Source organism: Sitophilus oryzae, unplaced genomic scaffold (genome assembly GCF_002938485.1).
Source record: "Sitophilus oryzae breed Bouriz unplaced genomic scaffold, Soryzae_2.0 scaffold_1801_pilon_pilon, whole genome shotgun sequence".
In the NCBI taxonomy this organism is placed as follows: domain Eukaryota; kingdom Metazoa; phylum Arthropoda; class Insecta; order Coleoptera; family Curculionidae; genus Sitophilus; species Sitophilus oryzae.
The window spans coordinates 1,919,063-1,977,444 of record NW_022146504.1 but is presented as its reverse complement, the minus strand read 5'-3'; the positions used below and the strand labels follow the sequence as shown (position 1 = coordinate 1,977,444).

Below are 58,382 nucleotides of genomic sequence, written 5' to 3'. Positions count from 1 at the left end.
AGTTAAAATGTCAGTTTTTCAGACCGGTTTTGATTATTTGTCGTGTTACGCGTGCGTAGTGGGTTTGTTGTCTCTCATGTTAATGCCTGACTCCGTTATGTCGCCCGAAAGACGAATTAAAGAAACTGATCTCGAATATATTGAAGGGTTTGGTTTGGTTTGGGGGGTACCTTAAAATCCTCCATCCCTTAGCTTATGCCACCGACATATTATATAGTGATCAAAACACATCTCAGTACATCACCATTTTTTAATAGACATGTATTCAATGACATCTAAACGTGTCTAAAGTGTAATGGATACATATAATCTACTACAAAATCATCGGTTAAATTTTATAAAAAAAATATTCTTGTGTTTGCAGTTGTTCTGAAAATGAACCGTTTTATTTTATGAGGTTTTAGTCTCATTTGTGCCTACAATAAATTAATAATGTAGTTAATATAAGGAAATCGACAATCAATCGGTAATATAAGAAAATTTATATTACGTTAAAAAAAAATAAAAAATAGCTACTTAGAATTGAATTGTGGTTGTCTTGACTTGAGGGTAATTATATTGATTTGTCATTTTACTTAATTTTTGACTTAACTTGCTGATTATCGCGATTTAAGTCAAAAATATAGACTTCAGTCATAAAAATGACTTAAATTACGTTATATTGATTTGTCTTTACAAAAATGACTTGACTTGAAATAAAATGATTTAAGTCAAAGACTTAGATCATTTGAACTTTATGTTGAATTTGACTTAAGATTTAAATAATTTTGATTTTAGAAATGACTTTTAAAAAAAAAAAAACAACGCTTTATTGTACAAAAAGCCAAAACAGCTTCATCGACAAAGCAAAACAAAAAAAGCACAAAAACAAATATACAAATAATACAAAAAATGTCATACAATACAAATCAATTCAAAAAAAAAATTTACGTCATAAAATTACAAATAAAACATATATGGACATTGCAGAACACAGGCGTATCTAGAAAATTTTACAAAAGGAAAACTGTAAATGGATAAAATCATGTTATAATAACATAAAATCAAGAGTTATAAAATATTAAATACTAGACCTTTAACCAGTGTGTGAGATGATCAAAATATTAAAATTAAAATTCTAAATTGTTCATGATTAAACATCAACAAAAAAGTCGTTTACCGCATATAGGGCTCTCTCCAGTAAGTATGATTTCAGAGCTTTGCGAAATTTTAAAAAGACTTAAGTCTTTTTAAAATTGACTTGTTGCAGCTCTGACTGTAGGTATACTCATTTCAAGTCTATGACGAATTGCTTTTTCAATCATTAGAATTAATGATGATTTAATATTTAATTTAGGGTTCATTGTAATTAAGTTTGGGGTTCACGTGCACAGAGTTGCAACAAAAGTCAGTTTCTGATCTTCTGAAGTCTCTCATCTGTGATGTCTGTCTGCACGTGAATATGTGCTAGGCAAAAAAACCTTTATTCTAGAACTAAACTGTTTTTCTTATTAATTTTCTACACATTATTTTGGTAGTCAGGCTGAATATTAAAAATGGTTTTTTTGCATGTACTACATTGTATACATAATATTTTTGTTTTTCTGTTATGTGATCCAGCGCAAATGCAAAAGCCGCATCTTCGGTTTGAATTTGGTTGAATCCCTTTAGCAGGATTTATGGAAACTGTGACATTGCTTTCCGGAAGAAATAAATCTGTTGCTGTGATTTTTGTGAAAATTTGTGAAAATTGTTACTATTTTATTTCCTTCTTAGAACGTTTCGAAGTACAAGTACTTGTGCTGAAGGATGGCTCTTCGCGCGCAGAATTCGAAGTGAATTCGGCAGGAATCTCTTTTTTGTTAACCCATCATTAGTATATTTCTTTTGCTCCATTTTCCAATAAATACACATATTAACTTACTACAGCACAGTAAATATCAATACTAAACTAAATATTGAACTTCCATGGTACCTCAGGCAGTAAATGTCAGTTTTTCGCGGAAAATAAAAATATATTCTAATATTTTTGTTAAAAAAAGGTTTTGGAATATATTTTCTACGATTACCTAAAAGGAAAAAAGTGAGAAATAAAAACTGTAAAAGTTATTAAAGAAAAAACGCATCTGGGGTACCTAAAGTACCCCGCACGGTCCCGGAAAGGTTAAGATAGTTATTTATGCATGCCTTTCTCTCGAAATATCCATAAAAAATACATTAGTGGTAAATGGAAATTACGTTTTGAATTATAGTACGACATTGCAAAACATAATTATCTGTATTTATTATTTTTTTCCAAGATGTTATGGAGTTAATAATATTTGATTAAAAACCACAACAGTTAGTTAAAGAAAATAAATAATTGAGGCTTAATTTTTTATTTAATTTCTATATAAAAATATAACAAAAAGACAGTCAAATTTTTATGATTATCTACTATATTCTATCTTATGATATATCTATTACCAACAACATAATTATGTCTAAATGTTACAAATAATAACTAATTCTAATATATTAAAAAATGATGTGAATACTATATACCTAAGGGTTTCATTAATATTTAAATTTACATTTGTGGTAATTGGTCGATAGGAGTTGCAAATTTAAAGTCTTGAGGGAATAGTTTTGCTGCATGGGGATACATCAATTTATAGGATTGCCTAATTGTGACATCCGCTACACCGGCAATATCACCAATTTCTTTTTGACTTTTTTTATCATCAGATGCCTAAAACATAAATATATATTAAAAATTCTATTTTTAAACAATTCAACTGCTATGAGATCTACAAAAATTTGTAAGTATAAGACTGAATAATTTTTTGCTTGAAAGATTGATTTTGCAATCTTAGCTATAGTAACAATCAAAACATTGTATACTATCAAAACTAGAATTCAATGAATGTCTGAACAAAATCAGTGTTATTAGTAGTGATGTGACGGTATTTGAGTAACGCTATTTTGGAGCTGTATTTTTTTTTGTAACGTCGTGTCGCACTCCAAAACAAATCAGGAACCTGTTACTGAAGAACGACGATGATAATAACGACAAAATTATAAATCATTTATAATTTGAAAATAAATTATTTATAATCGCTCTTGGAGTTAGCTCGAACCGCAGTAACCGCATAGCGTCGTGTATTGCTCCAGCCGTCGCGCTCTTTTGGTCGCGAACAGTAGTAACTGAAACTGGAGCTGGTAAGTATGTAGCGTTGCACGATCTCGACCGCCTCGTCTGTCGCGAAGAGATGTAACTGGTAACGACCTACAGTACGTCTGTCCGTTCTGTAGCTACGGGGTATCCATGAGGGGGGAAACGATATTCCTCGATGTTTTTCGGAAAAAAATAGACGACGCGTCCCATCAATAAAAATTCGACAAATTTGCAAGTAGCCAATAGAATGAGTGGGAGGAGCGATTTGCGATGACGTACTCGTCAAGTCGACGTATAAAATATATTGCTGTTTATTTAAATGTCTTTTGTCCGCATTCCTTTCATAGACACAGATCCAGCAGACGTACTGTATATCACGACGTATTTCGCTCCAGTGCCAGTGATCGCGCGACAGCTGGAGAGCTCGTAGGGTCGAGTTTTCGTCGGTCGCGACCAGTAGTAACTGCAACTGCTAAGTATGTAGCATTGCGCTTTGATCGGTCGCTGTACTAGGCATTTTTGATTGATAATAATAAACACATGTTAGGTACATAACATTAGATGGTTACAAATAAACACTTTTACAAAAATTAGAAAAAACAAAGAAGAAATATTATGACCGACAAAAAAAGGAAATTTGTAAAGTTACTTTCAATTGATTAAAAATATAATCCCAATTAGAATTATATAGTCTGCAAAGAAAGAGAATTACATTTTACTAACATACAGGAATAAAGTAAGACTGATTTTATTTTGCTTATCTGACAAACATCTACTTCTAACTTTTCCACCAATAAGGAATTAGTTAGTTTATATAAAAACATACACATAGATAAAGTTATGTTGTAAGTTAAGTTATGTTACTTTTTATTGTTTAAGCTAAACTATTGCTAAAGTAAACAGATTTGAGGAAAAAGATAGAAAAATATAATTATCTTACAAATTAATGTATGTATTTAAATTTGAATTCTAACGGTTATAACCTGTATCAGAAGGATATAAATCTAAATATTATTTGCAAAAATATAACACTTATAAAAAGCTATTTTTCAGCCTGAAAAAAAGATGGCAAATAAAAAGTACTGACTACCAATAAATTATATTATTTTATATTTTTTATTTAATAGTTTTATTTTCAAAATTCAGACAGGGAGAGGAGTAGGTAGGTACAGTGACCAGAAATACCATATAGACGGGAACAGCGACACTTTGGAAGCTGGAACCTCGGTTACAAAATTGCAGTATTTCTCTGGAACGGATGCTAGTCTAATGCGCCTAATGTAGTACCGGTATTCCCATCTCTAGTTATTAGCCTTTCATATTTTGAAATAAATACACATACTAATTCTTATTTAAATACAACTAGATACTTTCATAAATTTATGTAAACTCACTTGAGATGCCATGTAAATTGCAGCAGCTGCTACAGATATTGGTGACCGGCCTGGCACAATGTCCAGTTCTACGGCTTTTCTAGCAATATGAGTTGCAGCTCTTTGTACCATGTTAGGGAGTCCCAAGTTTGCACAGAATCTTGACATGAAGTCCCCTGTCGTAATTAAATCAACAGATGTCTCCAAGGCTTTCAATATCAACTTGAAACATCTACCAATTTCTCTTTTACTAATTTTACTGACAGCACATATTTCTTTGAAAGTACGTGGAACACCCTCCTGTCGACAAGCAATATATAAACATGCCGATGCAATAGCATCATTAGAACGACCTAAAAAGCACATAGTAGAGTAGCTAAGTGCAATGATGTATTAGTTAAAAGTAGACAAACCTTTAAGATTACGTCCATCATGAACTTGTTTAAATAAATTGTTAGCTCTATCTACTATTGTTCTTGGTAAATTAATACGATCAGCCATAGCATTAATTTCTTTAAATGCATTAATCAAAGCTCTATCAGAGCTATTCATGGTTCTCCTGTTTTGATATCTTGCCACTCCAAAAGAATCGAAACTGGCATCACCTGAATTAATGTTCAGTTGCACTAAAATTTATGATATGGAAATATGAACGTTACCTCTCCCTGGTCCAATCATTGTTGTCAAATCGGAACCTCCTAACAATGGATTCTCTGGCCCACCAACACGAGATGGATCAACTCCATTCTTTTCATTACTAAAAGTTCTCCATTCGGAACCGACATCAATAACCCTAACAAAAAATCACATTTTCGTCATAGTGTTTTATAAAATTTATGATAAAAATTTCGAAGTATTACAACTGTTTATAAATACCTATCGCCAACAACTAATCCGCATTCTGAACAAATCTGATCGCCAGCTCTATAATCTTCAATTAACGGAGCTTCCGGATGAGAAATACAACACACCTTATTCGCATCATATCTTAAATATTAATAAAGTTAAAAAAGAATTACAATTGAAGATTATTTTACCTGGAAGTGCTCGCCATTATCTTTTTAAGCTGATAAATTATAAACAATTAATGGGGAATGAACCATAAAATAATTAACTAGAAAGAAGTGTCAACTCTGTGTTAAATCGTGGAAACACGATACGCCACCGAAAGCCTTCGTTGTCGTCTGGAGAACTAATTTTCCAATTGACAGGTTGACATGATAAGGACATGATGGCTTAATTTTCATTTCCGTTTCCGGTTATTCAATGGCGGGCCAACGGCCGTCGAAGCACCCCGTAAGTGGTTAAAGTTAAAGCAACGAAGGCGATACTAGATACTAGTGGATGGACAGGGATGGACGGATGGAGTGGAAACCAGAGCTGGAAACTCTGTTGTGCTGCTGTTCCATGGCAAGAGTGTAAAAATCTATTGACACACACTGCTCATTCACGCCGGGCGCCGGTTTGAGGGTAATCATTGGGCGCACAACCTGACCGGTGTGTTTGCGAATGCGCCTATTGATATGTAATCGCAGATGACCGCATTCAGTTCCGCGCGTAAGCAAAGTAGGATCGTCCTTGGGATTTATTTTGTTTACTAAAAAAGTTAGGTTAAGAAACTATCCACAGATCACATAAACTATCCAAAATGAAAATCGCAATCTCCAAAATGACGTTTGCTCGTGTATTCTGTGGATTCCGCTCTCGAGAGCCCAAGACCGTCTTGGCGTCTCGAGATGCAACTATAAATACCAGCCTTAGAATCTTTTATTTTTGATGAATTCAGTATTTTCCAAATAAAATGACTGAAGTAGATGTTTTCATTAGTAATTATACTCTAGTCGATCCTGAAATATATCAGTTATGGATTGAAGGCAATACTGGTACCTATTTGTTTTATTTTCTATTATTTGGCCAGTGTATTTATTTACGAGTTTTTATTAAATTCTTACAGCCAGTGAAGCTGTTGCTATACTTGATAAGAAAGGACTGGGTAAGAAAACAGGAGCATCTTTAGAACTTATTGCCAGCGATGTATTAGATCATTTTCGAACTTATTCACTACTTGAAAAATTATTAAGTTATCCTAATAAATTACAAGAGCAATCTGCGTTTCAAATAGAGCCCCATACTAGACAGTTACTTATTGAAAAATATTACGAATTTGACGATGATGTTGTTAGAGAATTACTCGGTAAAAAATTAAGCTCCAAAAATCGAAGAGATTTAGATGAAGTATCTGAAAAGACAGGAAAGCCATTAAAATCTTGTCGGTAATATATGAAATATGAAAATTAGAAGTATCACTCTTTTTAATACCTTTATAATAATTGTTATTTTAGAAGGCAATTTGACAATATCAAAAGAGTTTACAAGGCTGTTGAAGAAATGCCTGGCTCAAAAGTTGAAAATATAAAAAACTCGTTTCATTTATCCGAAGACCTTGCAAGAAAATATGCTAGTATTGTATTTTTAGCATCGATACGGTTTGAAACTTCAAAAAAGGTTTTGACTTGCTCTACAATATTTAGAAAACAATTAATTTATACAATTTTTAGAAACTTCAATCCATGACGTTTCCTGCTTGGAAAAAGTGTTGTGAAGTTATCATGGACCACTGGACCTATAAATTAGTAAATACTGAATGTTATGACATAGAAATGGATAAGGAGTTTTTAATTGAATTAAGGGACTTAAAAATTTTACTAGAAAGGGAAAAGGACCACAAGCAGTAAATAAGGCACATTTTCTATGCAGGGTTTGATACCTTTAATTTATTTTCAGACTAGTTTGTCTTACTTTAAAACCAAGGTTACTCCAGAAGAGTTATTCTGAACTTGATAGTAATTTTAAAAAATATACAGCAGCTATTATAACTCTGGCTTCAACATTACATCGATCAAGAGATATGAAAAATTTATTTGTTGAGTTTTCTCAAATTTTAGACTTATTTAAAACAGGAAATTGGTCAGCACATGATTTACAAGAATTTTTTAATGCATATACATCTTGTGCATTAGATTTAGATATTTTAAGGTAACAGTGTATTTTATTTTCAAGTATCCAAGATTTTCATGCAATTAAAAAAAACAATTTTTAGAAAGAACACGGAATTGAAAACTTGTTGGGAGAAATTTATGAAAGTCATTGGTGTATGTATGGTTGTCATGTACTCCACATAATTGTGTAAATTATTATTGTGTAATTTTTGTGTATTATAACTGATCTATCTTTAAAAATATTTTAATATAATTTTAACAGTTATTGTGATTTTTACACTTACAGTAAGACATCTATATTTTTAATGATTGCATAGAAACAGATGTATTATTGATATTATTTGCTTCTTGCACCATCAGACAAATTCATTATTTCAGATTATCTTTATCGTACAAAAAATGTCATATCTGTTATAGAAAAATTAATATTGTTTAATGGAAATAATGTTTATACCAAAACTGATGAAATATCTACATATACACAGGATATCTCAATATTCCGTGGACATAGAACTACTGCATATTTTTGGACTCAAAATAAGCCCATTAGACACAATTTACCTCTATACAAAAGTGCTTTATTTGTCCGTTAGAGGGCATCAAACTTTAAAAAAATAAACAAATTTTTTCAGATATTTTAAGAACCGTTATCCCTATTTGAATGAGATTTTGGGTGTCTATATTTTGCTTTAACATTTGACTTTCACAACAATCAAGAAAAATTATGGAAAGGGTGAAAACCCCTACAAAAATTTTAATGTAAATATTTTCCAACTCCACCGACGATAGATTTTCTTTTCGTAAAATGGTCCCTCTAATATTTACTACATTTTTCGCCTCTTGTAAAAAAACGCCACATCCCATAGTTTTAGAGAAGAAATTATTTGGTGAATTTATTTTTCCAAAGCCGACCTACCAAATATACAGAGAGTTCCAATATTCCGTGGACATAGAAAAACTAAACTTTTCCTCAAAAAGTATGTGCGTTGGCGTTTTTTACAAGAGATAAAAAATATGGTAAATACTAGGACCATCTTACGAAAAAAAAAAATCGGTCGTCGGTTGAGTTAGGAAAGTATTTATACTAAAATTTAGGTTTTTATTGTAGGGGTTGGTGTAGTTGTTTTAACATTTCCCGTACTTTTTTTGATTTTTATGGAAATCATATGTTAAAGCTCTTAGCAAAACATAGACACCCAAAATTTCATTCAAATCAGAATATCGGTTGTTAAAATATCTGAAAAAATGTATTTATTTTTTTAAAGTTTAATCCCATCTAACGGACAAACGAAGCACTTTTGTATAGAGGTAAATTGTCCACGGAATATTAGGACACCCTGTATATGTATGTGAGGGAGGCTATACCACGGCTATACCATAATAATTGGGAATGGTTGAATAAGCTGAAAATGATGATGATGATGGTGATATTTCAAGAATGATACAGTGTAGGCCTGAATTAGTACAAGAATTTCTCTAGAATAGAAATCCTGAATAATTTTTAAATTTCTCATTTTTATCAATTTTTTAGTTAGTTGGTTTAGTGGGGTTTAGTATTTCCCCTTTTCATTTACCCTGTATTTTCTGAAAATATTTTTTGACACTGGCAGCATTCAAACCATCGCATCTAAAAAAAACATCAAAATTTTTTAAATATTTAAATATCATACTTTTTGATCATAATGGAAGAGGATGAAAACAGAAAACCGCCCCTGCCTAATCAAACAGGAGTACCACCCTATCGTCGTCTTTCAGACGAGCCCGATACCTTAATGCCTAGACCCAGCATTATATTGCCACATTTACAAGAATCTGAAAAAAAGTTTTTTGAACTTGTAGCTGCAGGTATTCATTATCGCTATTTTTTCAATACCTAACTGTTACCTAAACTTATCTTTTAAAATTAGAATTATTGAAAATTACTTATTTTCTTAATAATTTAAGTAGGTAGAATAGTTTAAAACAGATATTTTATGTGTTCTCATCTGAATGGGCAACAGCTCAGCTACCTTGAAACACTGGCTCCGGATCGATCACAGAAGTTAAAGGACGTTAGACGATCTTGATATTCGGATGGGTGGACTGGAAATATCCGTGATGCTGTTGTTCCAAGGCAAGAGTGTAAAACTTAATTGAGACCCACTGCTTATTCAGGCCGCGCGCCGCGCTTGTTAAGCTGCGTCCACATTGCTCGCGAGCAGGCCGAACGAACACGTGGAACACAAAAAACATAGCAAACAGTCAGAGCGAGATGTTCGCGGCGCTCGCGACGCTCGCGGTGTTCCACGTGCTTGTGATTTCATAAAATGCCGGTTCATCAAAGAGACGCTTCGGAGCCATGGGAGCATACTTTACGGCGGTTTGAAGCGCTCGTGCTGTATGCGTTGTTTGTTAATTTTTAGTTTGGTTTCATTCATAGGATTGGGTATTTACTGCAGTATGATGATACTACCATGATTTTTCTTATTTTAATTTGTTCAGAATTACAAATATTTGTGTTTTTTCTTGGATTAGTAATATTAAATATACCTTTTCTTAATGTGATCTTTGAGAACTTTATTTATATTTTGGCATACGCCTGGTATTTTTAGCCGACCATACCAATAGGTATGGTAGGCTATTAAGATCGGCAAAAAAAAAGTTTTTTTAATTTCACTCAAAATGAGTTATTTGGTTGTCTTCTTCTCAATACAAAATATTTTTATGGTGTCTGTCTGTCCGTCTGTCTGTCCGTCTGTAACACGATAACTCAAAAACTGCTGAACCGATTTTAACCAAATTTGGCACAAAAATACTGTGGCACCCGAGAATCTGGCCATTAGTTTTTGGTGGGGGTGGGAGGTTGGTAAGGGGGTATGGGAGGGGGTTAAAAATTTAAAAAAATCGTAACTCCAAAATTACAGTAGCTAGCGAAACGCGGTTTTCAAATTTAGATTAAGAATAATATTTGCAACAAAATTTGTAATAACATCAAAATCAGTCAAAGTCGTAGTTTTTGAGATATTAACATATTTTAGTATGGTCGGCTATACGTGCCTCCCGGCGCCAATTTGTTTTTGAAATGCGTTGCTAAAAACTTTGAATAAGTAACCCAAGCTGGTATGTGAGTCTCTAGTTGTAAAGAATCTTAATGTTATGGCCAATCTTTTTTTAATCGGAATACACTTCCTAAACGTTGTTTTTTTTTCTCTCTATACGGGGGCCAACTAAGTTCATAAGTCTCTTAAAATCAGTAGCGGACATGCGATAAAAATGTTAAAAAACATTCTGTCTGTTTGAAAATCGCGCATATGTTTACTTTCACTGTGCTGCGATCTACTTTTCAAATTATTAGACATCCAACATCGCCTTTTTTTACTCTTTGTTTCCTTCGTTTTACATCGCACTAGCAGCCACTATTAAAAATAATGCGGTATCATCTATGTCCGAACAGCACGAACGCAAGCACTACGTTACAATGTGGACGCCGTCGCTTGCGAGCCGAAAGATCTTGAGAAACACGACAAACAGGAAGCGTAAACAACGCAAGCACAATCAGAAGCAAGAGCGCGAACAGGATCACGAGCAATGTAGACGCACCTTTAGAGGCCGGATGAGGTCGCATATCTTGTAAGAGTCGATTTAGATACTCGGTAAATCAGTTTTCCCATTAAAAAAGTTGGTCCTTTCGAAACTAGCTCTGGCAGGAAAAATACTTTAGAATGTTTACGAGGAGTGGGGTGGGGGGTGGTGTTTAATTACCGCTACCTTACAGATCTATTGTGTGTTCCCCTTTCTTGAGTTATAACGGATGATAACTCAGGGCAGTCTCAGGGCTTTGACAAAAGCCAGTATCTGAGACGGCTCCACAAAGGCCAGTTCTCCAAAGAAGACCTTAACTTAAATATTTAACATTTAACTTTACTTTTCATTTGATTTATGGGGGATAGTATTTACGAAAAAACGTTAACATACCTATATACCTTAATGGACACCTTATCAAACAACATAATTAATTTGGAAAAGAGAGTTACAGTGTCACATTGGAATTGTTGATTTTCTTAAATCGGCCACATTAGGCGGGACTTATGCAGAAAGGTAGATATGGTATTACATGGTGTCATCCAACCTAGATATTTATAGGGTGGGATACATTGATCCTTAGCCCTATTTTGGATGTGAAGAGGTCCAGCCTTTTAAACATCCATTTTCCTTCGCTCCGTTTCATGTTTTTTCATCTCATTTGGAAGGATGCATTTTGTTAATATACAGGGTGGCGCACCTCATTCGCCTTGTCGGTTGATTATACGAAAACGGAAAGATGTAGAAACACATTTTTTTATGGGTATATGTAGAGAGGTAATGTGCTTAATTTAAAATTATTTTGAGATGTACAGGGTGTGTCAGAACTAAGATCCATACCAAAGTTATATTTTTTCTTATGGAACACACACACCCGGTATTTTATTTCATTTTTGAATTCTTGGACATAAAATAAGGCATTTATTATAAGGGTTTAATTTGTTTAAATGCTTTGGTTTTTGAGATATTTAAAGATATTTAAATATGCATGCTATAATACAAAGTTTCTCAACACCCTGTACATTACTTTTCAGAGTTAATTCTTGTGCTGACTTTGAAGCCAGAGAAATAAACTTTACTAAAAAAATTATTGCTTCCTTAAATGTATACAGGGGATCAAAAATTGCTGGTTTATTTTAAATATTTATTTTACATAAAAACTTCGTTATTTCAAATACAACACTATGTATTTTTTTGAATAAGTCCAAGCTTTAAATGCTCTTTCAAACTATATTGGGGTTTCCTATACCTATCTGACTCAGATTTTGAATAAAAAGCGATTTTTCAATAAAATAACAATCAAGATGGCTGGTGTCGCCTGGCAATTTTCTAGCGACACTTAATAGCTATTTTGAAAATGGACATTAATTTATGGACTTTATTTAAATTTATAACAGCTTACTTTTATTTAATTTACCTACCATAGTTTAATAAGTAAGTATTTATTATTTTATCAAGAAAAATAAAGAAGTAGTTCTTTGATTTATAATATGATGACTTGAAGATATATTGGATTTTCTCTAAAAGAGCCAATTAAGGCAAATTCATTTTCTTCACTTCCAACGACAGGTTTCTGCCTAATAGGTTTTTCATACACCACACTATCAACTCTGCGACATATGAAAAGTAGTTTTTCAAAGGAACGCTTGTCTAGAAAATTCCTATTTGGATATCTTTCAGCATAAACGCTTCAGGCCAACAAACAATAATTGTTCTCACAAAATAAAATCACTAGTAACATATCCATTCCTTTCGCCAGCAGATATTGCTTCATTTTTCTTGTTAAAATAATAAATACTTACTTATTAACCTTATTGTAGGTAAATTAAATAAAAATAATCTGTTATAAATTTAAATAAAGTCCACAAAGTAATGTCGTTGAAAATAGCTACTAAGTGTCATTAGAAAATTGCCATGGCGACAAGCCATCTTGATTACAATTTTATTAAATAAACGCTTTTTATTCAAAATCTGAGCCAGATAGGTATAGGAAACCCTAATATAGTTTGAAAGAGCATTTAAATCTGCTTCGACTTATTCAAAAAAATACATAGTGTTGTATTTAAAATAACGACAGTGGTGGTACAGTGGCGGACTAAGCCTGTCGGGGGCCCGGGGCGGCAAAGCTAAATGTGGCCCCCGGTCTGCACATTTTGTAAAGATTGAATGACGTATGAATAATGGTTGACAAATTATAAGTATTTATATACTGTACTAATTGTAATAAAAATCGATATATGCAGGGTGTCACAGAAATAAGTGCAAGTATTTTAAGGGGTGGGAGATAAAAGAACCATATTTTTTCTTTATCGTTTTCCAAATAAGTCCAAAATAACGGAGTTATTTTACTTTGAAAATATACAAAAAAAAAGTTGCTCTTGTAAATTTGTTCTTGTAATTTTAATCTATGTATGATGACAACATATGTATGTTGTCACATTAACAAGAAATTATGTTTTTTAACTAAAAAAATTCCCGAAGTTTTCAATTGTTTTTTCGCGAAAAAAACCTCATAGACGTGTTTCTGGGGTTGAACTATACTACCAGTAAAATACTTGTACTTATTTCTGGGACACCCTGTATATTACAGTCAGTATGTCCCCGGATTGTCTTTACAAGAGGAAAAACTTTTTAATTATTGACTTTTTGAAAAAAATGCGTTCATAAGAATTTTTGCTTGTTGTAAAATGGCGTTTATAATTTTCTACATATCCATACCGTTTTAGAAAAAATAAAAACATAAAAATGTAGTTTTTTAATGTAATTTTTCCGCAAAATAAAAACACCACAATACACCAAAACACTTTTACTTTTACACTGGACGCGCGTTTCGCTAACCATGTTAGCATCATCAGCAGATGATTATAAACTAAAGTACAATCTACAAGTTGAGCGTTTATATACTCGCCCAGTGGGCACCGAGTGGGCGTGGCAAGAACTAGCCAACCGAGTCAGAGCCAACTGAGCGTAACTGTTAGATTTCCGCCACTAGAGTAGTAGGAACAAAGAACTTGAAGGAATTGGACCGTTGTCTCTGTTCATACTATATTTACATTTATTAATTCTGATGCTTTCATATGCATCTAATTGCCTGTAATTTGAGACTAATTTTAAATTATTAAGATCTATACAATGTTCTTTATCAACAATATGTTCGGCAACGCAAGATTTATCCGGTCTACCATATCTTATCTGAGCTAAATGTTCTTTAAATCTAGTTAATATTGATCTTCTAGTTTGCCCAACATATTTCTGATTACAATCTTTACAAGAAATTTCATAAATACCCGACCTTTCCAGTGGAGATGTTTTATCCTTTGGATTACCTAATAATTGTTGTAATTTATTATTAGCACTATTCACAAGTTTATAATTGACATTCTTAAAAATTCCTTTTAGACCACGGGTTAACTCTCTATCAAACGGTATCGAAAAATATTTAGACGTATCTTTCTCCACTTGAAAAGTCGAATTTTCAGACATCATTAACCTATACCTACGTTTTCTAATTAATTTATCAACTAGTGAAGGAGAATATCCATTACACTCAGCTACATTCCTAATGTAATCTCTTTCTATTTCATATCTTTCGTTGGAAAGTGGGAAACTAAGTAATCTATGAACTAAGAAATTTAAACTAGCCATTTTATGTTCAACACTATGATGTGATTCATTAGGAAGATATCTGCGTGTGGTCGTATTTTTCCTATAGATATCAAATTCCAGGCAATTATTAGCATTTCTAATAACTAATACATCTAGAAATGGTAATCTGTCGTTGTTCTCAATTTCATGCGTAAATTTAATGGAAGGAAAACGATTATTTAACTTAGAAATAAAATTATCTATGGTGTCTGAATGTGTGTCAAAAACAGCAAAAATATCATCCACATACCTAAACCAAACTCTTGGAAAATACTCAAACTGATTCCTAGCCTCCACTTCAAACCTGCTCATGAATAAATTAGCCAAAAATGGAGACAATGGATTACCCATTGCTGTACCTTCTCGCTGTTCAAAAAAGTTGTTATTAAATTGAAAACAATTTTGTTTCATACATAACGATGTAAGCTCAATATATTCAGTCACAGTTTTGTTGTCGAGACCATTTGCGTTCAGTAATTCCTTCAAATAGCCTAAAGTATGTGGAATTGGAACACTTGGGAACAACGAAGACACATCAAAGGAGACCAAAATTTCACCTTCATGCAATGTTATATCTTTAATTTTGTTAATGAATTCAATATTATTTTTAACTGCGAAAGAAGGTTCATGATCAGGTAAATTTTCGAACTCCCTTGATAACCATTTTGCCAAATTATAAGTCGGAGAACCTACAGCCGATAAATTGGGCGCATAGACTTGTCCGGTTTATGAATTTTTGGCAAAGCATACAATTTTGGTAATGAGGGATTGGATACTTGCAATTTCCTCTTTAAAGAAAGATCAATAAGGGTGTTACATTCTTTTAGAGTTTTTTTAACGTCTGCTACCATCTTAGACAAAGGATTCTTTTTCAAATTTATGTAGGGGCCATTATCGATTAAGTTGTTAACCTTATCGTAATAGTCTTTTTTATCTAATATAACAACCTTATTTCCCTTATCAGCTTTTAGGTAGAAACAATCTTTGTTACGCAAACTCTTGACAATATTGTGCTCCTTGTTAGATTTTAATGATTTACTTGAAACGATATTTTTTGATAACTGATTTCTACAAGCCTCTCTTGCAAATACTTTAGAAGCCTCGGGCAAGTGCTGAATAGCAGTTTCAACACCAACGACGATTTCCTCCAAAGCGCTACCAGAGTTGGGCAATGCAAACTTTAAACCTTTGTTTAATAAACTGAGCTCTTGTTTATCAAAAGTCTGCGAAGAAAGATTCTCTACTATGTTTATGTCTCTTTGGAAAACATGTTTGTTTTTAGAGCTTTTTAATTTTTTAAACTTACTATTCAAAATGGACATTTTTTTTAACAAATTTTGAATTGATAACCACAAACATATTTCTCTGAAAGAGACACCAACATTCATACTCTACATTAGTTAGCTTATAAGTAAGTTTTTTGTAAAGTCCATAGGCTTCAATTCAAAATCTAACAAGGAGCACAATATTGTCAAGAGTTTGCGTAACAAAGATTGTTTCTACCTAAAAGCTGATAAGGGAAATAAGGTTGTTATATTAGATAAAAAAGACTATTACGATAAGGTTAACAACTTAATCGATAATGGCCCCTACATAAATTTGAAAAAGAATCCTTTGTCTAAGATGGTAGCAGACGTTAAAAAACTCTAAAAGAATGTAACACCCTTATTGATCTTTCTTTAAAGAGGAAATTGCAAGTATCCAATCCCTCATTACCAAAATTGTATGCTTTGCCAAAATTCATAAACCGGACAAGTCTATGCGCCCAATTGTATCGGCTGTAGGTTCTCCGACTTATAATTTGGCAAAATGGTTATCAAGGGAGTTCGAAAATTTACCTGATCATGAACCTTCTTTCGCAGTTAAAAATAATATTGAATTCATTAACAAAATTAAAGATATAACATTGCATGAAGGTGAAATTTTGGTCTCCTTTGATGTGTCTTCGTTGTTCCCAAGTGTTCCAATTCCACATACTTTAGGCTATTTGAAGGAATTACTGAACGCAAATGGTCTCGACAACAAATGTGACTGAATATATTGAGCTTACATCGTTATGTATGAAACAAAATTGTTTTCAATTTAATAACAACTTTTTTTGAACAGCGGGAAGGTACAGCAATGGGTAATCCATTGTCTCCATTTTAAGCTAATTTATTCATGAGCAGGTTTGAAGTGGAGGCTAGGAATCAGTTTGAGTATTTTTCAAGAGTTTGGTTTAGGTATGTGGATGATATTTTTGCTGTTTTGACACACATTCAGACACCATAGATAATTTTATTTCTAAGTTAAATAATCGTTTTCCTTCCATTAAATTTACGCATGAAATTGAGAACAACGACAGATTACCATTTCTAGATGTATTAGTTATTAGAAATGCTAATAATTGCCTGGAATTTGATATCTATAGGAAAATACGACGACCACACGCAGATCTCCTAATGAATCACATCATAGTGTTGAACATAAAATGGCTAGTTTAAATTTCTTAGTTCATAGATTACTTAGTTTCCCACTTTCCAACGAAAGATATGAAATAGAAAGAGATTACATTAGGAATGTAGCTGAGTGTAATGGATATTCTCCTTCACTGGTTGATAAATTAATTAGAAAACGTAGGTATAGGTTAATGATGTCTGAAAATTCGACTTTTCAAGTGGAGAAAGATACTTCTAAATATTTTTCGATACCGTTTGATAGAGAGTTAACCCGTGGTCTAAAAGGAATTTTTAAGAATGTCAATTATAAACTTGTGTATAGTGCTAATAATAAATTACAACAATTATTAGGTAATCCAAAGGATAAAACATCTCCACTGGAAAGGTCGGGTATTTATGAAATTTCTTGTAAAGATTGTAATCAGAAATATGTTGGGCAAACTAGAAGATCAATATTAACTAGATTTAAAGAACATTTAGCTCAGATAAGATATGGTAGACCGGATAAATCTTTGCGTTGCCGAACATATTGTTGATAAAGAACATTGTATAGATCTTAATAATTTAAAATTAATTAAACAAGTCTCAAATTACAGGCAATTAGATGCATATGAAAAGCATCAGAATTAATAAATGTAAAGATAGTATGAACAGAGACAACGGTCCAATTCCTTCAAGTTCTTTGTTCCTACTACTCTAGTGGCGGAAATCTAACTGTTACGCTCAGTTGGCTCTGACTCGGTTGGCTAGTTCTTGCCACGCCACTCGGTGCCCACTGGGCAGTATATAAACGCTCAACTTGTAGATTGTACTTTAGTTTATAATCATCTGCTGATGATGCTAACATGGTTAGCGAAACGCGCGTCCAGTGTAAAAGTAAAAGTGTTTTGGTGTATTGTGGTGATTTAGTGTTTTTATTTTGCTGTTTAACACCAAAGGTTCCAACCCTCAACTGTAATAAGTAATTTTTCCCCCCAAAAAATCCTAAAAAAAGTAAAAGTCGTAAAAATTAAAACGCTATGGTATATAATTTCGATTTCATTTTTTGATAGATCGTTATAATCATAGATAAAAGAAAATAATCTTCTATTAAGTTATAATTCATTTTGATTAACGTATATATATTTTTGATGTTAAAGTCACATTTTCCGATAACTATTATCACCCTTTCGTAGCATTGAACTAAATAAATTTTGTGCTTCTATAACATTTTAAAACAGCAAAAAATATAACTTTAATTAAAGTTCTGTCAATAATAATCTATCAAAAAAATTTTCATGTTTTTTTTTATTTTTCTCTAAAACGGTATGGAAATTTGGAAAAGTATAAACAGGAATTACCATTTTAGAACAAGCAAAAAATTTTATGAAGACAATCCGCGGACATACTGTAGATATAAATATGTTATTCATCGGCAGTGCCGTTTTTACGTAGGGACCCGACGCGCGACAGGCCCCGACCAAAGAATTAAGGGCCCCCTCGAGGGCCCTAGCTTCAAAAAGGTATCAAAAACGATAACATCATTTTTTTAAAGCTTATAATAATACATTTAAATTGAAAAACGAATGCAATTTGACGTAATAAAACAATCCCCGAGCGAATGTTTACATACATTTAATGGCAATTTATGATGACAAAGTGATGGGTACTGGTTCCACATATAAGCCGCGTTACTTTCGCGGCCGTACCAGGTAAATACCGCGATTTTGTAAGGGGACCCTTACAAAATTGGGGTATACTCCTATATAGGTCCAAGAATAAATAATAATTATTCGAATATATTATAAATAATAATTATTCGATATTCTAAACAAAGAAAATTACCCCTTGATTTAATTTCGTAAATAGAAACATGCCATTGACAATTACTGGGGCCTAATAATTGATAAGTAAATATCTGCTTCCATTTATACTGTGTTTAGTTTGCGTATACTTATGGTTTGCATACTATTATATGCATACATTACTTTATAACTACTGAACACATATTGGCCTGTTTGCCAGTTGAATAAAAAATTACTTATTAAGGTTTGGAGGCCCCCTTGAAAAAGGGGCCCGGGGCGGGCCGCCCCTTCCGCCCCCCCTTAATCCGCCACTGCCCCTGTATGCATTTAAGAAAGCAATCAAAATTTTTAGTAAAGTTTATTTCTCTGGCTTGTAAGTCAGCACAAGAATTAACTCTGAAAAGTAATGTACAAGGTGTTGACAAAATTTTTTATTATAGCATGCATATTTAAATATCTTTAAATATTTCCAAAGCCAAAGCTTTTAAACATATTAAACCCTTATACTAAATGCCTTCTTTTATGTCCAAGAATCCAAAAATGAAATAAAATACCGGGTATGTTCTATAAGAAAAAATATAACTTTGGTTTGGATCTTAGTTCTGACACACCCTGTACATTTCAAAATAAAGTTAAATTATGTACATTGTTTTCCCACATATAAGTACCCATAAAATATTTTGTTTCTACATCTTTCCGATTTCGTATAACCAACCGACGCGAACGAGGTGCGCCACCCTGTATAGATACTTCCTTTCGTTTGTTGTTTCCGTACGTGTGGTGCTGGTTCGTAGAGATGAGTTCTAATGAAATTCCAAATCTCTTTACTCGCTTTTCTTTCTGCCTCAGTACTCTCATCTGTATCGTGTGATATTAAATCACGTGAGTTTTTAGGGGATCTTTTTTATGGTTCTAAATAATTTTTAAGTTTGTCAAAAAAATACATGCAGTGTGAGAAAAAAAAATGATTTTTTAATTTTCGGCAATTTTTTTAAAATACAAGACCTAAAAGGGGGTCAAATTGCTTTTAGAATTCTTACATTAACGTATTCTAATCGTACCAGGTGAGATAAGTGGAAAAAGTTAATAAATAAAAAATACGACTTTTTTTAATAAAGTATATATATCCAGAAAATTATATTTTGTGCAATATACACACATGGCCAAAATTATTGCATATAACGATATTTTTGTTTTATTTTGGACCTAATATGATTGCTTTTATATTTTTGGACATATTTGCTTACTACACGACTAACTAATATAATAAATTAAAAATCTAAGTACAACTAGGCTGCTATAATTTTTTTTCATAATGAGTGAAAATCAACAAAAACAAATATTATTTTAAACAAAAAATATTGAAAACAATTTTAATTATTTCTCACAACTAATAGTTTGTATTGCCTCCTCGAGCCTCAATGCAAGCTGTGAGGCGACGTGGCATGCTCTCAATTAAGTTGTCCAGAAGATGTTGAGAATGACATTATCGACATTATTTGAAGATGACATTATCGTCCATGTAAACAAATTCATCCCCCACTGCCCCTCGAAATGGACGCACAATTGGCTCTAAAACGTCTGTAAGATATGAGGCACCTGTCATTGTGCCATCAATAAAAACAAGAGGAGTTTGAGCTCCATGCATTATACCTGCCCATACCATAATGCTTCCTCCTTGAAACGGGACACGGGATTGAGTCTTCCAGATGCTCTCCAGAACAAAGTTCGTCGCGAGTCTGACACTAGACCTATTCTTGTTTAATCACTAAACATGACGAAATTCCAATTAGGTCCATTTGCTCTCATCTCCTCAGCCCATTGTAGTCGCTAATTTTGTGCTGTAAATTAAGCTTCGGAACACGTAGAGGCCTTCTTAAATGTAATCCTCTGTCATGGAGTCTTCTTGCTATGGGCTTTCTTGAAACATTTACTCCTTCAAGGCGAGCTAACTCATTTTTAATAGCAGTACTAGAAAGCAGGGGATTGCTTCGTGCAATTAGGGTTAGGTTTGGTTTGGTTTGATTTGGTTTGGTTTTAGGGATAATTTAATAATTAAATAATTTTTTTAGGGATATTTGACGATATACTTATGTATACAGATAAAAATCTTGTCCCAAATTCGTGGTACGAAAATTGTTTTTTATGACGATATCTGAAAGTAATTATTTTCAATTCAATAATTCGTATAAAGTAAAGCTTTGAAAAGGAAAAAAAATGCAGTTTTAGTGTTTATTGATTAATTTTCATATTTAACAAAAAAAACCTAGATTACTCTCAGGTAATTACTCTCAGATAGATTTTTTTAGGAAATTTTATGCTCTACAAGAATCCGCGATGTAATTTTTTTTATCGTAAACCGTTTTAAAGTTATGGTACTTTTAATTGAAAAAGATTTCTTTACGTGTTATTTAAATGGAAAACTTTGAATGTTCACCGACACGTTATAAAATTGAGCTAAAAATCCTGCCTTCCGTGGATATTTTTCTCTCGGTTATCAGGTTCATTTTAATCCATAAATTCCATAGGTTAGTTTATTTGGCTCATCCTAATAGGTAAGTTTTTTATTTATGCAAAAGCATAGTAAGTAAAGCAAGTAAAAACTTTGAGCCTATAATGCTCCATTAGAATAGCTGTCTATTCATCTTTGGGCATAACTATATTTTCTGTGATCTTTGTCAAAATACCAGCTTCAAAAATATGAAATATGTTCATTTAGAACATATTTCATATTTTTAGATTGTAATATATATCCTTAGAATATATGGACCGTTCTATTCCGAAATCCAGATAGGAGACGCATTTTAATTTTAATTATTCAGGTTTTTAATTTCCGTAAACTGCCATCCGCATTTCTGTCCTTTGTTCTATTTCATTTTTTTTTGTATTATTTTCCGCCACGGTTTCTTCGTCTGCTGCTGACACACCTATGTGCGATTAAATTTAGAGATTAACTGCACCAGTAAATTAATAAGTTGTAGATGTGTCTTAAATTTTAATAATTTTATAGGTGTTTATATGAAACCTAAACCATCGATATTATGTTCTATTTGTTAATTTTTTTATTCCATAAATATTTAAGTTTAAGTAGCTTAACCTCATAGTAAGCTAACCGGTATAACTTTATTATATCGAGTCCTCCCTTGTCTCCGGATAAATTTAACTATACTTATAAACCTTATGTTAGATTTTCGCCAAAAAAAATCTACCTAAAAAATTACTTATTCCGTTTTTCAAAATTTCGTATAAGATGAGTATAATACAAGAAAATGTTAAAGTATTTTCTTTATGCTGGTATAGGCATAATCTGAGGGGATCTAAACCCTATAATGGCCTACCGAAAGTGTGAGAAATTGACAATTACTCCCTGCGACCTTTTCAGATATATTGTGGTCGTCTTCTGATCCTTAGGTCACATTCCTAGTATGTATGTATGTATGTATGTAGGTCACATTCCCCAGTCCTATCCTCTTCAAAAATCTAGCAATTTGAAGGTTGAACCCTCCATATATCTCTTTCTCAATAGCCTATCATTGTATAGCCTATTATTGTATACACAAAGAATTGCACATTGACCAGGATATAGCACCGACATAAAATGTGATCTGTCGATTCTTCTTCAGATTGACAGAACCTGCATGTGGCTTTGTCCATCAATCCCATCAGCTTTAGAGGCCTATTCAGGTTACAATGTCCTGTTAGCAGATGCACTACAACTTTGATTGTCTTTCTGTCTTTGTTTATCAGGTCTGCCCCAAATTTTCGCAATGTTCTACTATGAACTTTTTCGTCTCTGTTGGACACCATGTTGGACACCCACGTTTTGTAGCCATTCTCGTGACTGCTTTTGAAACGCCGCAGAAGGGTTCTGGGCCCTTTCATCTGATTTTTTGTTATCCTTGTGATCCTTGTGACCCTCGTGCCCTAGTATCCAGGCTAACGTAACAATATATATCTAATTTCATCCGGTGTCTTAATAGATTTTAAATACCCTTGACTTGGAACAGTAGCACGTTCCAGATTTCCAGATGTCCGCACGTTCAAATATCAACATTTTCTAACTTTACTCTAACCAACTCTAAATAAAACTGAAAAGAATAATTTTTACGCTGACGAAGTTTTTTTTTAAACAAAAAAAATCGAAATCATGCTTTGTATCAGGTATACGAAACATTTAGAGCAATTATTATTGAACCTATATAGCAAAAGAGGCACATGTTGACTAATGTTTAGTTAGACTAATGTTATTAGTAACAATGGTAATCCGTTTTTCGTGAATATTTTAATGTCAAAGCAGTGGCGTAGCGACAAATTATGGGCCGCCCCGCGAAATTTGAGTTAGGCCCCCCCCGGCCTCCTCTCCTATTCCCTATTTTGGGAATAATTCTATTTTTATATTATTTTATTCCCGGACCTTAGAGGTTTCGGGTCCCCTTTAGGCCTGGGCCCCCCACAGCTGCGGGGGTTTGCGGTAGTAGCGCTACGCCACTGTGTCAAAGGGAACGGCGATAGTGTATTTATTTCTTGTAAAGCGTACTTTACAATAGAGTAGAGTACTACTGGTCGTACTTTTTTATCCTTGTAGATAAAGTAATTTCAATAAATGACATAAAAAACAAAGACTTTTTTTTAATATTACAAAGGCGCTCTTCGTTTAGTTTGATACAGTGAACGGTTTGGTTTGGTTTGGATGCGTCGATTTTAGTATTAGCGAAATGATAAAAAATGTAAAGAGATTATAATTAAATTGAGGAGTTTAGAATAAAAGTAACCAAAGTGACTTTTTGTTTTAAATGGACTTAAGTACAGATTTAGATACTTTTGTTAGATACCAATTTATTTAGTATAAAAGGAAATTAAGTAAATTCAACACTCTACTCTACTTAGTGCCATTGGAGAATTTACTTAATTCCATTTTATACAAAATAAATTGGCATTCTATTATATCTAAATCTATACTTAGAAAAAAGCCACTGGTATCTCTTTTATTCTAAGCGTCTCAATTAATCTCATATTTTCGCTAATACTAAAATCGATGCATCGTAACATTTAAACGTTTTATTTTTATCTGTAGAAGTTAGATACATTATTTTTTGACACTCTGCACCCTGTATACATACAAACAGGTGAAGCTAACAAAAGCTTGTTAAATACTTATCATGTTATGAATTTTAGGTGATGTGTTGGCTGTTAAAGCATTTTTGGAAACCAATCGCGGTTTCAATATCAATTGCGTTAATTTTCAAGGAGTATCAGCATTGTTAGTAGCAGTGCAGAATCATTCAGAGCCAATGGTAGAATTTCTTCTCACTCAACCTGGAATCGATATCGGTGATTGCGTGTTGCATGCCGTCAAAGACAACCAGAGAAAAATTTTGGAAAGCCTTTTAGAAAAACTGAGCCAAATTGCACCTAGTTTGGAATTTGTCGGTGTTACGCATAGCTCAGATTTTCCCGACTATGTTACCCCTTTGATTTTAGCATCTCAGTGTGGACATTATGAAATTATAGGTATAATACATATTATACCTTTTATATATAATGCAACATATAAACATTACATTGTATATTCTACCACAATACACCAAAAGACTTTACGTATGCACTGGATGCACGTTTCGCTAACCATGTTAGCATCATCAGCAGATAATTAAAACTAAACTAATATCTACAAATTTTTATATCGGTTATTTATTTATTTATTTAGCGTATGGCTCATATACATGCAAGAAAATCAGACTCTTAAACATAGACATAAAATAAACTACAATGTAAGTGAAAACGTTACAATGTAAATATAAAAAAAACAAGTATATGATAAAAAGACAACATAAAACACGTATTTACGAACACTATATATTAACATCTAGATGCCCTAACCATTCCAAAGTTGCTGGAGAAGTCTCCAGAAAGTCCCTCCAGTCTTCACCATAAGCGCGTAGGTTGCACTCTCTAGTTATGTGATGGATGGTTTGGTGAGGGGATCCGCAATCACATTCTGGGGAAGGTATTTTACCCTACTTATAAAGGGAATCCGCACATCTTCCATGACCAGAGCGTATCCTATTCAAAGTTGACCATGTTTTCCGGTTTAGATCGGTACCCGGTGTCTGGCAATAGTTATTTTTCAACCAGGAGTATAGATGCACTTCTCTCCATAACTGAAGCCACTGTTCTCGAGAATTGTAGTTACCGCTTTTTAGTTGTTCAGCTGTTCGCAAAGGTGGATTTCTCGACTTCAGTCTATTCACCTGTAAAGCAGGAAGTGTTTCATGAACAGGTAGCGTTGGGTTAGCTAGTATTTTATCAAATTCTCTAAGAAGAGCCTCGTTTCTGCGTAGATTTGGAGGTAGGATGTTACTCAGAACTGGAAGCCAGTGACTAGATGTGCATCTGATTGTTCCTGTAATCAGCCGCATGGTGTTGTCCAGCTGTCTGTCTACGAGATTTGTGTGGTGGCTGTTCAACAACACGGGTGCACAATATTCTGCCACACTGAATACCAGGCTAAAAGCGGAGATCCGAAGTGTTGTTGCTTTGGCACCCCAAGAAGTACCACAAAGTTTTTGTATAATGTTGTTTCGTATTCTGATTTTACCAGAACCTGAAAAATGCCTGAAAAATGAAACCTGCCTGTTCAACTGGAATATGGTCTAAGATACTATCCTTTATTCTATTGAAAATAAGTCGTTCTAGGAGCTTATAGGTACAACTGTGAAGGGCTATGGGTCGATAATTCTGTGGTTGACTTTTAGATTTTCCTGGTTTTTCCTCGTTTATATTGGTATTCAGTTGTCACTGACCAAGCGTGGCAAAACTAGCCAAGCGAGTCAAACCGACGCGACTGAGCGTAACAATTAATTTTCTAGTCCAGAGCAATAGTAACAGAGAACTGGAAGGAGTTGGACCATTATCTTTGTTTATATCGTTTTTACATTTATTAATTTTCACGCTATAAATTTACTAATGACAACATAATGTGCTTATGTTTATAACTGACATTCTTGAAAATTTTATTTAAACCACGGGATAACTCTATCAAACTACATTGAAATATATTTTAACGTATCTTTCCCCACTTGAAAAGTCGAATTTTTAGAAATCGCAAACTTAAACCTATAGTCTAGATCCCGGGGGGATCAGACATAACTTATTTTCACAAGAATGAAACCTTAGACTCTCAGTACTGCTCGCATGTGCCTTGAATACCGGCGTGTTTGTGGGGTTCGCCCTGTGACACCTTGGCAGATACCAGATGAGAGAGGTAACTAAAAATAAGAGTTACTTAACTTAAATTTGTATAGCTGATTTTTATATATACCATATTGTAGAATATTACTCTGAAGTAGTATCAAAATATTAGACACTTTCCATGGACCAGAACATTTATCAGACGCTCCACAAAAAATAAATGAACTTTACTTATTTTTACATGCCTGATTTTTACACATGTTATTAAGACAGCTATTATAACGTTATATTTAATCAATCAGACAGATTGTAATGACCAAACATCCCCTAAGAAAATATTCAGCCGTAAATATCAGCGCGAGGGTACTAATCGCATGCGTTTCAGAACGACATCCATGGTACATCGATAGTTAACTTTTGTTTGTGGAGCTTTAAATCGTCTGATAAACGTTCTGGTCCATGGAAAGTGTCTGATACTTTTGATACTACTTCAGAGTAATATTCCACAATATACAGGGTGTTCCTTAATGACATGGTAATACTTAAGGAGGTGGTTAAGATTCTTGGATCTATTCTAAGGAAAAAATTTCACATGAATGTATGTCCTAAGCATATTAATTACTTAGATACAGGGTAATAATTTTTTCTAAAAAAACTTTTTTTATAATAACTCTGATTTTATTACAGATATCTTTATTAAACTTGATACGCGCTATGCATGTTCTATACTAAGAAATAAAACAATTTTTTTTTGTATATCAAAATAGCATTTTGATGCATGAAAGACGTGTATCAAATATACCATCAGAGATATTTTGAAAAAAATAGAATTTTTTTACTAGAATAGGTACACCCTGTATATATAAAGACACCCTGTATAAAAAATCAGACATACAAAGTAACTCTTATTTTTAGGTACCCTTTTGATCTGGTATCTGCCAAGGTGTCACAGGGCAAACCCCACAAACACGCCGGTATGCAAGGCACAAGAGAGCACTACTGAGGGAGCCTAAAGCGGGGTTTCCACATGCAAGGATTACTGGCGCCACAATTAAATGGCGCCATTACCCGTTTCCACAGGTCTATAGTAAATTTAAAACTGGCATGTTATTACGGTCAGTTTTATGAGATTTTAACACCTTTTTTATGAGATTTTAACACCTTGTAACACCACTCTAGGGTGTAAGTATTCATAATACTTCGAATTTTGGCCTTTGCGGAATTTACATCAAAGTTGCTGAGAGAATCAGACATGACTCCAACAATTTTTCTTAGGGCTTCATCCCTTTTATTTCGGTCCTTATAATCACTTATTTTATTGTTCCATAAGCTAGGATGTTGTTCGTAGGCTTCCAAAAACTTTATTATTAAATTAGTAGACCACTTTTTTGAAACAAACGACATTTTTACGGGTCGGGATGCTTGCTGTATTGTTTACACACAAAACTGGCGCCAAAAAGTACAGGAGCGTTGAACTTTACTGGCACATGAATTAGTGGCGCCACTAAACTTGCGCCAGTCGATTTTACAGGTTTCCACATACAAAAAAAACTGGCGCCAGTTGAATGGCGCCCGTAATCCTTGCATGTGGAAACCCCGCTTTAGGTTTCATCCTTGTAAAAATAAGTCATGTTATGCCTGATCGCTTTGGGATCTTACTCTACGACGTTTTCTAATTATTTTATCAACTAATGAAGGAGAATATCCATTACACTCAGCTATATTCTTTCTATTTCATATATTTCGTTGGTAAGTGGAAAACTATTACTACTTTCTAATGACCAATACATCTAGAAATTAATGTTATTTTATCGTTGTTCTCAATTTCATAGGTAAATATATAATGGAAGAAAAACTACTACTTAATTTAGAAAAAAGTATATTTGTTTTTGACACACATTCCGACATTATAGATAACTTTATTTTTAGATTAAATAATAGTTTTTGTTCCATTAAATTTACCTATGAAATTGAGAAACAACGATACGATAGTTATCATACTATATTGACCTATAATTATTTTACTATATTGCAGAACTCCTTATCCAGAGAGGACACACTATTAGTAAACCCCATCCAGCAAGCTGTCGCTGTTCGGATTGTAGAATACATTTAGAAAGGGACGATCTTCTTCATGCTGAGAGTTTAAGACTGAATTTGTACCGTGCGGTTACGAACCCAGCCTATATCTGTCATTCCACACACGATCCCATTCTAATAGCCTTTCAGTTATCGGAGGAACTAAAAGAATGTTCCATGTTAGTGCCGGAATTTCGCGTGGCTTATGCCGAATTATCAAGCGAAATTAGTACTTTTGCTGTCGATTTAATTGCCTGCTGCCGAAGCACTAGCGAAATGGAACTCATTTTAAAACAATCTTCTGGAACGTCATCGCGTATTTACAGTCTTCCCAGGTTAGCATTAGCTATGGACTATAAACAGAAAACTTTCGTGGCTCATCCGAACACCCAACAAATAGTTGAAGCAGTGTGGAGCGACGATTGGCACGAGTACAAACTAAAATCTATGTTTGTCGCTTATATTTTGCCAGTTTTACGAATCTTTGTACTTCCCATTATAGCTTTGATGTGTTTAGCTCTACCCAATCACACTTTAACAAAGCACTGGAGTATACCTCTGAATAAAATGATTAGCCATATAGCAGCTTACATCGTGTTCCTCATCATAATCTTTCTAGAATCGAATATAGATAAAACGGGTCAGAAAAGGAAACCCCCGAACTCTGGATTGGAGCCGATTATTATAGTGTTTGTGGCTGGTCACGTATGGAGTAGCATAAGAATGATGATGCTCGTGGGGCCATCCAGATATTTTAAAAAATTATGGAATTGGCACGCGGTTATTAGTAACTGTCTATTTTTATTAACGTTTCTTTTTTGGCTTGCTTCATATTTTGATGCCGTTAACAATGACCAGGTAGACTTGGAACGAAAATATTGGCACCATCTGGATCCATTACTGATAGCCGAAGGCACATTTGCTGTTGCAGTTATAATGGCGTTTTTTAAGCTTATGTTTTTCTGCAGATTAAATTACTATCTGGGACCTTTGCAAATATCTTTGGGAAAAATGTGCGCCGATATGGCAAAGTATTTTACTATATTCACGATAATAATAATATCCTTTAGTGCAGGCTTATGTAGATTCTATCAGTATTATGATGGGATGGTGCAAATAGATGATAACGAGATGAAAACCCAGCAGGTATCGTCTTTTGTAGATTTCTCTTCAACTTTGAAAACATTTTTTTGGGCCATACTGTGTATGGCGCCATTGGAGAGCGCAGACGTTGTAATTGAAAACTTACCGGGAGAGACACCTAAAACAACAATTATTAACACGCACACATTTACAGAAGCTGTGGGATATATATGCTTCGCCTTATTCGAAGTTCTTATAGTAGTCATGATTTTAAACATGCTGATCGCTACGATGTCATCGACTTTTCAAAGAGTCTTAGATAATTTAGAAGTTGAATGGACTTTTGGCAAGACTGACTTTTATCTGGAGTATATGCTTCAGTCAGCTACACCATCGCCTTTTAATTTAATCCCGACACCAGGAGGAGTTACTATGTTTATGGAAATGATGAATGGTACTCGTGCCGCTGGCAATAATGAAGTAGGCGGTTGTTGCCAGAGAAAAGCAAGCCCTAAGGCATCTTTTGATAAAAATATGAATGAAATGGAATATCCAGCATTAATGTCACTTTTAGTGCAGAGATATTTTAGGGAAAAAGATGAAGCAAATCAAGCAGCGAGCGAATTAGATATTCTCAAACAAGAAATTCATGAATTGAAAGCTTTACTTAATGATATTATCGCAGAGAAGGAATAATCTAAATTTTGTTTTTTATGATATACAATCTTATTATATTATTTTTAGATATACATATATATTATATAATTTATACCTACACCTATAGTTATACATATGTAAAATGTTTATATAATATGAATTAACAAAATAATAATGCATCAATATATTTTAGTATTATCTTGTTTAAAGAATACTTATCAACAGTTTAGATTATCAAATAAATGTCATATTTTTCTATATTTTGTTTTCAAATGTTCCAGAGACACACATAAGGTACAGATGCATTAATAAAAGGTTAACTCTGTGACGATCATAACAGTAGAAATAATACAATATGATCGAATAAAAACGACGTCAGCGATGGCTATAAAATAAAGATCGTTGTCATTGTATTGGACGCCGCGCCGTTTTATTTTCGATCATACGGTACCTGCTAATTATCAAAGTATTTTAATCTCATCGCCACGTTAGTAGGTAGGTAACTGTAATTTCTTATTTAATATTTCTACACGGCTGATGCTTCTTTGAACAGTTTTTTTCCCGAAATATGTTTTAAGGTAGTTTATTTTTCTTGAGGTTTAAATTCTAGCATTGAAGACCCTTCCCCGAGCTGAACATATTAATTAATTAAAATAATAATTTAAATATAAAATAACTAAAGTTTTCCAACTTAAGAAAATAAAAATATATTAAGATGATATTGTTCAAGTCTTTTATATGATATTGTCAAGACTTAAATATAGGCCAACTTGGGTTTACATCAAATTGGGAAAAATCATGTAAAATATAATTGTAGTAAACCAATTTGATGTAGATTCAAGGGAATCGTTCACGTATACGTTGACCTGGATATGTTCTTATAATAAACATTGTTAATTAAAACAATTAAAATCAGGTCGATGTAAGCGTGATGTTTCAAGGCTAGCTCGTACTAAACATCGGTGCTGGAAATATACAAAGGAGATTTTTGAGCACGTACCCGCCGATAATTGGGACGAGCGGACAAATATAAAATGGTGTGCTGAAGACAGGGAGGAGTTAGTTAATTAGTCCGTCGATGTGAGTCGCATTGTTAGTCAGTAGTTGGCCAGTCAGAACCAGTTGAACCATGTTCCTGTAAGTACCTTTTTTGAGTGTACCATACATTGAGTCTTGGTATTTCCCAAAATTGTTATGCACTGTAAACCTTATATTTAATAAATGCATATTTTATCTAATGGTTGTTTTGATTGAGAGAGAGAACCTGGTATAGCGACCCTAGCAAACAACCCCCAGCTAGGTCGCGACAATATTTATTCAGATGTACTAATTTTTTGGACTGCTTGATGATCTACAATGACGTACTGACCGTTAGTTACTATTAAAACTTGAATATAGGCAAACTGACGGGGTTTAACTTTTTTTCCTTTTAGTTATTAATTATTTTTTACATCCAATTTTCTACTCATATCATACCTATAATTACCTCGGTAGAAAACATTCATAAACTTCAAAAATGCCTGTCTTAAATTATACGTGAATAAGTAGAAGGAAGTTTTTGGCTATTTAGCATGATCTAGGGTGGTCCGAATTGTATTCGTGAAACTTCGGCAGTATATTCTGCAAAAAAATAATATAATAATAATAATAAATTTATGTCCTAAAATGCTTCGTTTCGGAGATACAGGGTGTAGAAGCTTAATTTTTATTTCGTTTTTGTCCAAATAATTTCTGAACTACCCTCGATATTTGGATGAAATTTGGTGTTTGACTCCTACCTGTAGGGGGGCTGTACAATTGTTTTGGTTGTTTTGAAAACTAATAACTTTTCGCCAATATCTCTATTACATTACTGATTGAAAAAAATATACATTTCAGGCGAGTAATGGTTCTTAAGATATTTGGAATCGAAATAGTCAATACATGTTATAATCGATTAAAATTATACATGTTGACTGGATAGTTAATAGTCTGAAATAATAAATTTGAAATGTTTTTATGCCAAAGATTCAACAGTAACGGTTTTATCGTGTTTTGTTCTCTGAAAAAATCATGATTAACTTAAAAAATAAAAAGTTTCCAAATTTATCATTTCATTCAAATAATTAACTAGTGAACATGTTTATTTTTTGTCAATAATGACATATATATTGATTATTTCCATTCATAATATTTTAAAAACGGTTACTTGTTGCGATATTTAATAAGAAATATTTTTTACGTTAAAAATTTCGAAAATGTGCATTTTTCACTCAGTTTTATACAAATACTTACGAAAAGTTATAACCCTTCAAATCAGTTAAAAACATGTAGGTGGCGCCCCGTACAAGTAGGAGGCATATTGACATCGAAATCAAAGTTCTCATGTCAAGAAACACCCAGATTCGACTATAGTTTAGAATTTTTTTGGAAAATAAAATGAAAAACGAAATAAAAATTAAATTTCTACTCTGTATCTTCGAAACGAAGAATTTTAGTACATACATTTTTTACTAGGTATACGAACTTTTTTACTTATATATATCTGGAGAATAAGATGTCGAAGTTTCTCGAATACAATTCAGACCACCCTGTATTTTGATTTATTAGGTCCAAGTTTGTTTTATACGGCTATTAATCACTCACCATTGACAATGCGTCTTTTTATTTTCTTAAAGGTATTGTATAACGGTATGTTCAATATATGATATTTGATTTCTTGTATATTTTTTCAGAAATGTTGGCAAATAGTAAAGTTTATTTTGGCTATATATTTTAAAAATGTTTAAGGATTCGAAATAGAATATACAGGGTGAGTCCTAAATAAGTGCAAATATTTTAGGGGTATCATATTTCGACCCAGGATTATGAGGTTTTTTTCGCGAAAAAATTCTGAAAATTTTAAATTTTTTGAAAAAAAGATTTGGAAATGTTTTCAGTTAAAAAATATAATTTGTTGATAATATGGCAATATAGGTAGTACATTAAATTTACAAGAAAGAAAATCCAGAAAAGATACATTGGTTCTCAAAATTTAAGCAAAAAATCATTTGTTTTTAAATTTTCAAAGTAAAATATCTCTGTTATTTTAGATTTATTTGAGAAACGGATAATTTTTTCGCGAAAAAAAATCTCATAATCATGTTCCTGGGTCGAAATATATACCCCTAAATTATTTGTCCTTATTTTTAAGACTCCCCCTGTATATTGATAAAGTTAATACGGTTTTGCAATTAAGACATATAAGGACGAATTTATTATAATACTTTATTAATTATTATAATAAAGTTTAATTAAGCTTACGTTAACAAAGCAAAAAAATTAAAAACCGTATTGTCACTAGGTGCATTTTTTCTATACAGTTTGTTTTTTGGTTCATCTCAATAGCTTTATTTTTGTTGGAAGTATTTGCTTTTGAAGAAGACACTAATATTTTTTCGTAATTTTTATTCTGATAATGAAATTTTAGAGTTACCTTAGTTTGGGGCGAAATTGATAATTACATGGTTTACTCACATTTTTAAATTTAGCGCCAAATTTATGCAACTAGAAGCAGTAGTGTGCATCAGTCTTGTTTAGTAAAGCTTTGATGACAAGACGTATGCAGTCGGGTGTGCCATTTTTTATCTATTTTTTGCAAAAAACGCGGTTAAAATTTTAATTTCAGTTAATTAATTTTGACCGCGTTTTTTGCAAAAAATAGATAAAAACTGGCACATCCGACTGCATACGTCTTGTCATCAAAGCTTTACTAAACAAGACTGATGCACACCACTGCTTCTAGTTGCATAAATTTGGCGCTAAATTTAAAAATGTGACTAAACCATGTAATTATCAATTTCACCTCCGGTTATCAATTTCGCCCCAAACTACGGTACCGATTAAATGAAGGAAAGCAAACAGATATAATAAGAAAATTTGACATGTCAGAGAGGATTTAGATCAGGGCTTTTGATCTCTACCATTTTCAATTAAAGCAAATATAGCGGATACACCTTCTGGACTTAAAACCCTCTCTGCAAGAGTAACTGCGCCACAGACGATAATAAAATTATGTTTCTATGATAGTGACATTACATAAATTATAAACACTGTTTACAGGTTTCAGATTTGTTGCTTAGGACCAAAAGCAAAGGCATGGTTTGAATGAAAACATTACGTAAACATGTTACTATCTTCTCCAGCGAATATCTCCAAAAAAAAATATAGCTATTGAGATTAACCAAAACACCAAACTATCGAGATAAGATGCGCCTATATGGTAAATTGATTTTTAAATTTCTTGCTTTGTTAACATATTTGATAAGGTTTTCAAACATTCACCAAAATATCAACATTTTTTTCTTTCGGACACTTGACAGATGGGAACTTTTATTTTTAATCAGAGACATGACAGAGATACCAAAAATTTTCAAATAATTTCGCTACAAATTGCTTAAAAAATTATCAAAAGCGGTCCGTTAGACCACAATATATAAAACTTTAAAATACATCAAAATATTAAGGTGGCCGTTTTTCGTGGCGTTGAGTGTATTTATGAGACAGTTAAATAGATAATGAGGTAAAATTTATTTTTTTGGTATAGTTTTATTATTGTTCTACTTTAATAGTTTTCACGACATATTAAAATTGTTATATATTATTGATACGTAGTTTAATAATCTCTAAAAATTGAAAATTTCATGCTAGGACATAGTAAAATATATGCTCTAAAATATTATTTCAAGTTCGTTTATATTTTCTTTGGATAATGATCAACATGATTTATTTATATTTCATGAAACATAATTAATCAGGTCATGATACTCAGGTTATAATATTATTACATTATACTATTGTGGTTCCACTTTTACTAACGCTTTTAGTTGTACAGATGTAATGTTAATTAAAAAACATCTTGTAAATAGAAGTCCGCGAATCGTTTTATCTCCAAATATTTTTTCCAGTTTCAGATTTATAGAGGGGCTGTGCCACAACGCAGTCTACAGGCCATATTTTTTTTTCAAAATTATCAATATACACTGCAATTCTAGCTTCTAGCGATGTCATAATAAAACAAAAATGTTGTTTTTACTGTTTAATTTAATTGGTAGTGGTTAACATTATCTAACATATAAATATATTTTTATAACATGTTGTTTTAATTTTAACAGCATCCAGTACCTGTATTAGCCATAGGTGAAAATCCCCCACCCAAGTAGCATTTTTGGACACATTTTAGGTAACGTTTCTAATAATTGTGTCTCTATTTCTTGACACAAAATGGAAACGGCATACCACAAATACGAAACGTTTTTGAAACCTATAAATTTTATTTTGCTTTATTACATGTGTTTCGAATGTTTAGAGAGAGTTTTAGAGGAGATGTTTCAAAACATTTTCTACAATTTGTGTCCAAGATGGTCCCGTTTTTCGCAGCCACTGTTGCTAAATTTGAAAATAAAACAAAATACCAAACTAAAATAGTCTATGTATGTGTGTGGATTTCAAAATGAACCATCAATAATGTCGATCTCAGCCATAATTTTTTTTGTCTTAAAATCTTTGTTTTTATGTTTTCGATTTAGCGCTATCTGTGTAGAAATTTTCGAATACCTTCTACGTCCCACTAGTCAACTCGCATACCCAACAATGTTGGCGTTTGCTGTCGCCTTATTTTATGAACGGCGGAAAGTAGAAATTTGTGACACTGATCTTTATTGTTATAGTTTATGTAGCGAAACCATATTTTGGTAAAATGTTTTGAAACAAAAAGCGATTTATGTTACGAAACATATGTATCAAAAATGTGACGAAACTGTTTCGCAATGTTTCTCAGCATAAATTTTGTTTCGATTTAGTATCTAAAAATACTACTTGGGCAAGGCTTGGGTCGCGACAATATTGTTAATATAAATATATAGTATATTTTTTTCTACCTTTTCTGGGGTTAGGTAGAACAAAAAAATATGTGCTAATGAGGATGTGCTAGATATCGCAGGTGTTACTGCTTATATTAATATTATTTCTAATCTTATTTCCAGGAAATAATAAAAAGGTCTGTTAATTAATTATCTTGCTAAATATTTAAATAGTCAATAGTTCTTTATACGTTAATTTTTAAATCTTTTAAAAATGATAACAAGTACGGCATAATTTCTTTATAGTAGTTATTCAACACAATTAATAATTCATTACAATTAATTCTACAAGGCAATATTGATCTTGACTTGCCAATCTCAGAAAATGGACGTAACAAGGTAAGATGATCAAACGTGGTCGCCAACATCATTAAAAGATAGGCACAGTTAGAAGAAGTTATTCAACATAACTAGTATGGACACGAAACACATTTTATTTTAATTAGATCAATTTATTCCTGTTCACATTTTTTTACAACAAAGTTTTATTAATACACACATTAATAAAGTTATTACGACTAATTTTTTAATAATATGTGCTATTTTGTATCCATTCCATCTGACTTGGACCAAAATTTAATTAAATTTATTATTACAGAATTAAACTCCTGCATGGTCTATCAAAACAGGGACAATTCTTATTTAATGTAAAGATTGTTATATATTAATATTAGAGGTAAAAGGTCAATCACTATAAAGCCAGTTACCGCGGTACAAAGATGGCTGGACAACACTGTTTTTATTCTACAGGGGTCGGCAATAGTGCGTCAGGCATGCTCCTAGAATAAAAAAAACTTTGGTATTTTGTTTAAGAGCAAACTTAAAGTATGTACTAGGATGTATTTGCGGTTTTATATTTCATATGGCATTTTTCACAGTAAATTTTTATCAAAGCCACCCAATGAATTTTCTCTTGTATTTTACCGTTGAAAGAGCCATATGAAATAATACTTCGTGTATCTGCAAAACCATTAATGCCCACTTGCACCGTTTGTATAAACTTTGTTTAAAGGCTAAACAGTGATTAACTATAATAATTTAAAAACTATAGATATTTTATTATAGTTAATCACTGTTTAGCCTTTAAACAAAGTTTATACAAACGGTGCAAGTGAGCATAAAAATTTTAAAACACTTTAAATACAAAAAATGTTTGTTTCTCAATTTAATTAAAAAATAATATACAGGGTGCGATAATATACAAAAAAAACAAAGAAAAATTACTTTATATTTTAGAAAATTTGGTGTAGAATTTTGAACACCCTGTATGATTTAAAATTATGATATTTATAGCCAAGTAAATACAGACTATCTAAAGTAAATACCTAATATATTTTTGATTTCAGGACAGGTTTTTGTATTTGTAATTATTTTTTATGTAAAGTGATCTGAAAAGAAGTCAAAAATGCAATAATATAGAGGGTGTTCCATTTAAAAAAAATAATCTCGATCCACTCACACTTTTTTGAGCCACCCAATATAAATTAAAATATTTTTCTGAAATATATCCTCGTACATACTTTAGCTCTGCACTTGAACAAAATTCAAAAGTTTTTTATTCTAGAAACTACAAACGCCTGACGCACTATTGTCGAACCCTATACAGAGTGGTCCGAACTGCGGCAGCATATTCTGCAGATAAAAATAAGTAAAATAGTTCATATAAATGTATGTCCTAAAATGCTTAGTTTCGGAGATACAGGGTGTAGAAGTTTCATTTTTATTTCGATTTTTTCTAAATAATTTCTGAAATAACGTCAATATCTGGATGGATGAAAATTGGTATCTGGGAGTTTTGTGATACGAGAAATTTGATTTCGATGTCAAAATGACTCCTATTTGTTGGGGGCGCCACCTACATGAGTTTTGATTGTTTTGAAGAGTTTTTTATGTAAAAAAAGTTGTAAATGTATATTTTTTTACTCAGTAGTTTTATACAGGTATGGATGAAAAGTTATTACTCTTCAAACCAGTTAAAGCATATGTAGGTGGCGCCCTCTACAAGTAGGAGTCATATTGACATGAAAATCAAATTTCTCATGTCCAAAAACTCCCAGACACCAATTTTCATCCCGATATTGACGTTACTCCTTAAATTATTTGAAAAAAATCTCGAAATAAAAATGAAATTTCTACACCCTGTATCTCCGAAACTAAGCATTTTAGGACATGGATTTATACGAACTTTTTTACTTAATTTAATCTGCAGAATATGCTGCCGAAGTTTCCGAAATACAATTCGGACAACCCTGTATATCTTAGAAACGAAAGACGATAGAATACTGAAACTTATGGGAGTATTACTACTATTAAAACACATCTGTTTTCACTTTTTGAAAATAAGTAGACAGGGTCGAAATATACTACCTCTATTATTTTTATTAAGTGATATAAAAAATAACTTACTCAAAGATTTGAAATCAAATACATTTGGGTATATTGGTTTGTTTAGGAACGTTTTTATCTCTTGTATTATTTTCATAAAACTTAGCGATATAAAATGAAAAATAAAATTTGAATCATTTTGTATTTGAAAAGGGAAGTTTCTTCGAAAAATAAATTTAGTAGATCGCTTTTACTCTTTAGGGAGTTTTTAATATAGTTCTATTTGACATTTTTTTATATTTCTAAGATACAAAGTACAATAATTGTGCGCAATATCTTAATAATGGTTGATATTTGACATAGTGCCCTCTATTTGAATAAGAAATTACCCCCTTAAGTTTTTCGCATTTATATTGAAACACCCTGTATACATTTGTAAAATTAAACAACTGTTCCTAATCAAAGAAATATTAGCTTCGTCATTATCGGATGTAGAATTGCATGCAGCAATGCACTTTTCAGAAACAGCTTTCAATTTAATCTTTTTATTCTGTGTTCTGGAGTAATTATAGTGACGTCAAAAGAAGAAAATTGCAGCAGAAAAACAAACCAATTATACAAGGTCATCATTTGTACAAAAAGAGCTCTATTAGGTTAAATAACGTCTACTAGAGTGGGAGGTAATTTGATATTAGGGGCTGGGGTTGGGGACACAAAATAATTTAGTTCTATTTCAGAAAAAATATAATTATTTTATTATAATAAAATACATATAAGGCGATTGCGTAATAAGTTAATACAGGGTCGCTGATATGTATATAAAATATACAAGGTACCGCAAAAAGTTAAATACAAAAGTTATAGGGTTTTTAAATATCTATTAGCTAATAGTAAATCTAAATATACAGGGTCGATCATAAAGTTGTTAAACATTATTTTTTTAATGTAAATATTATTGCATATTTCAATTCTTCCTTCAATTTTAAGCTCGATTTTAAGCAATAATCGTACTACACATAATGTACCTAAATTCAGCCATTTCAGAATTATGAATTTTTGATTTTTGAATGTTAAACGAAAATTTTGTAACTTGCAGACTTGATTTAATCTCATTTTATACATCTATAGATGCTAACTTGAGAACTAATGTCAAATATTAAAAATATCACAGTTTCCGCAATATGGCATCTATGGAGTGTAGAGATAAGGAGAAACAACTCTTATGGGACTTTTATCGAAAAAGTGGTCACAAAATGGAAAGAATAAGGGTTCACCAAATAACCACAGTGGCGCTAAAAACGCACAATTCTAAAAAATTAAAAGTAACCATAGATAAGAGAATAAAAATAACATAACAAAACATTACAAGAAAAGTTCATGTTTTGGTTTTGTACTTGATACGCAAAAAGCTTTTTTTTTCTTTTTCGAATACAAAAAAATTATATTTTAGGCATATTTTATTTTTTATTCATTATTAACAATGGGGAAAGTGTGTGTAGTGGATAGTTGTTTGAACAGATGGGAAAAAAGAGCAAATAAAACGACACAGGATATCTTCTTTCCAACCTAAGGTATGTAAAATACAGATAATTCAGTATCATATGTAAAATTTAGAATGAATCAAAAGTGTAGTAAAGGTTTTTCGTAAGATTATTGATATACGTATACAAAATATATCTTTACAGCCAAATAAAATGTATTTTTAATGATTTTAAAGTTTGACAGACATTCAACAAATTGTTGGCTTTTTTAAACAAGTAGGAAATACATTAAAATTGTACTTCCAAGAAATATATTTAACTAGAAAAATATTTAACTAAGTGTTTCATTCTTTTAATAATTTATCATTTTAATCAAAATCATCAGGATAATATTAAGTATTGATTTTCAGACAGCAATTAGATTACAGCAATGGTCTAAAGCATTAGGCATTGCTTTGAAACTTACCGATAAGGTGTGCCAGTTTCATTTTAAAGAAGAGAATGTAAAAATTTATGAAAAAATTGTCATCGGAAATATTGTCCACTTAGAGTATTTAGATAGGAAAATATTGAAGGACAAAGCCCTACCTACAAGGGAATATCAGTTTAATTTAAATTCTGAGGTGCAACAACAGGAGCAATTAAATAAAATAGGAGCATAAAAGACTAATATTATACATATAAAGATCAACATTTTATAGAGCAACAAGATAATAAAATACCAAAATTTGAACATCATAATCAAAACGGGAACCATTAAATGAATATTATACATGTAAGTAGTAAGTCACAATCCACACATAAAGAGTAACACCGTATGTTAAAAAAAACGGCGTCCAGTTCGCTGGGATGATGATCGATGATATTTTTCATGTAATTTTATATATAAAATACAGCCAGCAATAAAGTGGGTCTCAAAATGAATTGAGCAATAATTAAACTGTATGTACAACTAACTAGTGGAAAGAAAGACATTCTAATAAATAACACAGCACTGAAATAGTATATATATATATATATATATATATATATATATATATATATATATATATATATATATATATATATATATATATATATATATATATATATATATATATATATATATATATATATATATCATGTTATCTGTGTTAATTATAATTAACATTAATTTTAAACTAAAACGATCACAATATTTTTTCGTCGTCTTGAATGATATTTGCGAAATAACTTATGAGAAACAATAAAAAAGGGCCTAGTCTATTGCTGCTGAATAAAAATCTGTAATTTATTTCATGCAACATGAAAATAAAATTGTATTTTTTCGAAACCCGCGGCTTCGCGTTTGCTTCACGTCATATATTTATGTCTTGAATCATCTGTTCTAAAATGTTCGGCGCATGTCTTAAGTTTTAGGATCTTGCTACAGCAGTGCCATCCTAATTCTTCCCTTTTTTTACCATTTTTTAATGCACGGAGTTATTTCTCCTTACCTCTACACTCCATAATGGCATCATTAAATGAAACCTAACACATCGAAATTCATTAAATTGAATTGTTTAAGTAATATTTTCAAAAAATTAATAACTCGGAAACGGTTGATTTGAGGTACATTGTATTACGGTTTTTGCTTAGAATTCATGGAATAATTGAAATATGCAATAATATACCGGGTGTCCCACTAAGAATAGCTCTCGGCTGTATCTCGGAAAGTATTGGCCGTAGAACCTGAGCAAAAAAATATTTATAATTAAAGAGGCCATGAGAAATTGCTGGAAATTATTTTCAAGTTTGTAGAGCGGCCGCTAGAGGGCGCAACTGCTACGGCAAATAAGAAAATGCAATTTTTACAAAATTCTCCCTTGATAAGGGCTACTATGAATAATAGCTTCATAATCTTAAGAAAATTTCGGACTTTTTCTGTCAGAACCATTTTTCCCTATCTGCTAAAATAAAGTGGTGGGGGAAGGTTAGATCTGTTTTTATTTAAACGTTAATAAGTCCGGACTGGATGACCGAAATCTAACAAGTGAGGGCTCGTTTAAAAGAGCGTTTCTTATTCTATGTAAAACCATATAAACAATAATAATATGCCTTTAACAGTAGACGCTAGAGGGCAAGAAAATTAAATACAACGGTATATGTAATTTCAGCTGATTGTAAAGAGAAATAAAAGTTTAAGAAGTCAGTGAAAACCGCATCTTGATATCTTTTTTCAATCCGAAGATATTAGCAAAAATATAATAAATACGAAAAAATTTGCTCTTAACTATCTTATTTTTATAACACGGTATCAGTAGCCCTCTAGATTAAGCCCATTTTAGCAAAAAAATAAGATAGAAACATTTAGTTTATTTTAATATCAACAAAATACCAGAATACCATAATACCAGATGTATTAATATCAAATAATTAAGATAGTAATATAAGATATTAGTAACAGTGAACAAGAAACGATGATTCAGTGAAGTCATGGTAGGCTTTGGAAAAAAGTTGCTTTTGGCGTTATAATATAAACGTCAAATTGTTATTAGACCAACATTTTGATAGTCTTAGCAGCGTTTTTTATGTTTTAATTGCTTTTTCAAAATGCCTTTACTATTTGAAGTAATTGAAGTTGTTAGAACATTTTGCAACGCAAAGCAATCAAAAGATAAAAGACTATCAAAATGTTGATCTCATAACAATTTGACGCTTATACTATTACGTCAAAAGCAACTTTTTTTCAAAGCCTACCATGACTTCACTGAATCATCGTTCATCAATCATGAATCATCTTAATTATTATATATGAATATATCTGGTATTATGGTATTCTGGTATTTCGTCGATTTTAAAATAAACTAACTGTTTTTATCTAAATGTTTTGTTAAAATGGGCATAATCAAGAGGGCTACTGATACCGTGTTGTAAAAATAAGGTAATTAAGGGCTTATTTTTTGGTATTTATTATAATTTTGCTAATATCTTAGGTTTGAAAGAAGATATAAAGATGCGGTTTTCGCTGACTTTTTAAGCTTTTACTACTCTTTACTATCAGCTAAAATTACATATACTATTGTATTTAATTTTTTTGAAAAAACGCGCTATGTTTGTTAAATTGTAAGAAAGCGCTCCCTAGCGTCTACGTTCAAAACCTTATTATTATTATTATTTATGGTATAATATAGAGTAAGAAACGCTCTTTTAAACGAGCCCTCGTTTGTTGGATTCTGATCATCCAGTCTGGAGTTATTAACATTTAAATAAAGATAGATCTAACAAAAAAAATCTAAAATTTACTGAAGATTATGAAGCTATTATTTATAGTACTCATTATCTAGGCAAAATTCTGTAAAAATTCTATTTTCTTATTTTCTTATTATTTTTTTATTTTATTATTTCTTAGTTGCGCCCTCTAGCGGTCATTTTACAAATTTGAAAATAATTTTTTTATGACCGACCTTGTATACTTCAATTTATTACTAGCTAATAGAAACAACCAGGGAAGACAAGCAATTAGACAACTCAACAGTATTTTATGGGATAAGGCCGTATCAAAAGAAAACAAACACAAAATTTATAACAGCATAGTTAAAAGTATCATTAGTTATGGTAGTGAAGTATGGCCTTTGAAAGAAAGAAACCTTAAGTTACTCGAAGCTACAGAAATGGACTTTTGGAGGCGCGCGGCCGGAAAATCGATATTGGATAGAGTTAGAAATGAAAGAATTCAGAACATCATGGGCGTTAAACACCGAATATCAGAAGACATCAAAATTAACCAACTCAGGTGGTACGGGCACGTACAAAGAATGGAAGAGAACAGAATCCCGAAAAAAATACTCAATTGGACCCCACAAGGCAAAAGCAAGAGAGGGAGACCTAGACGGAGTTGGAGAGAAGGAATAGACGGGGGACATCAGAACAAGAGGAATAGACGAAAACCTCTGGACAGACAGAGACCAATGGAGACTGGAAATCAGAAGACGTCGAAGAACGTTATAAACTGATTTGTATATATATATATATATATATATATATATATATATATATATTAGATATTTAAAAATCCTATATATAACTTTTTATTTCTTATCAACTTTTACGATACCTCGCATATTTTACCTAATAATCAACCGTTCCTATACATATCAACGACCCTGTATAATAATATATTGAAATACAGGGTGTTTCTAAAAACATGCCATCCCTTGTGGGAAGATTCCTCTCGTAAAAATAAGAAAACAACGCTTTATTGTACAAAAGCCAAGACAGCCTCATCGACAAGGCATTCACAAAACAAAAAAGCACAAAAACAAATATACAAATAATAAAAAAATGTCATACAATACAAATCAATTCAAAAATTTACGTCATAAAATTACAAATAAAACATATATGGACATTGCAGAACACAGGCGTATCTAGAAAATTTTACAAAAGGAAAACTGTAAATGGATAAAATCATGTTATATATCATAAAATCAAGAGTTATAAAATATTAAATATTAAATACTAGACCTTTAACCAGTGTGTGAGATGATCAAAATTTTAAAATTCAAAATTGTTCATAATTAAACATGAACAAAAAAGTCGTTTACTGCATAGAGGGCTCTCTCCAGTAAGTATGATATCAGAGCTTTGCGAAATGCGGGAAAGAATGAAAGTGACTTGATATTCGAAGGCAAATGATTGTACATTTTCTTGGCATTGTACAGTATTGAGTCCTTAACTAGTTCTGAGCTCGGGGTTGGCAGATAAATATCGTGCTCCGCATTCCTAAGTGGATAGTTGTGAGAAGGCCTTTCCGGAATGGAGAATATGTGCTTGCGGATTAAGCAAACGGATTCAAAAATGAATAAGGAAGGAAGAGTCAGTATTTTGAAATTTTTAAAGAAATTCTGGCAGTGAGTTCTACTGTTTAGTCCCAATAACTATCGAACTGTTCTTTTTTGAAGTTTGAAAATACGATCAAATTTTGTCTCGCAGCAAGTACCCCGGAATGGAAGGGCATAACGAAGATGCGACTTAAAAAGGGCATAATAGACCATTCTAGAGGTTGATGAGTTTTTTAGAAACTGATCTTAGCGCAAAACAGGCAGAGCTTAGTTTCTTTGATAAGGCTTCGATGTGCCAGTTCCATTTTAACCAGTTGTCTACAACAAGTCCTAAGAATCTCACAGAGTCCACGACGTCAATAGTGGTGTTATTAAGTACAAAAGGTTGTATAGTACTTTTATATGACAAAACTTTAGTTTTTTGAAGGTTGAGGCATAGGAGATTAGAATCGCACCAATATTTAATGGTGTAGTCACTGGATATAGTATTATATAGTGCCGTAACATCTCGGCCGCTTCAAGTGAAACTAGTATCGTCCGCAAAGAGGCAGATTTTACCGCTAATGTCTAGATTTGCAATGTCGTTGATAAAAACCAGAAATAAAATAGGGCCAAGTACTGAACCCTGAGGGACACCACATTCTATAGGCTTACAAGAAGATATAGACGTATCAATCCTCACAAGCTGCCTTCTGTTGCCAAGATACGACTTAAGCCATTCGAGCGGCACTCCCCTGAATCCATAGTATTGCAATTTGTTAATTAAAATATTATGATTTACACAGTCGAAAGCCTTAGAGAAATCACAGAAAATTGTAGCTGTAGTGTGATGGTTATTCAGGCTAGGGTATACATTATTAAAAAGGTCGAACATAGCATCATTTGTGCAACTGTTACTTAGAAATCCAAATTGATGGGTAGAAAGTACTTTATATTTAAGGAGAAAAATAGAAGCCTTTTTTTAACCAATCTTTCAATGATCTTAGATAATGTGGGCAGGAGAGCAATTGGGCGATAGTTCGAAGCTTGATCTTTATCTCCTCCTTTATGCAGAGGAATAATTATTGCTGTCTTAAGGCAGTTAAGATTATTAACATAGGTCCGATTCTGCTTCGTTTCGTAACTACAGGGGGTTAAAGTCTTCATCTTTTTTCGATTTATTACAACTTCTACGCTAATTGAAATCACTATATTCCACTAATTGCGAGGGTCTGAATGAAGCTTTAGGTTTATTAAAATTTGATACCCTCTTAACAAGCGAAACACTTCTATAACGGTAAATTATGTTCAGTTAATTTATTTTGATTCAAGATTACGTAGTATTATATACGTAGTTCTATGTCCACCTGCATATTAATAATCTGATTATATATTAATTATGATATATGTTTTTCAAGTTCTATTTTTATATGTTTTTTAATAAACAATAAAATAGATATATTCTATTAAATAATAAAGAATTCAGTTTAAATTTTACCTATTTACCTAGCCAACCAACTTACAAACATTAGAAGTGGTGCTTTGAGTATGAGTTATATTTACCTGGTATTTTTGTTGAATAAACATGCTTCTGAAACAAAATACATATATTTAGTTATCCCTTCCCACTTTACTAAATACATAACCTGAACGTCCTGGATGTGTACCTATTTAATATATTATAAACCTGTAAAAGAACTCCAAGTCCAAAGCAGTATACTAAAATATAGTGTGTGTGGAATAAAATTTAGATGCCCTTAATAAAATTTAATATGAGAGGTATTTATATAAAATACAATTTTATTAATAATAATACATATAAATAGTTACAACATATTTATTATTTTTTATTACATTACATTTTACAACATTACATTAGTATTTTATTTATACCGTATTACAAAAAAACGGCGTCAAAGAGGGCTGGAGAATGGCAATCGATGACAATTTTAGCCAGGTCAATCTCTCGAGGTTATATGCGAAAAATTGATATAAAACTTGTCAAAAATTAACATTAATTAATTATAGAAAAAATAAAAAAGGATAGAACGTTTCTTTTTACGAAGTAATGACGTCTGTGGCTTGATGTTTATGCCCATATACGATTGATCGTGTGGTACTGATGTTTATGCCCATATACGATAATACAGGGTGTCCCAGAAATAAGTGCAAGTATTTTAACTGGTAGTATAGTTCAACCACAGAAACACGTCTATGAGGTTTTTTTCGCGAAAAAAAAAATTGAAAATTCTAAATTTTTTTGAAAATTCCACACTTGTAATTTTTAACCAATAAAAACGTGTTTTTTTGACAAATCACCATGGCAACGGATACATTTTAGTGAAAATTTTTTCCTTGTGGGCACCCAACAGCAAATTACACTGGAAATTTTTTGACGTTTATAATGACAGAATATGTTTTTGAGAGTCTGGTTTTTATTTGTTTACATGATAATTTTGATACATTTCAGTTACAAAGCTGAGATGTTTTCTATATTCTATGGACACCTCCTTTCTTCTTAATAGCGAAAATGTAGGACTTGAATGGACTGAATTAAATGTAGCTTCCGACGCTTAGCATTTTTTGCAGCTCTTGCGTTCACAAATTCTATGTCAGAGAATGGATTAAATTTGCCATTATACCTTTCGAAAAAATATTCCTGCAACTGCTTGGCTGTGGAGTTCCATAAAACTTTGATAACACACATATTTTTCGCATGTTGAACCTATAGTCTTCAAGAATAAGCGCCAGTTCTTCCACAGGCATATCCGCTCTGTCGAAATCATACGATTTTTCTGCGCAAAAGTTTGTAAACTGCTTTCATACGCTTGACTTCGATTTCCTAGTATTCGCGGGTGACAACTGCTTAATCTGCTGACCAATATTTCCTTTGCTTTCTTGACCGAAGCGAAACATTTTTTTAAGTCGTGTCGCTTGACAGCTTCAAAACTGAAATGGTTTTTAGGTTTGGGTGTCACTTAGTTACCATAGTAACTAAATAATGAAGTCGACCAAAAATCGAAAAATACATTTTAACATGATACAAAGAATACAAGGTATGATATTGCGCAGGTTGGTTACTACGTCACAGGTGATAAACGGCACCATTGGTCGGCAAGCTCCGCGCGCCAATTTCAAATTGTCAAACAGATGACACAATAAACGCGAAAATAATTTTTCAAATGTCAAGCTCGATAATTTGACATAACTTTTGGGGTTATGTCCTGATTCTTCCCTATTTTAGGTCTTTTTTTTATTAGTGGCAATTGAACAATATGGATATTTTTTTGTATGGCGTATGACGTCACAGGTGGTATGCGCAAACTTAACGAAATTGGAGCCGCTATCGATCATACCTTGTTTTCTTTGTACCATGACATTTTAAATATTTGATTTTCAAACACAATTTGGTGTGGAATTTTCTTACCGAATACCACACGAGGTCAAATTAAATCGGGAAATTTTTTCTCGCTCATGAATATTTTTAGAAAATTATTCCTCGTCTTCGACTCGGGATAATTTTCAAAATATTCATGAGCTCGAAAATATTTCCGGAAATAATTTGACCTCTAGTGGTATTACTAGTGAAATTTTTTTTGAAAATTTGTTTAGTTTTTAGTTAAAAAACATAATTTCTTGATAATATGGCAACATAGGTATTAGATTAAATTTACAAAAAAGAAAATCCAGAAAAGATCCAGTGGTCCTCAAAATTTAAGCAAAAAATATTTTTTTTTGGAAATATTCAAAGTAAAATAACTCCGTAATTTTGGACTTTTTTGAAAAACGATAAAGAGAAAATATGTTTCTTTTATCGAGATCTACCACCCCTTAATATACTTGCACTTATTTCTGTGACACCCTGTGTAATAAATATTGTATTTTTTTCTCTATTTTTATTCCGTTATAATATAAATTTACAATTTACAAATATATTAACTCATAATAAAAAATAATTGTTCTTGTTATAACTCTTGCCTCTTTTTAATTTAGCTGATAAAATCGAGACTTTTAAAATTAATCTGATTTTTTTTAAATGTCGAAGTCGAAAGATATTAAAAAATATAAAAATAATAAATGTAGATTATACAGGTAAAGTTTTAAATAGGTATTTTTTATGGGTTTATCTCCTATACTTTTTTGCAATTTGAGTTAAATAATACAGGGTGTTCCAATACTCTGTGATAAGCCAACCCATATATTATATGGGAACAAACACAATGTCTTACAGTTCGCAGTTTTTCCGGGATATTTAATACTAAGAAAAAAATTTCGGAATATTGGCACATCCTATATATTAAGATAAGTTTGTTGTTATACCTATTAAAATATTTTTTGTATATTATATGGGTAATGATAAAAATTGGAATTCCGCATATTTTATTTTTTAGGCCGAAAACTTTGGTTTAATTTAAAAATGATTGCTAAAACTAAAAAGAATAACTTATTGCTAAAAGATGAAGAACATTGTAACACATTTCATGTAGCAATGCGTGTACCTCTAAAATGTGCCCAAATTTTCAGTTACATACCAATATCTGGAATTGAATATCCCAGTGAAAAATCATTACGATTTAAGTGGTTTTCTGGTAAAATGGTATATGCCTTTATTACTTTCGTATTATTTGTCTTAAACTATCTGATCCTGCTTAGATACATAGCTGTCAATGGTGTGGATCAGTTGCGTTTAGGTATGTATTTTACATATTTTTATCTACGTCAATGAGTTAAGAAGCTCTTAACTCACGCATTTTGAGTGAGGTAAGAGCTTCTTAACTCACGCATTTTCATTACCGCACTCCTTGTTTAGATGACTACCAAAGAGAAAAAAATATTTTTTAAAACATGTATTTTGCACTAAATACAAATAAACTGTTCTATTGATAATAATAATTATAAAAACATGAAAACTTATTTATTATAAATGTTAATGATACAGTGTGAACATTCTTTCAAGTAAATGCCTGATCAAGCATATACAGGGTCCGGCAATAGTGCGTTGGCAATTTGTAGCTCCTAGAATAAAAAATTTGGAAGTCTTGTTTAAGTGCAAACCTAAAGTATGTAACAGGATGTATTTCAGGAAAATATTTTAACTTCTATAGGGTGGCTCAAAAAAAGTGTGAGTGGATCTGGATTATTTTTTTTTAATGGAACACCCTGTATATTATTGCATTTTTGGCTTCCTTTCTAATCACTTTACATAATCCTAAGATATGAGTAAATATATTTCGATAGTTTCGGAGATATTAAAAAATAAATTAAAAATATACATTTTTCAACCCTTCTTAAAAAAATTATTAAAACCACAAGAACTGTTCTGAAATCAAAACTATATTAGGTATTTACTTTAGATAGTTTGTTCATACTTTACTATAAATATGGTAATTGTAAATCATACTGGATGTTCAATATTCTAAGCCAAAATTTCTAAAATAGAAAATATCTTTTCTTTGTTTTTTTAAATAAAACACCCTGTATATTATATTTTCATTATATGGAGAGTTAAAAAATAAACATTTTTTGTATTTAAAGTATTTCAAAAATTTTAAAAGTTTTGCAGATACACGCAGTATTATTTCATATGGCGCATTCAATGGTAAAATACGAGAGAAAAATTATTGGGTGGCTTTGATAAAAATTTACTGTGGAAAATCCCATATGAAATATAAAACCGCGAATATCTGCAAAACCGTTAAAAATTTTGAAATACTCTAAATACAAAAAATGTTCATTTCTTAATGCTCCACCTATTGAAAAAATAATCTACAGGGTGTTCCATTTAAAAAAACGAAGAAAAATTATTTTATATTTTAGAAAGTTTGGCGTAGAATTTTGAACATCCTGTATGATTTACGATTTCTATAACTATAGCAGTATTAATTACAGACCATCTAAAGTAAATACCTAATATAGTTTTGATTTCAGGACAGTTCTTGAATTATTAATCACTTTTTTAAGAAAGGCTGAAAAATTTATAATTTGTATTTATTTATTAATATCTCTGAAACTATCAAAATATATTTTCTCATGTCTTAGGATTATGTAAAGTGATCCGAAAGGAAGCCAAAAATGCAATAATATACAGGGTGTTTCATTTAAAAAAACTCATCCTGATCCATTCACACTTTTTTGAGCCACCCTATAGAAGTTAAAATATTTTCCTGAAATACATCCTCGTACATACTGTTACGGATTCCGTGGGTACACTATTTAAACTCACGATAAAGTACTTAACGAATTTATTTGTCTCACTCTGTACACACAACTTATACTATTTACAACACAATTTATGCAACTACTATTACTCTAACGGTATTTCGCGGTATTATCAAACTTCAGACTTCAGACTATCTTCAGACTGGTCCAAATGTCAAAGCGCGGGCCTTATATACCCCCTGGCGATGGTTTCTGGAATTTTCTAAAGAATTCTGTAATTTTCTTTTACTTTCTGGCAAATTCGCCAGGTTATGCAACCAGTAATACGCCTTGACCTTAACATTTTCTTTTACTGTCTGGCGAATTCCCCAGTTATGCAACCAGTAATACACCTTGACCTTAACAATACTTTAGGTTTACACTCAAACAAAATTCCCAAGTTTTCTATTCTAGGAGCTACAGATGCACTATTGCCGGACCCTGTATATATATTATTCATTTTAATAGTTATCATAGTACGTATCATTGAATAGAAAGCCCAAAGAGACGAAGGCTTACAAGTAGCGGATAAATTGGAAAAATATGTTATGAGTACCTTTTTATTTCCATAGTTATGTACTTTTTTTTCGGTGCACCATTTTTCATACTTAGAGTATATGTATATTCATACTTCTGTTTCGATCTTGCTGGAAGCAATCCAGAAATGGCTCTGAATGCCTCTTCTTCAATGTCAGAGGGAATACTTTCCGAATCGCTCATTTTTTAAACTAGTGACATCAGTATTATTTACTGTCATATTGACATTGCCATGCTTGGTGTTTTTTGAAGAAAGGTATTAAGGTAATTGATTTTTAAGATAGGTATATAGTTAAGTACAATAATTTTTAAAATTCATGATGTGTTTTTATAGTTAGATGTAGATAAAATATTGTAGGTTATATATACACGCGAGTTAACTCTATTAAGATAATGTGTGGTTACACAACTCGTGCTACGCACTCGTGCAACTTTCACACGCGTATCTTAATGATGCTGTTAACTCACTTGTATCGTAAATATCTATTAAAACTAAAAAGTGCGGTAACACATATATGAATGCAATAATTGGTTAAAATGTATTATGTCGATTTTTTTATTCTTTAATTGAAAAAAATGAATTCGAAAGTAAAATTTACTTTAAATCAGTTAAAAACAAAATCTAGGTGCCCAGTAGCGTAGAGGTTACAGCTCTCATCTACCAGTCTAAAGGTTGTGGTTTCGAATCCAACACCTGGCATTTCATCAGCCGACTATTTTATTAAAATAAAAATAGTTTGTGTACCTAGGTCTACTGAGCCTTAAATGAGTATTTGGGATTCACAATCCTGATGTAATAATAGGCGGTTGAAGCGTAGTGCTAGCCACATTACCTTCCTACCGAACGGCTCTAGTATGGCAAGCTGTACCTTGCTACACCCAAGGCATCAAACGCTATATACGGGTGCTATTATTATTATTAAAAAACAAAATCTCATGTAATGATCAATAAATATTATGCGCAGAAAAAAAAATCGTTGTGTATATCGGGCCAAAAATATCGGTTAAGTGTCTGTTCGATTCGTCTGTATGTGTCTTAGTGTTGGCGATTGGAATCGCCATGAATGTTTGTAGGCATAATGTGGATTAATATATGTTTTGGGTAAGTGGTCAGTTAATTTTATTTTGATATTTTTAAAAGAACTGCTTCTCCTATAGTGCCTGAAGAAACGACAATAAAGTCGCGAAACGTCGAAAAAACATTGTTTCCTTTCAAGCCTCCCCAAACACCCACGATTTTTTTTTCTGCGCATTAACTACTGGGAACTAACAATAATCATAATGGAATAAATATTATGTCACACCAGTTAGAATAGTTGAATCTCCTAAATAAACTAACTGAATCTCCGTAACAAAAAGTATACAACACAGTGACGATAAAGCGATTAATTTTTAAATAATTGAAGTAATAATTATTATGTTTCTCTGTTTTAGATTTCTTTGTTTTTTATTCTGAAATATTAATTTTGAAAATCTTATACTTCAATATAGCCAGGTCTTGGCCAGAATTCGTTAAACAATGGCATATAATAGAAGTTAGCATGAAACAATATCAGCTGTCGTGTAACTTACGTAAAAAAGTCCAACGAGTAACCTACTTCATTCTATTTATAGCTTTCGGTAAGTTGTAAGTTATAGTAATGGTTTTATATCTAAGGCCGAAAACAAATTTAGCGAATGTTACTATTCGTTTATATTTGTTTTTAAAAATCTTATGACCTCCCAGAATCAATGATATAGCACACTTCCTGTAGAAAGAAGGTTATGTGTTGGATATGTGGGTATACAAATCAGTTTCGTTATGTGTGCATATAGTTGGATGAATTAATTAATTTTATGTTTAACAAAACAAAATTGACCTATGAAATGTGTTCTAGCAGCTATTAAGATTCTGCTTCCTGAACCACACTTGTTATAATATTACCCACCCATATTGTAATATAAATACATAAATTAGAATATTATATTAAATTAGTGGTGGTGACACTAAAAAGACTTAAAAGTTAGTTTTAAATATTACAATCCGCAAATAAATTTGTGGTTTGGCATTAATATAACTATGTGTAATTAATAAAAAATGTATTTGGTAAATATTATTTTTAGCTGAGCATAATACTCTAACTATCTGTCACTTGACAAGGACATTTAAAGAGCATAAAACGTTTCTCAAAACATTGCAATATTATTTTGTTGGACATTATTGGGATGTATTTTCGATATATGATTACAAGTTATGGAAAGGTTTCCTTTGTCAGGTATTTTTCAATTTGAAAATTAAATAAACTTGCAAATGCTATCGAAATTTTATATTTTTTAGTTAAGTATTCTTGTCGATTTTAATAATTTCTAGCAATACGTCAAAAATTTCATAATTTTCAAATGTATGATGAGCCGTTTAATTTCTGTTAATAAGCTATAATATTATAGTATAGGGAAAATTGCCCGAAAACAAATGGCCGCGGAAAAATTGACCGAAAGTAAATAGCATAATAAAAAAAATAATTTCGACATTTTACTGAACCAGAAGGTTGCCGAAAAAAAGCAATAACTGTCAGTTAATTGTCATTGTCATTTCTTTTAATATGTTGTTGCATAAGTCTCTTATCTATGGTTGTTACTTTGATTTGATTTTTATTGAATGGACCGTGTTTCAATATTGGTCATTTGTGTTTGCGCAATTTTCCTAGATACCTATGTTATATTGTCATATTATGTTAAGTGCTAATACATTTATTAAGAGATTACTCTTTTCGAGGAAATTGTATTTTGCCAACAGCTGCATAAATTATGTTCAATATTATATTAGTATTTTAAACATATTTATTAGGTTACAGAAAATATGTCCTTTTAATTCAACATTGTATTCCTCCTACATGACTCCACTGAGTTACCTAAGAAGATCTCATAATAATGAGAAATTAGTCGGCACTCTATAGTTGAACACCCGCAGAGGGCAGGTTACACCAGAGGTGGAAATTCTAGTTCCTTGGGAGGAATTACTTCCTTAGTTATAGTTCCTCCAGAGAAATAGTTCCTTGAACTAGGTCTTTATTTCACAATAGTAGCCGACTAACATTGACATTCCCGTTGCTTGCTAATGGGTTTCGTTGTCAGTCAGAACTATTCACAGTATGATCTGTATAATTTTTATAATGTACGAAATATAACGAGACGTGTAACTGTGTATGTTAAAAACATATAGATAAGTTTTATTGCAGATAAAAAAAAATTAAAAAGAAACTTAAATCAGAGTTTAAAAAACTATATCACAAATCAATTGGAGCAAATTTACGAAAAATTGCATTTTTCCTCACTTCAAGCTTTTTGTTTTTGTCTAAAAATTCAGAATATCTACTTCGTTTTATAAAATATTTCTTAATTTTAGGGACCTAAAGTGAAAAATTCCCATAAAATATTTTACAACTAACTAAAAATCAAAAGCAGTATCAACGACAATTTTCTGTGGTAATTACGCCGGCTGTGGCAATAGACAAGGCCGAATCCATCGTCGTCGCCTTGTATTATATCTCGGATCTGCCGGCTGAATAGATTCCCGTGAACTAGTCTTTTAATTATTTCCTCTAGGTCCGGATTCGATCACATACGGCTGGCACTCCCTACTCCTGCCTAGCATCGGGCTACGCGTCGCCGTCGCATATCATTATATATCGGTCACAGTCTCGATCCCGGAATAGGTTCTGAGAAACTAGTTCTTTGAGAAACCAGGAACTAGTTCCTTTCATTCCGGTGTCGGAATAATTCATTGGAACTAGTTTGTTCATGAACTACACACCTCTAGGTTACACCAGGATCCACCTTTCAGAAAGAGAACTACTTTTGACAGTTCAGACCGGAAAAAAAAACATTGCATTCAAAGAAGGAGGTTTTTATTTTAATACATAAAATATATTCAGTATTATCCTTGTATATGAATTTTTAAAGTAGCTCAACCTAAGACGTTTATGGATGTAAAGCACCAGATGGCGGGGCGTATTTCACAGTCTTTTACTACAGAAAAATATTTTTTGTTACTCTGAATTTTAAAGCGGCAAATAAAAACAGAGAAAATAAAAATCGATAATTTTCGGACTGTGCCAATTGGTTACTAATCGACCAGATACTTTTTGTCTATTAGATATGCTATTAAAAGCTGGTAATTATACAATTCGACCATTGTAAATACCCGACAAATTCCGCAAGGCCGACAAGGCCGATGTTTTTCACTGATAAGAAAAAAAAATGTTTGTTTAGATAATTTTCGAGATATTTTTTCTTTCTGAATGCACATTTTAAAGTATTTCATATTCTTTGTCCGCTTGATCTATTATACTGGTTGCACGTATCGAAGTTTTGTTTCTTGTAGTTTTAAAACATTTTCTTATTTCTTTGTAGTTGTATTGTAAAATTAGCTTAATTTATTTAGTTTGATTATAATGTTTAGTGTAGACTACCAGAAGTAATTTAGTAGTGTTTTTATATTTTATTTTGAAGTTAAGTAGTAGGTGAAGGGGTAATTTGGTTATTTTTTCTTTATGTTTGATTAATTAATAAGTTTGATAATTTGTTTAGTGTAGAATACAAGAAGTAGTTTGTGTAGTGTTCTTGTAAGAGATTATATTCATTTATTTTGTAGTTGAGTAGAAGGTGAAGGTATTTGGGTATTTTTTTCTTTTTGTTTTTCTTCCAATAATTGTAGTAGTTCTTTTAAATATTGTGATAGATACATTATAATCTTCCTTCAACTTTGTTTAAAAGTGCGTTATCATAAAATTTTGGTTTTCTGGTAGTTGAATATACCAAAAAAAATCTGATCAAATTTATTCTAAATTAAATTAATCTAGTCTTATTAATCAAATTAAACTAGTCAAATAATACTAATTGCAATCAATTATTAAAAAATATTAATTATTTTGGAAAATAATTTTTGAAATGGAGTATTATTAATAAAATTTAGCCAATTTTTTTTACCCAGTAGCGTATTTCAATATGATCTTATCATTTATCCCTGTATAATAACTTTGTTGTGGCAGAAAAATATACCAGTTAGTTTCAAAATATTACTTTTTTCAAACGTGACAAAAGTAATAAGTTTTGCGACGTGATTGACAATATAAAAAAGTAATTTTAACGCCTAGGCATAAAAGTAAAGCACTTTTACCCCTAAGCATGAAAGTATGAAAATATAGCAAAATAAAACACTAAATCACCACAATACACCAAAACACTTTTACTTTTACACTGGACGCGCGTTTCGCTAACCATGTTAGCATCAGCAGATGATTATAAACTATCAGTCTATCTGCTGATGATGCTAACATGGTTAGCGAAACGCGCGTCCAGTGTAAAAGTAAAAGTGTTTTGGTGTATTGTGGTGATTTAGTGTTTTATTTTGCTGTGTAACACCAAAGGTTCCAACCCTCAACTGTAATTATGAAAATATATTAAAATGACATAAGTCTCTAATTCAACGAGCCGTAACCATAGTTAAAACTTGAAAACAAGGTATGATCGATAGCGGCTCCAATTTCGTTCAGTTTGCGCATATTGCCTGTGACGTCATATTATGCCATACAAAAAAAATATCCATATTGTTCAATTGCCACTAATAAAAAAAGATCTAAAATAGGGAAGAATTAGGACATAACCTCTAAAGTTATGTAAAATCATCGAGCTTGAGATTGGAAAAGTTATGACACATTATACACATTTATTATGTGTCATCTGGTTTGAAAATTTGAAACTGGCGCGTGGAGCTTGCCGACCAATAGTGCCGTTTATCACCTGTGACGTGGTGACCAACCTGAGTTTTAAATATTTTTATATTATTTGGAACGTTTGAAATTGTTTAAAAAAATGTTTGTGGCGTTTGAAAAAAATAGCATGCTCTATTCGGAGTAAAAATGACTTTTTGTGCTTCGGCTGTATGTCAAACATACAGTCTCGCCACAAAAAGTGTCATTTTTACTCCTAATAAAACAATATACTAGAAAGTTTTATGGTTTAACGGGCTTTGTGAGTTAAAACATAATGATATTTTCAGTTTCTATAATTCTTGATCGAAAATAAACGGCGTCAGCGATGGCTATGAAATGAAAATCACTGTCATTTTATATGTAAATTTATATCGGAAATGTCGTCGATCGTCATTTCCCAGCCAACCGGACGCCATTTTTTTTTTCATATGGTATAAAGTTAAAGCAAACTTGACTCTGATCATGTTTTATGCTAAGAAAGATTTATTTCGTGTAATAAAGATTTAAATGGTGTATTAAGTACCTACATATTTATTTAAATGTCAAATAATATTATTGAAGCAAGTGCCAAGTTTAATTTTTAATTAAGAAAAAAATTTATCAAGAATGTATAAAAGTTTTGTTTTCAAAAAAAAAATTATCGTAAATTCCTAAAACCTCAATTTAGAATAAAATGATCTAAGAATGAAATAAAATTTTATAGCCCTGTGTCAAATCGAAATAAAGTAAGTGTATGTAACTTTTTTTAAATATTAATAATTAGCAGTAATTAGCATTAATGTACCAACATATTGAAATAATAATTTCTTTGTTAATACCAGGGTTGGAAAAAGTCATGATTTTTTTTAAAAAAATCAAAAAAATCTGATTTTTTTTATTTAAATAAGATTTTTTTGATTTAAATAAGATTTTTTTGATTTTAATTCAAAACAATATTTAAATCGGATTTCCAAATGACTAGGACTTATTTCCAATTAAAGCCCTATCCTAAATAGCTAAATCTATACCCCGATACCGATAACACTAACAGTTCTACGGGGCGTTATGATTTTTCCACATCGGTCACCAATATATTCCGCAAAAAAAGTCGTTCGCTTCAGATCAAAAGGATTTTTTTTCAAACATCTCAAAAGTATTAATTTTTGTCATTTTAACGCCTAGGCATAAAAGTAAAGCACTGTTTCGCCTAAGCACAAAAGTACAAAAATATATTATTAAACTGATATTAAGTGTCAAATTCAACGAGTGTACAAATTGTTGCTCCATTACTGTTTATGTTATTTGCAATGTTTGAAATTAATTAAAAAATTATTTGTAATGTTTTAAAAAAAATAGTATGTTCTATTCGGAGTAAAAATTTACTTTTTGTGCCTCCCTGTAACGTCGGAATATCTTTACGATGGTCCTTCAAAGGTACAGCATCGTCAAAAAAGTATAATTTTTACTCCTAATAAAACTATACATTATTGTTCGGAAATAGTC

At 31.8% G+C, this 58,382-nt stretch overlaps 4 protein-coding genes across 5 annotated transcripts; 3 read left to right on the top strand and 1 right to left on the bottom strand.

Annotated features, from left to right (window-relative positions):
- Positions 1–2,341: 2,341 nt before the first annotated feature.
- LOC115882992 (transcription initiation factor IIB) lies at positions 2,342–5,649 on the bottom strand. The gene is made up of 6 exons (XM_030901266.1): positions 5,547–5,649; positions 5,386–5,496; positions 5,169–5,302; positions 4,923–5,114; positions 4,531–4,862; positions 2,342–2,710 (listed from the first exon to the last, which is right to left on the bottom strand). Exons 1-6 carry the CDS (start codon positions 5,561–5,563, stop codon positions 2,549–2,551), a joined length of 948 nt encoding a protein of 315 aa, XP_030757126.1. The 5' UTR covers positions 5,564–5,649; the 3' UTR covers positions 2,342–2,548.
- A 496-nt stretch (positions 5,650–6,145) lies between these two features.
- LOC115883001 (acidic fibroblast growth factor intracellular-binding protein) lies at positions 6,146–7,773 on the top strand. The gene is made up of 6 exons (XM_030901273.1): positions 6,146–6,392; positions 6,464–6,782; positions 6,852–7,014; positions 7,068–7,240; positions 7,294–7,545; positions 7,610–7,773. The coding sequence occupies exons 1-6, from the start codon at positions 6,311–6,313 to the stop codon at positions 7,689–7,691; spliced, it is 1,071 nt and encodes a 356-aa protein (XP_030757133.1). The 5' UTR covers positions 6,146–6,310; the 3' UTR covers positions 7,692–7,773.
- Positions 7,774–9,109: 1,336 nt separating this feature from the next.
- On the top strand, positions 9,110–30,235 carry LOC115882989 (short transient receptor potential channel 5-like). 2 transcript variants are annotated; one of them, XM_030901261.1, is made up of 3 exons: positions 9,110–9,353; positions 24,112–24,447; positions 28,163–30,235. In XM_030901261.1, exons 1-3 carry the CDS (start codon positions 9,191–9,193, stop codon positions 29,983–29,985), a joined length of 2,322 nt encoding a protein of 773 aa, XP_030757121.1. In that variant the 5' UTR covers positions 9,110–9,190; the 3' UTR covers positions 29,986–30,235. The 2 variants fall into 2 exon arrangements, with proteins under 2 accessions (XP_030757121.1, XP_030757122.1); XM_030901262.1 differs by lacking the exon at positions 9,110–9,353 and adding an exon at positions 9,461–9,621.
- A 12,812-nt stretch (positions 30,236–43,047) lies between these two features.
- On the top strand, positions 43,048–43,605 carry LOC115882963. The gene has a single exon (XM_030901232.1). It carries the CDS (start codon positions 43,048–43,050, stop codon positions 43,603–43,605), a length of 558 nt encoding a protein of 185 aa, XP_030757092.1.
- Positions 43,606–58,382: the final 14,777 nt, after the last annotated feature.

What these genes read in the sequence shown, in the direction of transcription:
- LOC115882992 (XM_030901266.1), bottom strand. An exon ending in GGATTAGTTGTTGGCGATAG is followed by an intron (nt 5,303 to 5,385) that starts GTATTTATAAAC and finishes ATTTTTTGTTAG; the next exon opens with GGTTATTGATGTCGGTTCCG. An exon ending in AATGATTGGACCAGGGAGAG is followed by an intron (nt 5,115 to 5,168) that starts GTAACGTTCATA and finishes ACATTAATTCAG; the next exon opens with GTGATGCCAGTTTCGATTCT.
- LOC115883001 (XM_030901273.1), top strand. Translation starts at nt 6,311, where the DNA reads ATGACTGAAGTAGATGTTTTCATTAGTAATTATACTCTAGTCGATCCT. An exon ending in ATGGATTGAAGGCAATACTG is followed by an intron (nt 6,393 to 6,463) that starts GTACCTATTTGT and finishes AAATTCTTACAG; the next exon opens with CCAGTGAAGCTGTTGCTATA. An exon ending in GGTTTGAAACTTCAAAAAAG is followed by an intron (nt 7,015 to 7,067) that starts GTTTTGACTTGC and finishes TACAATTTTTAG; the next exon opens with AAACTTCAATCCATGACGTT.
- LOC115882989 (XM_030901261.1), top strand. Translation starts at nt 9,191, where the DNA reads ATGGAAGAGGATGAAAACAGAAAACCGCCCCTGCCTAATCAAACAGGA. An exon ending in TTTTGAACTTGTAGCTGCAG is followed by an intron (nt 9,354 to 24,111) that starts GTATTCATTATC and finishes TATGAATTTTAG; the next exon opens with GTGATGTGTTGGCTGTTAAA. An exon ending in TGGACATTATGAAATTATAG is followed by an intron (nt 24,448 to 28,162) that starts GTATAATACATA and finishes ACTATATTGCAG; the next exon opens with AACTCCTTATCCAGAGAGGA.
- LOC115882963 (XM_030901232.1), top strand. Translation starts at nt 43,048, where the DNA reads ATGACCGACCTTGTATACTTCAATTTATTACTAGCTAATAGAAACAAC.